The sequence below is a fragment of the Nymphaea colorata genome, chromosome 8 (assembly GCF_008831285.2).
Source record: "Nymphaea colorata isolate Beijing-Zhang1983 chromosome 8, ASM883128v2, whole genome shotgun sequence".
Classification (NCBI taxonomy): Eukaryota; Viridiplantae; Streptophyta; class Magnoliopsida; order Nymphaeales; family Nymphaeaceae; genus Nymphaea; species Nymphaea colorata.
The window spans coordinates 14,989,598-15,059,998 of record NC_045145.1 but is presented as its reverse complement, the minus strand read 5'-3'; the positions used below and the strand labels follow the sequence as shown (position 1 = coordinate 15,059,998).

Sequence of the window (70,401 nt, the reverse complement as noted above, 5' to 3'; positions counted from 1 at the left end):
AATGAAGAGCCAAAGTGATTGATAATCTCATTTCATTGTGTGGTTACATGCTTCTTCTTTGAATATTCCGTCATATTTAATTTAGCCGTTGACCATCTTAACTCTTCGTGTCAAAGATTAGAAGAGACCACAATGACAGATAATTTATGGTATTCGTTATAGAAAGCTGCTGCTTTGCATGCCAATTAAGTTAAAGGGCCTTTGGGACGGCTTCCTTCTTACATCCATGAGACCAAGTAGGAGCTTCCCAGTTGCACCTTTCCTTGCCCATGCAAGGATCCCCCTTGGGGTCATGAACATACAATAGTTACATATTCATCACGTTTCTTAGAAGCTTTATTAGGTCAAATATATTATTTCAAATATATTATTGTTATGAATTAGACGGAATTAGGTTCGGGTTTAGGAAATGAAATCCCATAGGATTCAGGTCCAATTCAGCTTCCAGATTCAGACTCGCATTCAGGCCGAATTTTGTTTAGATAATTATCATACATCTAATGGCCACATAATTAGAAAGTTCAATTTTGGATTTGCTTTTTATGTCCGACTCATTTTCTGATGCCAATGAAAAAAATCAAATTCAGATCATAAGTTCAGGGTTTCTGGTTTAATATGGTACAATTTTTTATTCCCTGATATTTGAATCCAATTTCTAATCAAAATATGTGAACATCCAAAGTGTGCATTCAATCCCAGTTTGTTCCATTGACATATCTACTTTGATAGTAAGCGCATATATGTATTCCATTTATTAAATAAGTAGATACTGATAACTAAAGCATAGTAAGCGCACTTTATATTGTATTAATTGTTTCATGAGTGTGGACCGATGTACCGTCTACATGTTTATCATTTTCTCCTTTTTATCATGTAACAACTTATAGACCAAACATTCACTCTACACATATATGTACTTGCAAATGATTTTTATTTCAATCCAGGTCCCACTTTTGGACCTATAAAACAAATACCGAAGTGCATAAGCTATGAAATTGCAGTTACATTGTTCCACACAATTCTCAAGGGTCACAATTGTCGATGCCTCTGTGCAAGTTTTGGCAGGAGAACAGCCGAAGAAACAAACTTTCGAAAACGCAATTTGCTATGGAGAATCTTAGCAGCGAGGAAGATCCTTAGGAGGTGGCACAACACTATCTTCAGGACGGTTACCATTCTCCACTAAGAATGCCATCGTCAGCCCCCACGAGGTGTGAACTTCGAAGTGACAATGCATAAACCAGACGCCTGAAAATGGTTGACATATATTTATATACAAGAGAAACAAATTAAAAGAAAGATGTATGCACTAAATATATATAATATAAACCTCGCTCGCATTTACGTTGTTCCAAAAGGAAAACAAATTTATAGGTAAAAAGATCTAGCTAGCCTGATTCATGGTGGGTTGTCGGCTTGCTCGATTGATTTCATGGATTGATACCTGGATTGTTGGCTCTGAACCTGATGGCAGTCCACCCAGCCGTAGGAATAGCGATTGTGTTGCGCTCGGGAGGATCAACCAAGTTGAAGTTGGCCGGGTCTTTGTTTGGGTCGAAGTTGCCGACTCCACTTCCAACGACATAGTAATTGTAGCCATGGAGGTGGAAAGGGTGGGACTCGACGCCCAGGAGATTGGTGTCCTGGAGCACCAACTGGACAGTGGAGTTGAAGGGGATCCAGCTCAATCTGGTGTCCACCTTGGTGCCGAGGTTGGCCGCCGAGGGTGCACCAGTGAAATTGAAAGTGGAAGTCGGCCGGTCGGGGAAATCCGTCTTGAACACTCCCCCCATCCTGTAATAGTGCGCCTGAAGTAGCGCCACCGTGGGCCGCGAGAACGTGATGTTGTTTATTGATCCACTGAACCTCGTCCCGTTTACACACGACGGGCATGGGTCCTTGCCCAACCCGACGGTGAAGAGCAAGTCGCGGTCGATGTGAAGAGGAACGGTGGCGGGGTACTGAGCAGAGTTGAGGCTCCTGAGCCCGTCGTTGAAGCTCTTGACAAAGTTGGTGTCGTTCTTAGCAAGCAGCGGCGGCATGATGGGTGTGATGGTGGTGGGGACGCCCTTGTACTGAAGGATGCCGGTGGCAGTCCTGTTGTCGACGGGGATGGCGGCGTCCTGAAAAGGCTTTGCAGCCATGAAGTACCTGCCGGGAGCCTGAGCGGCATGAACGAGAATGTTGGTGGTCTGACCTGGCGTGAGGAGCAAAGCGCGGGTGGTGAAGGGCTTGCAGTAGGCGGCGTCGATCTCCACTACCGTCATGTTGTGGCCGGCGATGTTGAAGAAGAGGTCATCATTGAGCGCAGCATTGATGATCCGCAGCATGTACGTCTTATTGCTCTCCACCTCCATTGTGTATGTGTCTAAATTAAGAAATTAAGCACCAAAGAGAAAAGTTAAATTTAGTGAGTCAATACTTGGAAATGTAACATAGAGACCATCGTTGCTCTCCTATGCATGTGCTCGTGAGGAATTGTTGAGATTGAAGCTATACGTTTTTCAGAGCAAGGGAAGAGCGGTCCTGGCTTTCCATTGATGGTATGCGCATCCGACAAGTTTGGCGGGATGCCCAGTTGATTGGCTTGGTTCTCCATCGCCTCAATATCCTTGTGCCACCATTCTCCTGCAGAGAGGGAGAATGAGAGAGAGAGAGAAAGAGAACAGTTAATTAACCTTTGGAGAAACAATCGTATTTCTGTGATGAAGTTGGAAAAAGAATGAAATTGTAGCCGGTCAGATGACGTTGGGAGTTGATATATATGTATGGACGAACCTAAAACGATGTTGAATTCGGCAGCAGGCTGAGGGAAAGGGTATGGGACGCCCTTCTTGGGCAAGATGACGATGGCGCCGTGGACGGTGGCTCTAAGCCAGAAGATGTGTGCATGCCACCAGAGCGTTCCTCTCTGCTCCGTCACGTTGAAGTCGTAGACGTAGCTGCGCCCCGTCAGGATCGGACACTGCGTGATGTAGGCTGGTCCGTCTGCCCACCCATTCCGGAACTGCTTCACACCATGCCTGTCCATCCCATTACACCACATTCAGGCACGGAGAAAAAGGATTGAGAGAAAGGGAGAGAGAGAGAGACCACTGCATCAGTTGATGATCCGGGATGGGTCTTATATATATATATATATATACATACCAGTGAATGGTGAGATTGTATTGAGCGTAGTTGGTAACATTGACGATGACCCTGTCGCCTTCCCTGGCATAGATGGTAGGCCCTGGAAACCTGCCGTTCACCGTGACGATGGGCTTTGCATGGCATATCCTGCTCACGTTCTTCAATTGAACCTGAACATTCTCTCATAAGTTATATACGTTCAAAATCTGATCAAGTTTAAGTGAGTCACAACGATCGAGTGGAAGAAGATAAAAGTAGACATAGAGAAGGTAGTTGGAGTACAGAAGGAGTTCCTATTTACGGAGGCGTTTGTTTTAGAAAGTAGGTACTTACGTTAAACTGATAACGCTTCACTGCAGACTCGGAGGGAATTATGCAGAAGGCGGCGAGACACAAAAGATAAAAGAGAAAATGTGAGAAACTGCAACTTCTTCCTTCCATATTGTTGTCTCCGTCGATGGAAGAGCTCTGCTGGATGCTTGATTTGCTTGTTGTCCGGTGGTTCAATTTGGACTGCCCAACCCGTCGTCGTGGTTTTATACTCTCCGGCGATGGTTGCTGTTGTGAGGTACGCGTTCATTCTGTTGAGAGCGGAAGAGAGAAAGGATGCAATTCTTGAAAGCAAGACCTGAGAAAAGTTTACGTTTCTACCAGCTGGCGTACGTGTGGATGACAACACTGTGGGCGAAGTTGGCATGTCAACTCTGAAGGTGGAAGAGGAGAATGATGATGGCAGAGATAGCTTCTAGCCTCTTGGGATCCTGGTTTCCTCTTGGGTCTAAATTTATCAATTAGATTAAAATTTTTTAATATATGATGGAATTCCATATCAATATGCTGACCCCTGTTCATATGGACAATCTTAACCGCTGTTGAAGCAAGAAACTGATACGTCCTCCTTAAAAATGCAAATATATCGACAAAAGATCAACCAGATTTAGTTGGGGATGCAAATATATGGACAAAAGATCGCTTGAAAGGCATTCTTCTTGAGCATACCCAACAACGACCTTGCAATAATATTGGTTGTCTCATTAGTACTTTTCTTATTCAAAACTCTTCAAAATAATTCCCTTGAAATCTAAAATTGTTTTTCTTTGAATTTTTTTTGGCATGACGTGATTATAGTGAATACAGTCTGTCAGTAATCTGCCAACTGAATCCGCAGATACCATAAGTTCAACTCAACGCCAGGTTTTCAACGATTCCGACATCTTCAATTTGGTTTAAAAATATTTGAACCGTGAAGATCGCATTCACAAATTTTGAAGTTAGTTTGAAATAAAATTCATCGATTTAATTTCACTAGTATAATTTGCATGAATTATTTATGCAAATACATTTGGGATAAGTTCCTCCTCCATCGTTGCGAACAGGTAACGTCACTCACTTCGGATGGCTCTAGGCCAGAGAGAATTCTGTACGCCTTTTGGTTCTTCTACTTCTTGAAAAGCGTTGTGGACTGTACTAAAAGACGCAGCACGTCTTTCCTTGGTGAGCTTACATGCTTTTTTCTAAAATCAGAGTCACAATTTTCAGTGATTAGTGTGAAAATTATGCTGTTTTTGGGAAATATAATTCAACACGAATCGTTCGCGATTTAGATAATTGGTAGACTGGAGAACCTTCTACCTGGTGCATGTCCCTAGTTCGCTTGCCAGCATATTGCCTAAAAAATGGATATACAGCAGTAGCTGTAAATGACTAAAAAATTGATATATAACTGTCTGAGCATTTAAGTGAAATATTATTGAAGATATATATATAGCTGTAAATGACTAAAAATGGATACATACTTGCTTTAGCATTTGAGTGAAATAGTATTGAAGAGATGGCACGACAAGAATGATAACATATACTAATGCACAAACAACATAAGTTATAATGACAAAAAAGATGGATATTGAGTTGGCCATAAATGAAGAACGAAACTTACAAATTCAATATTGATTACTTGTTGCTTACATGACTAAAAGAATAACTTATTACAAATTGTAATTTACAATCAATCATCAAACATACAACAAAATTCATAATCAGTCAAGTAATTAGTTTCCCCTCCATCTCCATCTTTTTTCTCTTTCATGACTTTCCACCTGCAAGCAAAAAAAAAAATCATACTTAAAATGATAAATCATCAATGAATCATGTACTTTCACCAAACATTTTTGGTGCAAACATTTCACCAAACATTTTCTGCGCAACAAATATTTGTCTCTGAACAGCCAATGCAAAATATAAAAAGCCCCAAATCTATTTATTCTTATTGTAATTCATGTATAGTTGGTGCAAAGTTTAATCGACGTTGGTTTGAAGCGAAGTCCCAAACTAGACAATGTAAAACGAAGGAAAACAATTGGTATGTGTTATATTGTTACTTGAAAAACAAGCCATAACTTGCTCCAGATTTAACAAATACAGATGAAATCAAGAACTTTAGGAGCATCACATTCCCGACACCCCTCTTTTGCCGCAGATTTCCCTCTGTATTGAATGGATAAAGCTTCGCTTTCCTGAAAAAAGACAACCAAGTTTAAAACCCTTACGCTTGAAGAGACCTCAAGACCAAACAAACGAGAAGACTTCCTTCACTTACATGTTGAGAAGAACTTCTTCGTCCTCCTCAAGCTTGACAATCGGCTGCACAACTGCTGCGATATCCTCATCGTCTCTCACGGCCTCCGATGTCACCTCATCTGGCTCATTCCTCTTCGGATTCTCGGTATCATGGATAACCGGTCGATCGTGCGAGGCAAAGAGTTAGAGGGCAAGAGTGACAGAGCAAGTGCTTCGGGAGAGATGAGAAATAGGAAGCAATAGAGATTAGGGATTCCAACAATTCTTAGCTCAGAACAGCGAGAGGGGGAGAAAGGGCAGCGCGAGAAGTTGAGGGAGGGAGAAAGGACAGTAAGAAGAGTCGAAAGAGATCGAGCTGCGTACTGTCCGGAGTTCAGCCAATTGGGTATTTTTCTTCCTGAAGTTTGCGATTTCAATGACTGAATCTTTTGAAGATGGAGATACCTTCTCCTTTTCCCCTCTTATCTAGGGTTATTTTAGAACCATGGCGCGCGGTATACTCGTCAACGACAATCTTGTGCATCCACAAATGGTTGGATCTTTTCAATGGCTTAGTTATGTTGTTAACGAAAGAGAAGCAACGAAAAATAAAATTATGACAAGACAACTGTCCAGAAAAGATGTTGTTAACAATTTTTTCCTTGGGCTAACGCCTTAGTCAAAGAATTTATCCCTCGCTTGCCTTGTCGCCATTATCGGTTGCTCCAAACTATTTGAAGCATAAGGAAATATTGGTATCGATCGTAACTGTTACAACATCCAACAAACGCATATAGCCATATATATGCACATCTTTTCGCTGATAGTCAAATCTTCCGGATGGCGGCAACAAGTTGTAAGTAAAAATGGACAAAACTGCTCCTCCCAATCATTCTTGTGTCGGTTAAAAACAAGAATGGAAAACAACCTAATCTTTCCAGTTCTATCATTTCTTCTTTTCGTGACAATCAGCGCGAATTATGATAGACTTGTGTATAAATCTGTTGGGTGTATCGCAGGAAAGTATAAAATCCAGTTGTTCTTTGAGCTCTTTGTCGCAGCACTTGTTGCTGTGTCACGCGCTCTTCTTTTGCCTGCTGAACAGCAGTAGTTAGCATTTAGAGTTCAAGAACTTCACTACCAGCGGCCTCAGTTGGAAGTCGTTTCCTTTAGATTTTATCGTTTTTAAGCCTTTCGCCAGTTCTATGGACCTTTTTTCTTGTGTATATTCTTTCTTGAGGAAACCAGACTAGAATATTGTCAATTGCAGCAGATAATATGTGTTTCTTTCAATAAGCGTAGCGTCTAGAACCGTTGGATTCCGTCTTCCTTTTCCTTAAGAATGGGTAGATCCTACCTCCTGTGTTGACAGGCACCAATGACATGTAATTATAAAGCTTCGTAGTCTATCCCTGGCCATCCAGGCAAACTTTGTGGAGGATGGAATCAACTGCCAGATTCATCACAACATTGTGTTGTCTCATGCAGTCGCACGCATTTAGATTCATCACTCAGATTCACCTTTCCTCCTCCAGGAACTACTTGCTCGCAGGCTTGTGCCTAAGATGCTGTAGTACTGTGACGAGCCCTGCTCTATGTCGAAGTCAATGCCGTCAAGAACCGCACTGCCCAGCGGCCGGCTGCTGGACCTTCCTCCAAGGAAGTTGTTCCACAGATAGTTTGAGACATTGAAGACTTCGGAATTCATGAAGTATGTGAAAAATATTGAAAGGACTGCCAATGGTAAAGTCGTCGTTATGATGATACCGGTGGCAGTGACGAAACTAGGTCGATAACAGATGAAATCAAATATTTTTTGTCCCGCTTATTCCATAGAAATGTTACTTTTTTTAACCACATTCTCGTATGAATCTACAAAATAGACTGCCTTTTGTCTTTGTCGTCTTAATGTTTCATTATAATATTTTTTTTTGGAAGGTATGCTCGAATATTAACATATTGTAAAAATTTTGTTGAAATTTTATCGAAATATCATCAGATTAATATATCCCTATAACGATTTTTATTAGAATAAGATTCCACAAAAATAGCTTGAGATTCAAGCGTAGCATTTTCTGTTTGAGAAAATGAAAATTTTCATTTCTAATAGACAACCAAAGTATACATAAATTACGTACAACTACTTTTGATAACTGTTAAACATGCAAAAGCATCTTAATAAAGTGTTACCTGTCAATTGCTAAAGTTAACAGGCTCAAAAAAAAAAAATCAAAGAATTATTCTTAGAGTGAATCTTAATTTTAAAACAGATGTAAACCTGAAACTAGGTAGGATATGCATTTAACGACGCCCATGGCCTCGTTTACAATAAGTTAAAGGGACATCTATATATATGTATAAAATCTTTTACTTTGTTATAAATTAGTTAAGGTACTTTATCGTTTTGGTGGTGCAAATTAGAGGCACAAAAATAATTTAGAAAGTAACCAGTAAAGCTAGAGAAGTTAAGTAAGGAGATGTATTAAAATTAATAATTTATTTGTAAAAAGAAAATTCATAAGCTGGGCAAATGGCCAACCTAAGAGTCACGCGGCTCCACCATTGCCCCTTGTTGGCATTTTCTTTTCTTTTTTATCATTTTACAATACTTCAAATTAATTTTTAAATAAGAAAATTTTCAAATAAACTGATGCATCTAGATATGATAGAATTCATGTAACCATCATGAGCGATGGTCTTGCATATTAACAACAGTACCTGACCAAAGCTTATACAAATCCACAATGGATAGTCATTGTTCCGAATGCCACCGTGAAATATTGGTTTTGAACCTATTGATGGACGGTATCTAAAAATTCACTATAAATGTTTACATTCATCCCATAAGATAGAGATACAGTTATTTTCCGACATAAAGGGTGTGATAGACCCTACCCCGAATCAAAACACAATATATTCAGACATTCAGATAATTTCATTGGCTAAACAAACACAGTTCTGTATTTTATCGTGAGATTTTCCAACAGAAGCGCCTAAAACTCGAAAGCGCCAATGTATTTTCTCGCTCGCTAGTTCACCATGGTAGCGAAGTAGAGGTTTACAAACACGCAAACAAGGGGCACAATAACCGCGCAATTGGATCCATCAACAAATAAAATCCACATATTCTTTGGAACCCGAAACAGACTTCGAGCTAAGCGAAGATCTAAAACTGATTTGTTTGGGGATCAAACATCCTATCAGATTCTTCCGTATCACAGAGTTTCCAGATTTTGTGTTCAACTGCGGTCTTTGGGATGGATGTATCCCTTGACACAGTCATCACTCTCTTCTCTCTCTGTCTGTATTATGTGGGGTTTACCGACGAACTTACCATGTTCAAAGAAGTAGATTAATGGAGGAGGAATGAAAGGTGAGGTCAGGCATCTGATTTACGATGTCCACTGCAAATGCCCATCACCCTCAACAGTGGCTCGACAACAAATCAAACCAATTGAAAAACATATATTGTAGATTCATACGAGAATGTGGTTCAAAAAAGTAACATTTCTATGGAATAAGCGGGACAAAAACTACTTGATTTTATCTGTTATCGACCTAGTTTCGTTAGAAGCTTGTGCCCTTCTACTGCAACTGCTATCATCATTAACGCAACCTTGCTGCTAGTAGTCCGTTCAATACTTTTGACATATATTATGTACTACTAAGTCTATTTTAACTGGTATGTAAAAAAATCATACTGCGCGCATGAGATGTGCATATGGAGCCTGTGCTCGATGTTGTGATAACTAGCTACCAGACTTACCAATATTATTTCTTCATCCTTCAATGATTTGGACCACCCGATGAACTAGGCGACAGGTGATCAAGCGAGGGAATGAGCAAATTTGCAGGCATGGAGCTTTGGTTTTCTAGCTACTTGGTAATTTTTTTTTAGGACCTGTGAGATTGCTGATCTTGGTTATTTTAGTTGTGGGAGTACGCTGAAATTTCTTTTGGAGGAGTTTGATTCTGTGCGGAGAACCTATCGGGTACCTGGCGTGCTGAAGAGGAGCCATGAGTAGAAAGGGCAATAAGTACTCTTTTTTCACATATTTGACACGTAAGATGATCACCTTTGTATTACACTTCTTTTTTCACATATTTGACACGTAAGATGATCACCTTTGTATTACACTTTTTTTGGGCTCTTTGTAGATTGGTAGTTGTTTCTACCACCACCTCTATAATTGGTTTGTTTATTGTAAACTTGTTTTGAGGCAATACTCGCAGCAGACATAAAAGATTTAAAAGTTTGAAAATCATTTCCTTCTAAGTTGGCTTCATGTATGAGATGAAGTTCATTCAAAGAGACAAGGTCCTTTCGAGTTTCCACACTGATTTTAAAAGCAAGAGGTTTGGATGCAATGGCTAGATGATGAGCAATAACTTTTGCTTTGTTTATATAAACATCCATAGAACTAGACCTCTTTTTCAAATCTTGAAACTGTGATTTTAACTGCATTATGCAAACCCTGAATTGAGCCGCATAAGAGCACCCCAAACCTCTACATAGGCTTTTAAACCAATAAGTTAATATGAAAGTGCTTTGAAATACCGGCCACCATTTTTCAAAGCAGTTAAGATGATGTTGTGAGTAACTAAATCAGGCCCAACCCCATTATCTGTCATTCTTTAGCAAACCTTTAAAGCTTTTTGCCAGCTCCCAGAGGATCCACAGGCATTGATTAGATTATTGTATGTAGTAGATCGACTAGGAGGTATCTGTGTCAACAGGTGATGCAAGAGCATTAGCACAAACAAGGAAATAGCATGCAACATTAAAAGCCGTCACAAACAGTGATGTTGATCTTAACTGCAGAAGAAGCGACCACTGGATACTAACTATCCAAAAACTATACTTGCTCTGGAAATAAGCTATCCTATGGGATATGTCATGGAGGCCGGAGCCATCTAACATTTTCCCTACAACCTCAATTGAACAAGCAATAAAATAGAATCAATAAAGAGAGAGAATGGAACGCAACGCGCATCTGTCATGGTTCTAAAATCTTAGTAAAATTTTGTGGATTTTCAAAATCATGCAACTTAAGAACGTAGCTAGCCAAGAAACAGAGGTTCGACATCATACGATGATCGAGACTTCAATTTGGTAAGATCCAACGTGTCTACACAGCATGTTAGAAAAAGGTTATAGGCAATAGGATCTTAATTCTGCCCCTTTTGCAAGGTGGATAAATCTCCTATTGGTTAACGAATACACCAAAAAACAGAATTAGAATCCAGCAAGGAAGGGTAGAAATGCCAACAAATCTACACCTTAATCCTTGTTGTTGATAGATATATTTCCTTTTATGAAATAGAAGACATGGTCGTAAAGTCACGCCAGTGTGCCAATTCTTATGAGAATCTGTTAATTTGCGAATTCCTTCTTGCTACGAGGATCTACTTTGTAAAACGGAGTTAAAAATGAATAAGCCATCCCTGAAATCATTAGAATCGACATCTTCAAATTGCTACACCCAAAAAAAAAAAAAACTGCTAGTGGAATCCGCCCCGACAGATTCAGTCAGGTCTCTCTCTGCCTCTGTCTTTTGTCCAATCTCAAACGGATCGTATACGGTCCGGATTCGAACCAAGAACCGGATTCAAATCCGAACTTGGACTCCCGGTCCACTGTGCATCTTAACCGAAGAACGCATTATCATCCGCGCGTGTGTTCACTAAACGAACTCGATTATGTTTTCACCTCAAGAACGCACCTTACGCGTCAAATCAAATCAAAAGATTACATTTCCTCCTAATCTATAAATTTATAAAAAATGGGCTTTGTAAAGATTTCATAATCCAACAGGATAACAATTATGAGCTTGTAAAAAAAACTCAACTACAGAGAGAGAGAGAGAGAGAGAGCCAAAATCCAACTGAAATGAGTAAGAGCAAGGCAATCAGGGGGTGCCCATGTTTATTGATTTACGGAGAAAATAAATGAAAGAATTACATGATCCTCGTTATCAACACGAACAGCAACTAGAACTAGAACATAATCCTCCCTACCCTTTTTCGATTCCTGTGATTTCTTTCCTGTAACTTTAACACCTAAACAGTACCCCTCTCACTATAGCTACACGAGAGTCGAACACGAAGAGGTGGACGGGTCCCACAGGGCAGGAAGCAGGAACTTCCTCCCATTAGCTCCCTCAGCATTGTAACTCCCACCGGTGGTGGGTTCGACAAGGAGGTTTCCGGCGTACCCCGGGAAAGCGCCGCTGCCGTAGATCCCAGGGCAGGCGGTCGCGGCCTCGAGCGGGGCCGTCGATGGACCCTGGAAGTAGCCATTGCCGAATGGGTTGGTCGCCGCGCCGGCCAGCAACGACGCCACGTTGATCACCATGCCATCGACGCCGACGTCGGCGTTGGGCGCCACAAGCGGTGGCGTCTGGGGGCCGTAGATCGGTTGGTGGAAAGGCCAGGCGCACATCCCGGGGCACTGCGTCTCCGAGTTCCCCACCCACAGGTACGCGAACTTTCCGCGCTGCCCCTTCGCCCTCGACCACCCGTGCGTCCCGCAACGGCTCATACAGAACCCCTCTACCGCCACGTCGGCGGCGGTCAGCACCACGTTGACGGCGTTGGAGTTGGGCCCCTTCGACGCCAGCTCCACGATCTGTTCCGATGTCAGCGACTTGCCCAGGGAGTAGTCCTCATCGACGAGCTGCCGGCCCTGAACCAGCTGGAGACGCGGGGTGCGGCGGGTCCGGTACTTCTCGGTAGTCTTCCACCAGGAGGCGACGGAAGGGGCGTGGTGGGAAGAGAAGAAGACCGAAGGGGAGGGGGCGGCGAGAGAGGCGACAAGGTCGGAGAGGATGGCGCGCTGGGAGGGGGAGAAGCGGCCATACCAGATGAGGTTGACGGTGATGCGGCCGAAGAGGAGGGGGCCGTCGTGATACTGGAGAGTCAGCGGCTGCTCCTGCACCAGCGCCGCTACTTTCTCCGTCGCAATCGATGCGCTGAAGAGAGAAACGGAGAACAGAAAGAGAAGGATGATGGCATTGCGAGCCATTGTGAGACGGAGATGGCTGGTTAGAACTCAGACAGAGGAAGGGAGAGATGGCTGTGAGTGGAGTGAAGCAAGGAGGGAGGCAATATATAGGGGGGAGGGATGAGGATGAGGAAATATTGCCGTTGAGGGTGGTGGGGACCACTGAAACGGCGCACCGCGTTTAATCTTCTTTCTTTTGTGGAGGTGGGGCAGGAGGAGGACCATCTGCTGGCAGAGAGAGAGAGAGCAGGGAGGGAGGTGGTGAGTTCGTGGGACAGCTGGGGAATCACGAGCCGTCGATCATAGAGTGGGGACGACTGAAGGAAAAACCTGTTGGTTTTTAAATGAGATGAGGTGAAGACGAAGCAAAGCTCGTGAAGGGGAGGAGAGGAGGAATCTGAAACAGCTGGAGACAGTTCAGTCGTAATGGAGGAGAGGGGGGGCTCCAGAGATGTACAGGGGGGCACGTGGGCCCTCTGCTGATTACGGGGCACTGCCCCTCGGCTCAGTTGAACCTTCCCCGGCGCGCAGTCCGACTCAGAGGAAAAAGACGATTGCTAAGAAAAAAGACGAATGCTAAGGCTTCTGTGATACGAAGACGACGTTCGATTTCTTTATCTTTTCTGGTTTTTACTCGTTGTGAGCTGAAGGTGAAAAGGGAAGGTGGCTTGGGGAGTAAGCATTTGCAGTCCGTCTGGAAGCCAGCTGGCCATGGAAATTGAAGCCCCCCATCAAAGCTTGGATTTGCGGGCTTTACACGTCAGTTATTAGCAGGTTTCCCGGACGCGCGTGGCAGAACAGACAGCCGGCGAACTTTTGTACTCGTCTCTATATTTTGGGGGCTCAATGTGAAATTTTCTTTTCTCTTTTCGTTTTAGAAAAAAAAACGATGGGAAAAGTCGAATCTTTCGCCTTCGAAAATTGACGGGTTTTATTATATTCATGTTCATAGTTTCTGCACATTGGAAATGGTGGACAGGAGTGGGGAAGTTGGTGAGCCAACAGTGACTGAATGGATTTGTAAAACTAATTTGATCGACCACTTTGGGTGATCAGATGTTGAGGGAAGTAGTACCTTTAAAAAAAAAAAAAAAAAAGAGTTGGAACAAAGAAAGAATAATACTCGAAGATTTGCCCTGCTGTTGGAAGATAAAGTTGTTTCCGGTTTGCACCAAACCCTGAAACGAACTTTAGAAAGCAAATAAAAGAAGAAAAGGCCAGTGAGTAAACGCCGGTCCGGCAAGTTTTGACCCACCTTTTCTCGGCTAGCTTCATTTTCTTTAAATTTGGGACCATTTCCACCGTGTCGAAATTTTGGTTTTTTTCAATGTTGGTAGGATGTGGGCCTTAGGAGAAAAGAAAAGGAAAGGAATCCCTTTTTCTTTGCCTCCATTCGAATAAAAGAGGATTTTAAGAGATCATTATAAATGGAAGCTCAAAGCAAAGCAAATCAAAGCATGAAAGAGGAAGAAATGACCAAGATGCAAGATGATGAGGAGTAAGACTATCCTTCTTCTTTTTCTTTTTTGATTTCAAGGAGGACGATACGGCAGAATTGCTTAAGTGGCTTCAATCACATAAATGTTGTTGCAATGGCACAAACGCCGACGAACAACCTATTCAGGATTTATTACCTGGTGGACCCAAACTGGTAAACATTCATTGGCATCTCTTCAAGTGGTACTCTAAAATCAAGGATCTTGTTTAATTTCTACTACCGCTTCAGACCATCCGGAGTTCTCCTAGTTCTCATCGAGAAAGAAAAACGACGCTGCCCTGTCTCTCCAGTCAAATAAAAATTTAATTTCTCAATTAATGGGAGCAGTTAATGGTTAATATCTGCCACCAAGGACCTCAAAAATTAAGAGCTTTTGGGTCAACTTGAAGGACGTGAAACCCTGTCTATTGGCAACTTTCGCAGTAAGATTTATCTTTACAGTTCACATATGAAGTAACTCTTTAGGTGAATTGGGTGCAAATGCATTAAAAAGGGGGCACCAACTCAAGGAAATTGAGGTCATCACGAGGCATTTAAACCAATTACGCGTAGCAGCTTTGCCAGCTCCATGACTCCATTTATAAAGGGAGCAAAAGAAAGGAAAATGGAATCCTAGGGAAACAATTCAAGCAAAGAGTACAGCTGTGAATCTTTACTCGGTCAAAAAAGCAAAGCCCCTCCTTTCCTTGGTTTCTTAAAAGCCACACCTAGACACGGCCTTCTTTTCTTCACTTCACAATAGGAGTATGCATCTCTTTCGAACCGAAACGAAAGTAGGGTTTCTGGACAGCTCAAGCTGGCTATAAAATTGGTGAATATCAAAATTAATCATTGCCATCATCATCAATATCAATAAGATTGTGGAAATTAAACAGGGATCGATTACCATCTTCTTGAACAGTTTGGTCTTAGCTACGTGTTGTTGTCTTCATTATAAGGCTTGTGTTTCTCCATTCGAAGATAAAGTTGTGGATGGTTTTTTACATCATTTATTGTAGATATACATGAAAAGGTGACGTAGAGGGAAAGAACAGGGATAAATAAAGAGCTTATTAAGTGGTGACATGCTGGGAAAGTAAGACCATTGAAATGAACTTTCATATAAATGCTCATAAGTTACTTGCTAATGGGGACCATAGATTCAAACATACCGCGGGCAGGAATACATCGGTGTTGTGTGATTTCACCTAGAAATTCATATGAAAAAGTTAAATTGGATAAGATCAGTTATAACTAAAAGTAGGCGATGAAGCGGGATCAGGTGGTCACCTGATATCTGCGTGCAGCAACAAATGTGGGTATCCTGATGCTCAATGTTAACCATACATATAGTATGTCCAGGTGTTTTAAGTTCATTAAGAGTTTACATATATCGTTTCAAACTGTGATTAGGTTCGGCTAGTTAATTTATAGACAATATGAATTCATGATAATTTTGAAATTTTGTTGATTGGACATATTTGTCACATTATATTGGATCCCAATATCATAAAGCGAGCAAAAGAAAAAAGGACTGCAATATGCTCTCACATTAGACAATTAGGAATTCTCTCGAAAAATTATGGGCACGAAGAAAGGAAAATCTTAAGCTTAAGACACATGCAAAGACAGAGAAATCCATCCGTATTCACAGTGTTTTAAGACTAAAAAAAAGTCTTCAATCCGCCTAAAGGCTGTCATGCTTTGAACTATATTGTAAACGTTGATTAGCAGGTTCGTGCAAGCACGCTCTTTTCACACGTCCCAACAATCGACTCTCGCTGCTTCTTTATTTAATTCGATCTATGATGTTAATGATAAACGTAAATATTCAAGTTGAGTGGAAATGAGACCCATGTTTTCATCAGTAGTGACACAAGCTAGTGCTGCAGCTTCTCAGTTTAATTAATTAAAGATAGGTTCTGGTCAACCTACCCAATGTAGGAGCCTAGTCTGCCCTACATATCTTGAGAAGAAAGGAATCTAGATGTATGGCTTGACAGCAAGATCATATAATCAGTAGGATTATTCAAATAGTGTGCTTCCCTGCTCTCCCCATGTAATTCATGTCCTCTGGTCTCGAGAGATTCTTCCTAGCTACTCTGTAAATCATTCAGCTTCGCTACCCACCTGATCTGGTTTTTAAGCAATTTCCATTATCTGTCTTTGGGGTGTTTTTTCATTCAAAAACAAAGCAGCTCTGCCTAATGTTCCACGGTCTTTGTTCTACCTTCTTTTGCCTTGTTTCTTAATTTGGTCTCTATATACAGATCACAAACCCCGCATCTCTGCCCAGATTTCCTCAGTTCTTGCCTGCCTTAACCCAGCCGTGAACTGGCGCCCTCCTGCAGATGAAGTTTTAATTAACTTGACATGCAATGTGTATGAGACTTCAGATTTTTAAGTAGTTCTTTTTTCTTACACTGCAGCAAAAAGTGTGAATTTTGATATAAAATTGACTCCCATAAAACGTGTGATGAATAAATCCAGTTGCGGCTTTGTATGCATTCATTTTTACACACACACACACACGGAGGCACGCACATTTATTTATTTAACTTTTTCCTGTATAATTTATAATTTCATTCTCGAAAGATTCTCCTGCTCCACCTGCAGGATAAGCATGGGTACAGGTTGTTGTGGCTTTCAAGCATTTATCGGCTTCTTAGGTCTTTTGCCTTGGAGCAACCCGGCAACTCTGCCTAATAGTCCACAGTGTTTGCCTTCCCTCCCCAGACCATTGGTTGACCTTCGCAGCCGGATTCAATTTTATGGCCACACAGTACGACAGACACAACCATGGTTTCAACTCTCAACCGTCTAATTAGTCAGTAATTAATCTGTCTTTTTCACGGGATCTCTTACACAACGAATGCAGATTTAACCATCCAAATGCTTGCATTAGGCTTCTTTTTTTTTGTTTTTTGCTTGACATTTGTATTCTTAGGTGCATTCACAAAAAAAAAAAAAGAAATTGATTTATTTTGATGAGGCGACAAGTGGAATATGAGATGCCAATCTGCATCAATGTAGTCAGGGAACGGGCATTTTCTGTCATGATTTGAAGCCATTAGGTTACTCTGAACATATTAGTTGTTTATTTTTGACATCCAAGTTGCTGGAAAAGCTTAGTCTAAGACTACTTAACTGAAAAGATGGTTCGGACTACTAATTCTTAAAACCCAAGATCGGATGATAGTAATGCCTCGAAGTGGCTGTATGAGATGATGATTAGATAAGTGGAAGGAGTTTCTCTAACTTTGCAAGAGAAGGCTCCCAGAAACCCTCACCAATCTGTTGGCAGTAGATCTTAGTCCTTATCCGGCTATCCCAAAAGTGAAAGAGGGATTCACGGGGGAGTCCCCACTCCCCAGCTAGTCCTTGCTTCGATGCTTCCCACCCCAAGGGACCATTGCCAGCAAGCCCCAGATTAATATGTACAAACAAAAGCAAACCCGCTTCCAACTCCAGCTTCCATACCCCAAGTTTCTTTTTTTTTTTTTTTTTTCTGTTCTTTTTCTGTTTGGTGCAGAGAAAGGGCTTAAAGAATCTGCCAGAGGAGTGAATCTCGTGATTCCGTGTCATCAGCGAGGAAGCTGGCATCTGGTAACAGAGAAGCTCCCTCTAAACCTTAGCCAGTAGACCTACCGTCCCCACTCCCTATATAATGGGCCGTTTGGCCTTTTGTCTGTCCAACCAACAAGGCAGACACCCAAAATTTCTCCAATCTCGTTTCCCCCATTTCTGCAACATCCTCCATCTTAATTCTTCAATTTCTAAAGAATCAGGCACTCTTGTCCCTCTGACTTGAATCTGTTCGCAATCATGGCCTACCTTGTGAGGATGGTCGTCTTCCTGGTTTTGATTCAAGCCTGCTTTGGTTCTAGGAGGCTTACTGCATTGGTGGAGCAGTCACCCCTTGTTCTTACCTATCACAAAGGTGCCCTCCTCCACGGGAAGCTCCCCATCAACATCGTTTGGTATGGGGAGTTCACTCCTTTCCAGAGGTCCTACGTTAGTGACTTTGTGACTTCTCTCAACCAAACGAATAAGAGGATGAGCCCTTCTGTGGCATCATGGTGGGAGATCACCGAGGGGTATATGATTAAAGCGGGCAAGCCTACGAATACCATGGTGGTGCTGGGAAAGCAGGTGCTGGACGAGAAGCACTCGTTAGGGAAGTTCCTCAAAAGAACCCAAATCAGAAACTTGGCAGCCAAGGCTGCGAGTGCTCATGGCATCACTCTTGTGCTGACGTCCAAGGATGTCGCAGTGGAGGATTTCTGCATGAGCAGCTGCGGCCTCCATGACTCTGCACCCTTAGCCAAAGGCTTGAAGGAGAAGTTTGTCTACATCTGGGTGGGCAACTCTGAGATCCAATGCCCAGGCCAGTGCGCATGGCCGTTCCACCAGCCTCTCTATGGGCCTCAGGCCCCGCCATTAGTGCCACCAAACGGTGATGTGGGGGTGGATGGGATGATCATTAACATTGCAAGCCTGCTGGCTGCTACAGTGACCAACCCCTTCGGGAATGGCTACTTTCAAGGGCCAGCCACTGCTCCCATGGAAGCAGCATCGGCATGTCCAGGAGTGTATGGGAAGAACGCGTATCCAGGTTATGCAGGGGATCTGTTGGTGGATCCAACCACTGGTGCAAGCTACAATGCATATGGGGTCAATGGAAGAAAATATCTCTTGCCAGCACTTTGGAATCCCAAGACCTCTGCTTGTTCCACGCTTGTGTAGAAAGCTTAACTGAAGGTTGCCCTGGTGCCGACGATTGTATATAAACATATTCTTTTTGGTATTATTTCAAAAATTTGAACGGTTAATCAATCATCCAGATAGTTTCTTTAATAAATCTCGTCTTGAATGCAAAGCTTCTCGTGTGAACCTCTCAATCTTATGTCCTTCAACTTCTGATATGGAATGTGCAAGTTGCACCTTGATACATTCCACCTAATAGCCGATTATGGAGATTTAAACGGAGATTCTAATGTCCAAACCCCTGACGGTCAACTGCCCCACAAGCAATGCTTGTTAAAAACTTAAAAATAGAATTCCAAGATCGGAAAACATCACAGTGACCACTTGTACACTGCCATAAGAACTTTTACTAAGCCAAAAGAGTCAGTATTCAGCTGCATATTAGCAGCTTTGATAAAAAATCCATATGCCAAAAAGAATATTTTCTCCTCATGCTGACATGATCATACTTGCATGCAACCACAAGCACTGCTTAGCTAAAACCGAGCTCTTGATTATTTCACCCATCATACATTCTAACAATAAGCAGAGCTTGGCCCTGCACCGGTCGTGTTTCCTGAACATCGAATTTCCTAGTGCGTTAAAAAGGCATAAATGAAGACAGAGTTTTCAACTTTTAGACCTGTAAAAGTTTTACCCATGGTACCAAAAGCTTCCACAAAGATTGGAATTATTGTGATTATGTTTAATGCGACTCAGGTAACAATCTTTGTTTCCTTCAACACTAAACTTGCAAATATTCCTTAAAGCTGGAAATGCTGCCCGCATCTAATTTCTCTTTTTTGAAACTTTGATCAATTCAACGATGCTTGCACAAGCCCTAAAAGTTTGCCAATTCCTGTCTGCTTCACCTGTCTTTCTAAGCTCATTCCTGTGCAATATTTTAGAAGTCCTCTTGACAAAAGAAGACATATTTTAAATATTTCTTTTTCCCCATTCTCGTTTTGTACACGTATGTGTAATAATTTTCGACTCGCTTTTGACCAGCTTTTACTTTGTGGGCTATGGCCTAATAAAGATTTGGATGTAACTCAGATTGCATCATATAAGACCCCATCTTTGGAAGTATCATATTTTTATGGTGGGGCCGACATGTAGGTGGTTTTTTTTAGCAATCTCAAGCCAGTCTCATGTCAAATTGCGAAGATTTTCAATTCGTAAAACAAGTCAAAAGTCATTATTTTACCAAGAATGATCTGGATTTGACATTTTTTTTTTAAACCTTGCCTTCCTCATATCAACAGGACCACATCTTGACTTTACCGAGACTAATGCACGTTAACTTGCGCCCTCCTTACTCGGTTGTAATTCGTGCGAGTCCGCCAGAATGACGAACGCCAGTCATTTTGAAAGGCGGAACTTCACTCGTTATTTCAACAGATAGAATCTGCACTGCATGCACCGAATTTGATTCTTTATTTAATAAAGGCGTCTCGAAACGATGATACATGTCGATTCCAGATGACCAACGAAGACAAAACCCATAAATATAGTGCAAGTTGGTTTACCTTGGATGCCTATATCCACAGCATTGCATCTTGAGGCCGTTAAATACAAAAACAAATCCAACTGGCATTTTTACTCTCCTTCTTTAGTTTAGCCCCCCCGTGCGCATGCGCCTGTCGATTTCTTTATTTTGTCACCTTCTTTCACCAGACATGTAATTGAGCAAGAAGGTGGGTGTGGCTAGTATGTCAATGTTGGTGTATAGAACTTGATTTATATTGAGTATTTATGTCATTTTGTACAAATACTAGTTTCGCTCTAATCCTTATGTTAAGAGAAGGGCCGCAGTTTTTATTGAGTCTTTTTTGAAAGTGTTTGTGTTTTTCTTCGTGAGTGAATAGTAAAAGATCTGTGCAACCGTGGACATAAAAGATTTTTGTTTCGAACCACTTAAATATTTGTTTTCTTTCTTGTTGTTTTTAACCCTCTTTTGAGAGTGCAAAAAAAAAGTTTCATACGGTCTAAGGCCTATTTGCCCATAAATAGAGCAGAGAATGAAATGAAGACTCCATCAGCTATTGGGTCATCCCTTGTTGGCCACTTTCCTGTTCCTCTGTTTTCTTATTCTTTTGGGGAGAGGGAAATCAATCAATGAGGGCGTGCAAGGATGATCATGTCCTCAACAAAGTTGTTTTGTGAAAACCAGTTCTGTTATGTAAAGGAGGCTTTTGATGATTTGGAATTTTGGTTGAAGAATGAAAATTTCAGAATCATGTGATTCAATTCCTTTTTAAAATTATAATTTATCAAAACTGTATTGTTCTTAAATCCAATTTTGATGTCATTGAAAAACTCTAAACAAAAACGCTTTTGCCTCCAAAACTGCACCTTGGAAGGCAATCCAAATGCTACCAGGAATACATGGAAAAAGTTGTTTGTGTCTACGTATGAATCCATCGCATCGCACCCAAAATGCAGATAGGAACATCCTCCCATTAAATCTTTTATGTCTACGTTCCCCTAAACAAATTTCTCTGCTCTTTCCGTTGCGCAGAATCCGATTTAAGTCGAAGAAGCGTGCCTGCTGGAATCGAAGCGCGTTGTTCGAGCGCAACGAGCGAGAAAGACAAAGCTGATGGCTGCGGCCGCTTCCATGCCATCTCATTGAAGGTGACGATGGACAAAGGCGCGTGTACAGTGGATGATTCGAGGAAGCTGGACGCTTCTGGGTCACGTCAAGAATTAAAAAATAGTCATTTTTTGTTTTCATTAATCAGCTTCATGAATGATCGATCATCTGTCGCTCGGAACGCCATTGACGCCGATCATTTTGAAGCGTGCTCACTCACTCCGCGGCTGCGGGTGGTGCCTATGGCGTCCTCCTTTTGGCCCATCCACGGCCACGTAAGACGAGGGACCACTACCAGCCTAGCTGCAGCCCACCTCACCACCTAAAACAGTGTTCTCTTAGTAATGAACAGCTGCCTGCTGACGATCTCTCTCTCTCTCTCGTGGCTTGACAGCTGGGCTGAAAGGAAGGTACGAAGGAACCATGAAGAGAGCAGCAGAAGCCAGAAGCTTCTATTTATACTCCCCTTGCGCCCTCCTCTCCCTCCACACAACCAAACCTACCATCTATCCCCTTCTATTGTCCCAAGTTTCTAGTTTACTGGTCTTCCTTGAGAAAATCGGAGATCAGCAGAATGATTTCACTAGTAAAGGCCGTCGTCTTCCTCAGTTTGGTCCAGGTGTGCATTGGAGGGGGGAGGGGTCTCACTGCCCTTGTGCAGCAGCCTCCTCTTGTCCTCACCTATCACAAGGGTGACCTGCTCCATGGCGCCCTCCCAGTCAACATTGTCTGGTATGGCCGTTTCACGGCCGCCCAGAGGTCCATCGTTGTTGATTTCCTCACTTCTCTCAATCAACGGACGAAAGAGAAGAGCCCAGCTGTTTCGTCTTGGTGGGAGCTCACAGAGGAGTACTCGGCCAAGGCAGGCAGGCCAAGCACCACAAACGTTCTGCTCGGAAAGCAGGTCATTGATGAGGAGTGCTCATTGGGCAAGTCCCTCAAGAGAACCCAAATCAAGGACCTGGCTGCCAAGGCTGTTGCCTCCAATGGCATCACTCTGGTGCTCACATCCAAGGATGTTGCGGTGGAGGGCTTCTGTATGAGCAGCTGTGGCCTCCATGACTCTGCCCCATTAGCCAAAGGTTTGAAGGAGAAGTTTGCCTACATCTGGGTAGGTAACTCTGAGACCCAATGCCCTGGCCAGTGTGCTTGGCCATTCCACCAGCCCCTCTATGGTCCTCAGACGCCACCGCTGGTTGCTCCAAACGGTGATGTGGGCGTTGATGGAATGATCATCAACATTGCAAGCCTGTTGGCTGGCACTGTGACCAATCCCTTTGGGAATGGCTACTTCCAGGGAGCAGCCACTGCGCCCATGGAAGCAGCATCAGCGTGTCCAGGGATGTATGGCAAGAACGCATATCCTGGATATGCCGGAGACCTGTTGGTAGATTCGGCAAGTGGAGCAAGCTACAATGCAAATGGAATCAACGGGCGCCAGTATCTGTTGCCTGCGCTTTGGGATCCTAAGACTTCTTCTTGTTTTACTCTGGTCTAAAACCAGAGAGGACATATATCAGTGTTGTAAATATATACCGGATTCATTCATTGTTTGCGATGGTTAATTTAGAGTGACCGCTTAGCATTCTTTCAATGCGTTGTAGAACCCTCACATGTTTAGTAATGGAATCCTTTGTTTGTTCCCCCGCGATTTTTGGTCTATCATTGCTTACTCGAGAATCTATTTTTCCCTTATCTTTTCGGTGTGGAAGAAACAGAACGCGGTGGTTTATGGTGTTCTCGTAATGGCCCTCGATCAGAAGAAAAGAACCAAACGCAATATTTCTTTAGCAGGGAAGCTCTACAGTTAACTGCTGAGTTATAGGTTCACGATCAAGGGATTGGTGTTTGAATGATAAAAAGTAAATCAGACTACAAGCCCAAGTATATTTACCAACCAGAAAACCAATCCTGGAAAATTGTCCGATTGAGATATCCCTGAAAGGAATAGAAAATTGTGAAATTGCACAATTGGCAGTTCTAGTGCCACAGGAAACTTTTCACTTTTACTGCTTAATTCTCCTATCCAGAATGTGATGTACTTTCTAAACCTTATACTTCAGAACTCTAGAAGAATTGTATGACTGATAGCCGCAGAATTGTTTGTAGGCATCTCTCTGGGGAGTGCTCGGGCCCTGTCATTATAATCGTCATCATCTTCTGTGTGTAACAATATGTACTCTTTCATCATTGTTCTCAACATGGCCATTCTGCGTTATCACTTATACAATTCTCTTTAACTTTCATCATCGCATTAAATTCTTAATTACCTTCTGTTTTCATCAACACGTTTTTTCTTTACTACGATTAACTGAAGAACTGGGTTGTAAATTCTTTCTGCAAACTTAGTTTGATTACTAAATATGGCTGTTATAGATCAATTTTGTGCAAATTTAAATTTGTGCGCGGCGCGGTAAAAAGTCGAGCTATGTAGAGAAAATCTAGTAGGTAGGAGGAAATTCTGCATAGATTTGGATCGTTACAAGTCTTTCCTGCAAAACTTTGAAGGGAAATCGCACTACAAACATAACTTGATGCCTGCTTGACCCAAAGTCAAAACCAACGGTAGATGGGTGGGCCTCTCCCTTGCACGCCCTGAAAAACAATGCACCTGGAAGTAAAGAGATTAAAATATCTCCTTACATTTTCTTGTCTCCTGCATATCTCGCCCTCTCTTTCTCTGCGACTTGTAATTTAAAAGGACAAAGTACTTCCTTGAACATACATGTAATAGACAATGGTGGAACTCTGACCCGCATTTGAGTTTTAACATAAGTCGGTCCAATTCTGACCATCATTAAAAGGGAACTGTATGAGAAGGTTTAAACCCACAATCTGAATTGGTCTCTGCTCTTCAGGCATATGTGGAGGTGGGAAATCATAGGATAAACTAAAGTTACGGAGCCAATATTTTCACACACCCAACTGCTAAAGCAAAATTTATGCTATGAAAGAATTTAAAAAAAAAACGAAAAAAAGAAAAAAGCTTCTTTTTAATAATTAAAATTACCGAATTTGTACCGAATTGTGTTTCATTCACTCCCCCGGTGTGTTAAATGATTCACCTCTCTTTTTCCCTTTCCCCCCTCATGTATAGGGATGCCCACCAATTACATTGAAATAGGATATAGCTGAAATTGTATCCGGCTATCCAGATATTGTCTAATTTGAAGCAGAATCAGATATGAATTCAAATACCAAACAGATAAAAACCACATCACAGTTTATACATGACTTCGGATTTTGATGTCCAGGGAATTTAGGTATCTATTGGCCAGGTAACTACAACATGCTTGCATTCGATCCCTAATTGAATCAGAAATTTCTTGTTGAATCCAATTCATTCAATTGAGGATTAATCACATATCGGATTATAACAATCAAAACCGTGAAGAAGATTTTTTTTTCCTTTTCCAAAATGTACCCTTGAGATACAAATCCAGCAACTTACCCATGTTCCCGTTTTAGGCAACAAGAAGGAGGCATCATTCTCAGAAATATTTTCGATGAACCTAATCAAGGAATATTATTCGACAAAAGAAAACAATATCCAGAATAGATATTAAAAACCAATCTCGCATTGGATGCTGGTACCTTGTTTGGGAGACAGACGTGAACTCATTTACAGAATCCATATGTTCAAAAGTGTCTAACTCGATAGAGATGCGTGTATAAGCCGAGAAATCACCACGCGTTTACGCATCCGACATCTGGCAAGTAGCAAGCCTTAAAAAAACATTTTGAGTTCACACTGTTCCTCATGCCGTCAAATATCGTCGGCAATTGATTCGTATCCGGTTGACTTCGTCTGGCTGCCGCTCGCTTTGTTGACTCACCCACCGGCCGCCAAGCACGCCACCGAAAGCAACAGCGTCTCCGTCTCTTTCTCGGAATCGGTAGACTACAAGTCCAACACCGACGGCAGTTTCCCTTCTCCATGAGGAAGGAGGTTCCTCCTCTATATAAACGTGTTCTCCTCTCCCGATGATGCCACCGCACCACTAAGCGAGCGTTTTTCGTCTTTCATTCCCCTTTGGTCTTCCAAGTACAGTTTTCTCGTTCCCAGAAGAGAAACCAAATTTGGAAAAAGAATGATTTCGCTGGTGAAGCTTGTCATCTTCCTCGGTTTGTTTCAGGCGTGTCTTGGAGGGAGAAGGCTCACTGCCCTCGTGCAGCAGCCACCTCTTGTCCTCACCTACCACAAGGGCGCCCTGCTTCAGGGCAACCTTCCAATCAACATTGTCTGGTATGGCCAATTCTTGCCCTCCCAGAGGTCCATTGTTAACGATTTCCTTGCCTCTCTCGACTCCCACAATCAAGAGACAAGCCCAGCCGTCTCGTCTTGGTGGAAGATCACAGAAGAGTACTTAGTGAAGGCTGGCAAGCCCGGCGCTGCCACAGTTTTGCTCGGCAAGCAGGTGTTAGATGAGAAGTACTCGTTGGGGAAGTCCATTCAGAGGACCCAAATCGGAGACCTGGCGGCAAAAGCTGCCACTCCCAACAGCATCACTCTTGTGCTCACATCCAAGGATGTTGTGGTTGATGGGTTCTGTATGAGCAGCTGTGGCCTTCATGGCTCTGCACCAATGGCCAAAGGGTTGAAGGAGAAGTTTGCATACATCTGGGTGGGCAACTCTGAGACACAATGCCCAGGCCGGTGCGCTTGGCCATTCCACCAGCCCCTCTACGGTCCTCAGACTCCACCGCTGGTTGCACCAAATGGTGATGTGGGTGTTGATGGAATGATCATCAACATTGCAAGCCTGCTGGCTGGTACTGTGACCAACCCCTTTGGGAATGGCTACTTTCAGGGGCCAGCTACTGCCCCTCTGGAAGCAGCATCGGCGTGTCCAGGAATCTATGGAAAGAATGCGTACCCAGGGTATGCAGGGGACCTCTTGGTGGATTCGAGCACTGGTGCGAGCTACAACGCAAATGGAATTAACGGGAGAAAGTATCTGCTGCCAGCACTCTGGAATCCTGTGACCTCTGCTTGCTCGACCCTTATGTGAAGCTCGGGAAAAAAGGACTGGGATGCCACGTGTCGTAGATAAATTATAAAAAACCAGATGTTCTTGAACTTCTTCTGTATTCGTTCGTTTATTCTTCTACTTGGCGTTTGTTCAACCCTTTGTGGACTAATTGCATAATAAAATTGTAACTATTGTTATCGAATTTTCTTGTTCCTACTATTCCTTCCGAAATATTTTCGAGTGTTCTGGTTTCCATCTTAGGCTTTCTTGGTGCATATATGGTGCAGAGCATCTTGTGTAACTAACCGATACTCTAGAGTTCCGTTCCTTGGTTCGACTGATTTGAGCCCGCCTCTTAGTTTCAGCGCTACAAAAACCAAGAAACGACTATCAACTGCTTCAACAACTCTTTTTATAAGCTCTTGAATATCTTTCATAATCTTTAATACAAAACTAAACTTCTAAATTTTATAATATTTAGTGCGGCAGGTGATTTTGTAAGATTAGTGAGATATGCTTGATGACTGTTTCAAAAACCTCAGAGGAACCCTCTGTTTCCACAGCTTCGATGGACCAACGCTGTCCCCACTTTCTCAAATAATAATAATACTAGAAACAGTAACAATAGCAGCAATAATACTAATACTGTTCATAACATTAATAGGAAGAGAAAAAAACATTAATAATTAAGTACAAACAAAAATTTAACCGTAAATGACTCCCAGGTTTGCTTTTCTTCAGGCAACGGATAAGTTCATCTTAATGGAGTGCCGACAAGCGGTATGGGCCTTGGGAAATGAACAGTTTAAATTAAGCCAACTGGTTCATATTTAACCTTATAACGTACTATCTTCTTAAATGGTTGCATCCTCATTAACATCCTTACATTATCTATAGACTCATTTATGAAGTCATTGATGTGGATCTGAAAATTGCTGTTCAATCTAGACCTTCAGAAAGTAAAACCGAAAGACATTTCTGCAAAGTTACTGTGGCAGAAAAACGATGACCTTTCTTTCATCTTGTCACTTCACGTGATCCGACTGCCTGGGTTCTAAGTAACTCATTGTCATTGCTTTAGCTACCCAGGACCGAAGCTAACACATCAGTAGCTGGAACTAGCTAATACAGCTTCCATAATCTTAACTAGACATGTAGAAGTTGCAGATGGAAGTGACGAAATGTACTTGGCAGAATTTTCATCATTGTTCCTTTAAAAGTCTATAAAATGAGCAACTAACATGTAAATTTCAAGATTAGAAGGTGCTTCATGTAATGTGAGCGTGTGGGCAAAAACGCACAGATTGATGGAGACACGCACACGTACACACGCGGATGCGCATATAAATAAAGGTGAGAGAGTGAGAGATAGAGAGGCAAGAAATAAATCTAAACGTGCAGAGGAATATTGAAAAGAAAGGAACGAAAAATCGAATTTCAGCTCTGGTTCCTCTGATGAGGAACATGTCCAACTGAGCAAGATAGCCATTCACCCGTGCGCATCTCTACACTTTGTCTCCTGATCAACATTCTTCCTTATCCCTCCTTTCCATCTCTATATATTAGATATTCTGCTGTGTCTGCTGGTGAGGAAGGGTCTTTAAACTAATGGCAGCCGGTTGTCTAGATGCTGAAGAGTTACGAGTAATGGTTGGTGCCCTATGTGCGACAAGACCCAATGAGGGATGGGCGCACGTACTGATTAAGGAGGCCTAAGGTCAAAGAGTACACGGTGTGGGGGAGGCCTTGCTGCTGCAACATGAAATCCAAGCCACACACGCCAAAGATATCCAGCACATGATTGACCAGAACACCTGCAACACCAACGATACATTATTATTTTTCTCCATGCACTGACATATTCCTCCTACCTCCTAGGTGATAAAATTCATGACTTTTTGTCACTTGCCTTCGAAATATCTGAAATCTTGGCTTATCTAAAAATGAACAATGAATATGATTGATCAGGTCAGATTACTGAGGTCGTCTTGTGTCCTTGAAGCTTTTGAGCATTTCAGTTGATGTGCAAAGAACACTGTGATCTGTTGTAGGCTCTAGCAAATTGAACTCGAACTGGCATTTGAGGTGAATGAGCCAGGCCTAAATGAAACTTGTTCCCTTTCATCTTCTTTTGCTGGTTTACCAACCCAAGCAAATCGTAGGTGGTATTAGAAGGTTGTTTAAGCAATCAAATAATGCCACTAAAAGAGGTTGGTGACTTCACTGTCAACGTAAGGAACTCCATTGACCATTCACAAAGCAGGTGATCTAATTATGAAGCGGCTGCCTGTGGCATTTCCAGGAAGGAGAGCTCAAAGTCCGCAAGGAGCTCCATTCCCAAAGTTGGTGATCTAATTATGGAGCGGCTACCTGTGGCATTTCCAGGAAGGAGAGGTTGGAGCCTATCCATTGGCGCCGTTCACGATACTCTACACTCGGATGCCAGCTTTCTAAGCCATTTACTATCCCTCGCCCAATGCCCGCACCTTTCGCGGTGGCAAGCAGAATAATACGTATTCTGTGAGCCAAGGAGAAGGGCATTTAAATAAACACACGGAGACAGCTGGTCGGTTCTCATCTGCTTGAGGACGGTCTCAACTGTCCGCGTATTCTCTTTCTCTCTCTCCTCTCTTCTATATAAACTCTTCTTGTGCCCATTCCCTGCAACCACACAACCAAGTCACAGTTTCTTCTTGTATTCCTTTTCTACTACACCAATTTCATCAGAAGGTATCTTCTTTGCCAAAGTTGAAATGGGGATTTCACTAGTGACGTTTGTCGTCTTCCTCAGTTTGGTTCAGGCATGCCTTGGAGGGAGGAGGCTCACTGCCCTTGTGCAGCAACCCCCTCTTGTTCTGAGTTACCACAGGGGCGCCTTGCTTCGAGGCACCCTCCCCATCAACGTTGTCTGGTACGGCCAATTCTCCGGCTCCCAGAGGTCCATTGTTGGGGATTTCATTGCGTCGCTCGGCCAGCATAATCAAGAGAAAAGCCCATCCACTTCGTCATGGTGGAAGATCACGGAAGAGTACTTGGCGAAGGCTGGCAAGCCGGGTGCTGCCACGGTTTTGCTCGGGAAGCAAGTGTTGGATGAGAAGTACTCGTTAGGGAAGTCCCTCAAGAGGACCCAAATCGGAGACCTGGCTGCCAAAGCTGCGGCTCCCAACAGCATCACTCTTGTGCTCACATCCAAGGATGTTGCGGTGGAGGGCTTCTGTATGAGCAGCTGTGGCCTCCATGACTCTGCCCCATTAGCCAAAGGTTTGAAGGAGAAGTTTGCCTACATCTGGGTAGGCAACTCTGAGACCCAATGCCCAGGCCAGTGTGCTTGGCCATTCCACCAGCCCCTCTATGGTCCTCAGACGCCACCACTGGTTGCTCCAAACGGTGATGTGGGCATTGATGGAATGATTATCAACATTGCAAGCCTGTTGGCTGGCACTGTGACCAACCCCTTTGGGAACGGCTACTATCAGGGACCAGCCGCTGCACCCATGGAAGCAGCATCCGCATGCCCAGGGATGTATGGCAAGAACGCATATCCTGGATATGCCGGAGAGCTGCTGCTGGATTCAAGCACTGGTGCGAGCTACAATGCGAATGGGATCAATGGGAGAAAGTATCTCTTGCCAGCGTTGTGGAATCCTAAGACCTCAAGCTGTTCGACCCTTGTCTAATAAAGCCTTTTGCCTGGCATGGCATATGGCGAAGTATTTGTAGATAATGTTACACGGTCGATTCTTTTGTTCATCTGTTTGTAAACAGTTTCAGAATAAGGGATATGCTATTGTGGTTTTGCTCATCGCTCTTTTTCCGATGCGAAGTTCCTAGAAAGGCCTGCATTTTTCCTCTGTAATTTACAAGAAAAAAAGGATCATAATTTGAACGGGGACCAATTGAGCCTGACCACCATGTTTTACAAAAATTATAAGAGGAAAAAAAAAAATCTGCTGAAGAGTAACAGGGTTGAGACCTGATTGGGAATTTTCATCTTCCTCGCACTTTTGTTAACCTCCTCCACCTACCTGTTCTCCATTGCAAAGTGAAAATTTTTCCTTGATGGTGAAAATTCAAATGTCATTATGTGCACCACTGCATTTCGAAGGAATATTTCCTTCGGTTTGTTGCGTTCGTTGTCTGCTCGCTCAAGAAGGGAAATCCCGTAGTGTTGAAACGTTCGAGTGACTTCTTCTGGCCATTGGTTAGGCCCTTATTTGCCTCATAGGCGTGTTGAAGACGCGAACTCTGAAAAGAGGTGTTGTTCCATGCTCTTGCTCTTGTCCTCTGCAAGGAAGTCTCTTTATTGCTCCCCCATTATAACGGTGCACATAAGATGTTTATTGAACTTGCTTACTCTGTATCATGCCCGTTCCATTTCCTGCAAAAGACGCACACGCACAACTGAGGCTATTGCAGCAAGCCAGTTATTCTAGAAAACGCTCTGCATCACTTGTTTGTACTTCCTAAACGAACCCTTAATTAAAAGTCTTGATAAAACGTGAGTTGAAGCTGTTGGGGGTACCTCTTGTTCTTATATCGTACATTTTAAATACGTTCAGCTAGATCCGATGAATGAACCAACATCCGATCGATTACTAATCAAATTCGCATTCACTATGTTGTTTCGTCGTCGTGTCCAGATCTGATATCCAAATAGAGTCCCACAAAGATCGAACCAATTGCATACAAATGTCGGATCTTTCGCTGGTTGCATAAGAATTCGATTGCATATGTAAAATCTGATCAAGTCAAATTCAACACATTAAAAACCACATTCATTTGAGGCCCTAACTGTTTACCAACCAGTGTGATGCTTACATGAAATTCATTCCTAACTGTTACTAGTACTCATAAGTGTGACATGCATGCAACAGGTGTCCCAAAATGCAAGTCTTTGTGCCAGAAATTAAAGAGGGTAGAGTCAACTCAAAACGTCGGGATGGGAGTGTTGACCCAGAAATTAAGTGAAGTGGGCAGAGTCAACTTAAAACGTGTAGGACCCTAGCTTGGCTGTTATTCTACACCGAATAACAACTTTATTCAATTGCCCTGGCTATTTGGTTGGTCCCCATGTCTCGATGTACATCCCATCTTCTCGCTAAGGATAAGACTGCTTTCCCTTGTAACTTGCCTTTCATGCTGTTGTCAATTGTCATACATCAAATTCAGCAGATTTCTCTTTTCCATTTTTATATAAGTAGATCTTTGAAAATTGGTATTTGGGACCTTGTTCATCTTAGAGATCTTTTAGTTCAATCTTCCAGCTAAAGAAATTTCCGCCATGTTTTTTATTTAACATGTAGAATATTGATACTAATTACTAAGGTTGTGTTTCATAGCTTCGGATTTTAAATTCAAGATTGCATAAGAAGGTGTGTTTGAAGGTATCCTGAGTTTAAGTTTCTTAGTAGCATGAATTTTTAACAGCAGATATGCAGAGTCTCTTCGTCAGTGAAATTTCATCGTCGTTGGTTGTTCGAAGAAGTCTGGCTTAGCATAAATAGAAGAACATTTCCTGTTAAAACTGATGGTTCAAGTGAGAACAACAATTAGAATGACCACATCAACATTAGAAGCTTTTTACCAGAATGAAGAGCACTGTCCTTGTTTGTGCACCGATGCGTTGCACTGCCGAGTAAATAAACGGGACAAAATACTCGGAATATCTCAGTGACGCCCCTGATGACACAAGCAGAAGGGTGGTTGTAATGCGATCACCTTAACACTATTTAATGGTTTCTAACAGTATCATACCAAACAATGCACTTAAGTTTCTAACATAAAGAAATCCTTTTTTTCAAAAACGTAGGTCAGCTTAGCCTGAGAACAACCAAAGCCGGAAAACCCCGGCCGGGGCCGCCGTTCTTGACGTTCCCATCGAGCTGGCTTAGATGGAGCTCGGCATAGGTGGGTGCAGTGGGGGTCTTTGAATACTGCCAGTAGATGCCAGCTTTTGAGCCCTTAGCCCTCTTTTTATACATATATAACGCGCACATACGCGGCCGCTCTAGTCTGCTTTTTGCCACGTCGCATTTGGTGGAGACCACTTGCTCCGCCACCCAACCGGCGCAAGAATTGAATGCAAACCGCTTTCAGTCTTTTTGACTTGAGGAACAGTCTTAATGGATCTTATGGACGACAGCTGGTGGGAGAACGCTGACGCCGAGGAAGGTGTCTCAAACCGCGTGGGGAGAACCGCCTATTTAAACGAACCCCGCCCTCAGCTGCTCTCACCACCGTTCCGAACAACAAGAGCCCCGCCTTGTTCTATCATCCGATTCCTTCTTTTGTTTTCTTTCCGTGGAATCAGTATTTTCTTTCCGTGGAATCAGACATCAGGACAATGATTTCACTGATTAAGGTCGTCGTCTTCCTCAGTTTGGTTCAGATGTGCCTCGGAGGGAGGAGGCTCGCTGCTCTCGTGCAGCAGCCCCCTCTGGTCCTCACCTATCACAAGGGTGCCCTGCTCCATGGCGCTCTCCCCGTCAACATTGTCTGGTATGGCCATTTCACCGCCGCCCAGAGGTCCATCGTTGCTGATTTCCTCACTTCTCTCAACCAACAGACGAAAGAGAAGAGCCCAGCCGTTTCGTCTTGGTGGGAGCTCACGGAGGCATACTTGGCCAGGGCAGGCAGGCCAAGCACTGTAAGTGTGCTGCTCGGAAAGCAGGTAACGGATGAGGAATGCTCAATGGGCAAGTCCCTCAAGAGGACCCAAATCAGGGACCTGGCTGCCAAGTCTGCCGCCCCCAATGGCATCACCCTTGTGCTAACATCCAAGGATGTTGCGGTGGAGGGTTTCTGTATGAGCAGCTGTGGCCTCCATGATTCTGCCCCACTAGCTAAAGGGTTGAAGGAGAAGTTTGCCTACATCTGGGTAGGTAACTCTGAGACGCAATGCCCAGGCCAGTGCGCTTGGCCTTTCCACCAGCCCCTCTACGGGCCTCAGACCCCGCCGCTGGTGGCACCAAACGGCGATGTGGGTGTGGATGGCATGATCATTAACATTGCGAGTCTGTTAGCTGGTACTGTGACCAACCCTTTTGGGAATGGCTACTTCCAGGGACCAGCCACTGCGCCTATGGAAGCAGCATCATCGTGTCCAGGGATGTATGGCAAGAACTCGTACCCCGGGTATGCAGGGGACCTGTTGCTGGATTCGGCAAGTGGAGCAAGCTACAATGCAAATGGGATCAATGGGAGGAGATATCTGCTGCCAGCACTGTGGAATCCCAAGACCTCTTCTTGTTCGACTCTTGTTTAAAAGGCTTGATCAGAAAAGAAACGGCTCACGCCAAGTAGCACTGTACATAAATTACGAAACGCATTATTTCCAATAAAGCTATATAACTCTTGAAGTTTTTGAAAGTACAATGGATGTCCTATCGTTATTTTGCCCATCTATGGAGCTGATTTTTCCCTTTGTAGATAGCTTCCAAACAGGGTAAACCAAGAATCTTAGTTGTCGACCTGTTAGAATATTACTCTGATGGAGGCTTGGTACTCGGATCTCATGCCTAACAAAAGATCCTTCACGGGTTAAGCAGCCGTTTACAAGTATATAACCGGTCGCCATTCACAAACGTTAAGGATGCTTCACGGTTATTAGGAAGACAGAAGAGAAGTATGTTTCTTCGATTTGGCCCTTCCTTGTACTCATCCGGTGACCCTTTACATGATGACAGTAGCTCAAGTCATCCTGTAGGCTGACGGGGTGAATCTGTATATGAATGTGAAAGAAACACCAGCAGGAAACCAATTCCCACCCTTGCATATTCACTGTTGGAATCTCTCTTCTACCGCTGCCGTTGGTACCAGTATTGCCCATTGTGAAATCCACCTTTTTGTTTATGCATTGAGTTCCAGAAAATATTTTAACTAAATGTTCAAGACGAAAGATCTACACTAAAACTTTCTTCTTGCGTACCAGAGGAAGAATTTTGCCGGCGGCAAAGGAAAAGGGGTTAGCCACAAAAAAAAAAAAAGTTGGACGCCCCTAAGGCTAACTGCTTTTTCCCCATGATTTTAGCGTTTGCGACATGAGTGGGGAAATTTCACCGGGCTTGATTTCTAGGTGTATGGTCGGATGAAATTTCACTCGTTCAGCACACCTTGAAATCTCTTTCTGGATCATCAAGCGCCCCCCTTTGAGATGCGTGAACCAAGATCTCTTCCCATAAGAATTAAGGACTATGAATCAAGTGATTGTTTTTGTAGGATAGGTAAATTGTAATAGATTTATTGCAACTATGAAACCGCCGCATAATCATGCAAATAAATATATGTTTGGCCAATGTAGACATGATTTGCTGCTAAAATGCAGTTTAACTGGAATTTGCTAGGTGTGAAATGGTTTTTGGAAGGGGGAATTTCATATCTTGGAAACAGTTTCCTAGGAACTCAATTTCCTGTATGCACAGGGTTTTATTTTCTTAGGCAAGTTGGGGTACGCAGACCACTATCAACTGTGCGAACTTTGTTGATCTCTTGATTTTCTTGAGCTTCAATGTCACTTAGTGAGATGGACCAAGACCTTGTATGAAAATATAGTTCTGCATAAACCATAAGGCGAGGAGATTTGTACTGATCGAGGATCAAGAACCGTGTAGGCAAATTATGCAATGAAAAGGCCACAGATTATTTACTGGTCTGTGCGCAAACAATACAACAGTGATTCAACAGTACAAAGTAAACTGCAAGAGAACCTTCATAGTATGAAGATACAATCAACTGAAGGATTAAGTACCTACACACCTTCCACATGTAAAATCTGGACGAAGACGATGTTCTTATGTTTACACGATGTTCTTATGTTTGCATGGGTTTAGGCTTTTTACATTTTCAAAACTTTAGGTACTCCTATTTGAATAAAATAAAAGAAAATACCTGAAATCACCATTGAATTTCAGACAGTAGCTCTCTTCACACCAGATCTAGTTTGTAACTTGTGTATCACATACTTCGGTATCTCAACGTAATTTAAACCACACCCAGCTAAGATCCATTCTCTGGTGTAGTGAGGGATGGCAATAGAGGCCATTAATATGCAGGACTGCTGGATTCTGGAAACGGAAAGACTGAAGAAACAGATTACAAGAAAGGCTTCTAGAAAAACTATGGAATGTTAGGCAGAGCTCCCAGATTTTTGAAGGACAAAGACCTAAGAAACAGATCAGAAAATGCCTAACAATCAAAGGTTGGCTGGAAAGCTTATCGTGTTGCATAGTAAGAGGAATCCCTCGAGGCGTGAGACCATGAACTACAAGGTGAAAAGGGTCGCACATCATTTGATTAATCCCACTGATCATGTGATCATGGTGTCAAGCCTTACATGATTCCTTTCTGAGTATGGCCTCTGTGAGTGGGCAAATTAAGCTCCTAGATGGGTAGGTTGACCAGAAATCATTTTAAATTGAGAAGCTACAGTACTAGCTTCTGTCACTACTGAGGCAAACATGGGCCTCATTTCGTCTCCACTTGAACTTGATTAACCCTTGCTTCGTAATTCAAAACAAAAATAATCTTTGAACAACAGAACGTGTGAAGGAGTGAGCTTGTGAGGACCTGCTCGACCTGATGTTGAGAATATTCAGAGGATTACAACATTCAGGTGGATTAAAAAGTTTTGAGACTTAAAAATACTATAAATAAATCACATAAGATCACTCACACCCTGTTTCCGCCTGCAATTGCATGTTGCACTTAAAATATCTAAATTTTTTGCTAACTTTTCGGCTGTTTGTAATCTGGGGTGCTGTGCAAGGCATTATTTGCCGCTTTAATATATTTAATAACACGTGATGGAGGACAACTTTCCAGTATTATCACGCTTCATGATGAAATTGCTAAGGCAAATATACTTCCAATGAGCAAAAGCTTTGACACAATTTAATTGATGGGAGGTCATTGTGTAGTTCTTATGAAGCCGACGGTTTTGTCAAATTATAATGCTGAAGGTAAAGTTGGATCAATATTGATAAGATTTGACCATGTGGACATTAGGTAGCAAAAGGAAAATGTGAAGGGTGTTGAGTTCAAGAATCAAAATCAAGTTCGCTGGGGCTTTCCCATGAGATAGTTGTTAAGGCTTGGTGCCTGAGACTCTCCCTCCCTCTCTCTCTGTTCTGCCCCAAATTATGTCTTTTTCCCCATTTACTATCCAGTTCTAGTTGACAAAGAAAATTTTCCTTTTTTCTTTTACAATTTCTGTTGCACACAGCTTTCCTCCTGGAACACCTTGTACAGGTTAACAAGAGGTTTCCAGTTTACAGTCGGCTGTTTCTATTCAAAAGGAATATGATTAATGATCGTGCTCGACCCCTTCACAGTATCCTGTCCTTTCGTTTTCTTTCCAGTTTTAATTTAGTGTTAATTAATAGTTTGATAAACCACAAAACGCCAAAGCTTTCTTGCAAGGATCCTCTTTGATCTGTTAACAATTATTATATAAAGAATCCCTTTAATACAATCATGCAGTCACCCCTCACCTTGGTCCACTATTAGCTCTTTATGGTTGTTCCTCCTCGCGACATTTCGATGATTAAACAAAAATAAATGCCAAAAAGGAGTGTTTCTAAAGCAAGCTAAGTGGATATAGATGAGAAATAAGCGATTTTCAAAATTTTCCCATTGAATTTCATTTTGTTTCTACTGACCCACCAACGCTCTAGAATTACTTGTATTACTGAACTGAACAACAGGCCCATCCGTCCGGTTTGGAGGATTCCGAAACACGATTTCATTTTAGCACGCGTTTTGTCGGTTCCCACTGGCGCCGTTTCCGGTGCACGATCTGATGCCAGCTTTCGAAGCCATCGCTCTCTCTCTTTCGTCCCTCCCGCGCCAGGCGACGGGTCATCAGCCATCACCAGCAATCCAGCGCATCACCAAATCCTAATGCATGCTTACGAATGACCAGCTGCCATCTCCCTCTCCCTCTCTCTCTCTCTCTTGGGACTGATAAACTAACGAAGCGACAGCTGGGCGTGAGCCATCTGTATGGAGAAGGCGTCGGGAAGCAAGCCAAACACCGAGCGTCCCTCATATAAACCCTCCATTGCCCCTTCCCTTTACTCAACCAAGGCTTCTTCTCTTGCCTTTTTCTTTCTTTCCCGGTAAACCTGAGAGAGTGAGGAAGATGTTTTCCCTAATGAAAATGCTTGTCTTTCTCGGTTTGGTTCAGCTGTGCCTCGGCGAGAGGAGGCTCACTGCACTTGTGCAGCAGCCCCCGCTCGTTCTCACCTACCACAAGGGCGCCCTGCTTCAAGGCGACCTCCTTGTCAACGTTGTCTGGTATGGCCACTTCACGGCCGTCCAGAGATCCATTGTTGGCGATTTTATCGCTTCTCTCAGCCAAAAAGGAAAAGAGAAGAGCCCAGCTGTTTCGTCTTGGTGGGAGCTCACAGAGGAGTACTCGGCCAAGGCAGGCAGGCCAAGCACCACAAACGTGCTGCTTGGAAAGCAGGTCGTTGATGAGAAGTGCTCATTGGGCAAGTCCCTCAAGAGAACCCAAATCAAGGACCTGGCTGCCAAGGCTGTTGCCTTCAATGGCATCACTCTGGTGCTCACATCCAAGGATGTTGCGGTGGAGGGCTTCTGTATGAGCAGCTGTGGCCTCCATGACTCTGCCCCATTAGCCAAAGGTTTGAAGGAGAAGTTTGCCTACATCTGGGTAGGTAACTCTGAGACCCAATGCCCTGGCCAGTGTGCTTGGCCATTCCACCAGCCCCTCTATGGTCCTCAGACGCCACCGCTGGTTGCTCCAAACGGTGATGTGGGCGTTGATGGAATGATCATCAACATTGCAAGCCTGTTGGCTGGCACTGTGACCAACCCCTTTGGGAATGGCTACTTCCAGGGAGCAGCCACTGCGCCCATGGAAGCAGCATCAGCGTGTCCAGGGATGTATGGCAAGAACGCATATCCTGGATATGCCGGAGACCTGTTGGTAGATTCGGCAAGTGGAGCAAGCTACAATGCCAATGGTGTCAATGGAAGGAAGTATCTGTTACCAGCATTATGGAATCCCAAAACTTCTGCCTGCTCAACCCTTGTGTAGAACTTGAGAGGAAAAGCGGCTTATGCCTAGTACTGTACATAAATTACAACGTCCTATTCATTCGGGCATTCTTCCAATCTCTGTCAAGCTCCTACTATTCAATAAAGGATCTCTATTTTCGTATTTCCCAGCTTCTTTTTTTGCCTATCTCACATGAACCAGAGTTTGTCAGCTTATGTTTGTAGTCTTTTTTATTTTTAGGCGGTTTCTGAAGCTTCTCAATGAAGCCACATAATCTTTAGGCTTTAGCCTGCTTTAACTCCTGAAGTTGTTCGTAGTTACAGCTTGGGCAGGAATCTAGCTAGATTCTTTTTGAATAGCTGATTCTGATGGCTGACAATATAGGTTGTTGCTACTGCTTGATCCTTAAAATTGATCTGCTGCTTTTCTACTCTCTGAGAACCGAAAGAACGGATTTATACGTTTGATGCCGAATATTCCATCCCTCACGTTAGGTCTTCACATATTTCTATATCGTGGGGACATTCTTAAGCAGTTCATGAGAAGTTTTAGCATTAGTTTTTGCATGTTCTATTTGTTCAGGAAGTTCACAGTATACTGCGAGAAGCTAAAGTGAATTCTACCTATCCTATTTTAGCCTTCCACTTTTCACTGTGACGACGGGAATGTCATGGTGCCATATCACTAAGGAGATGCTGTTTCTTTTCATAAGCAAAACTCTATCTGCCTTGGCTAACCAAGTAGCCTGGGCATCGGGTGCGTGATCTCTCTACTTTTACCATAACTTCAGTGATAGACAGGAAACATGACTCTGTAATGGTAGGACTTGGAAACTTGGCTCCAGTACTCTAAACTCTGTCTACAGAGGTCCGTTTCATCATCATTTTCTCAAAGAATAAAGCGAATGTGGTTCAAACGCTAGGCTCGGCACTATTCCATGTTTTCCGAATTTTGATATGCTTTCAATGATGGATCAAATGTAGATCCAAGAACAGTGCGGCGACGCCAATGAAAAAGGGAAGAGAGACAGTTTGAATCTGAAGGGGTTCTGTACACCTAAATTACTGAGCCTCTATAGCATGGTCTTGGTCATCTTTTCCCAGGGATTAAGCATCTGTCAACCGTGATTCTTGCCGGTGGTGAGGCATCAAGGCGCTGAAGCGCCTGCGTTTTGTGCATTATTACTCTCAACTTTGATCTAACAAGTTGCCAATTTATGGACAGGCTTTTAGTCCATTTTCGCTGCTACTGCAATCATGTGCTAACTTTGACACTTTGTTGCTGTTTCTTTTTTATGGAGACGAGGGGAGGGTACCATCATTCTAAGGACCATAACTGGGCGGCTTTGTTCTGATCCCACTGCCGTGTCACAGTAGCTTTGTCTCATTGTCTCTGCAGTTTGCTTGCCTTCAACAGTGAAAGTGGCAATGATCTGGTCTAAGGCACACGAACGATTTATAGCTATATAGTTTCATCAGACAAGGAAATTGACGTAACTTGTTAAAAGAAATGGACGAGATTTTGTGTGTACATATGTAAAATGAACGAAAGAAAGTCAAGTGCAAATACCGATTGTCAAATGTGACTGTGACTCTTGACGATCATGGGAAGCCAGGACGAAGTAGGGCACGCTGAAAGGGCACCAAAGATGTTGGAATTTTTTATCTTCAAAAAAAGGGTTCGTCGCATGGTAGCATGAAAAAATCTAGTTGAAAGATTAATTACATTCGAAAATTTCCATCGCTCGCGGTTACATACTGTTCTCTTTTGAGAAGGGTAATGCGCCGGAGCGGGATGGGTCTCATTTGTTTACAATTTCTGCATCCCCTTATATGGAGAAGGCATTCATGTGAGATATTTTAGTTTGCCACAACTCTTTCACAAGAAAATTTTCGTTTCGTTTAAAACAAGTTTGGAAAATATGGCTTTTCACTACTTTCACGTGGTTTTCCAACTTGCAGATGTTTCTGAAGTCTAGATATTGTGGAGAACTATTTAGTTGGATCTACTTTCATTTGTCAATTTGTGCTCCTTATTATACTTTCTTTTACCCACTTTCTCCTTATCTCCTTACCGTCCCCAGGTCCAGCGTAGCGTAGTGTAATAATTGGTCGGACTAGCGGGCAGGTGAAAATCCATAAGCAGTTTAATTCACATGGGTACTACTGTTTTCAACTATAATGCACGACACTCTATTTGATTTTTTGGCATCTCAAGTTGTTCTCCAATGGAACTTTTAAGGGGTTAAATGAAATGAAGAGACTGAAATACACTTCTTTAATTATATTTCATCAGTGTCACAAATATTGCGATAACATTTTTCATTGTTTTATTTTTTTTGCATGGACATTATATATTACCAGGGATTCAAATACATAGCCACAAATATCATTCTCTGGTTTGAGGTTTTTCTCTCAGGTATTTATCGGTAAAGTTGTTTTTCTTAGAATATCTTAAAAAAAATCTGTAAATGCTTTTAAAAAATAAAAACATCAAAATGTTAGGTAAAATTACAAGAAATTAAAAACTAATAAGTATTGTATGACATTTTAGGATGTTATGTTAGACACCTAAAACAAGAGGAAATAAAAGAATGCAACAAAACCTGAAAGAAATAAAAACAGAAAATGAAATAAAAAATAAATGAAAAAATCGAGAAAATATCATGAAAAAATCACGTTGAAATCCAGATGTTTTCATTTTCAATGGTTTTTTCAATATATCACGCGAGAAAATGTCATTAAAACATTCTTTTTATCATTGTTATATAGTTATATTTATGTTCCTATTAGTTTCTCATTTATTTCATTTATACTTATTTTTATTTTTTTAAAATTTTCTGAGTTTTTCGCAAGGCTTTTCTAAAAAAGAAAAACAATTTTCAAGAACAATATTTGTGACAATGTATTTTCATACCGTAGGCAGTCTTTGTAAATCACCGTTTTAACAGCTATGAATCGACAACTTGCTCGAAGACTTTCCTGAAGTACTCTGAGCTATTCTGGCTTCACTCTCTGTTCTGTTTCTGATGAGCCTTGCCATTTTGTCAAATAAAGTCATGAAAGCTACACTTTTGCTTTTTTTGCCTTTTCTCTTTAAAGCTCTCTAACCAAATAAAGTTTCTTGATTCCAAGGGATAGCTTCAATTCCAAGGAGACAGCATACTGTATGGGACCTCTTTTAGGAAAAAGGAGAGAGAGAGATTCGAAACTTTCATGTCCTTGAAAATGACTCTTCACACTCTCGATTTATGTGATATTTTGGCACATTAAATTCATTTACTAGTTTCTCGAAAAAAAAAAATATGACTTCCATATTTCTAAGGAATTTATTGTTAATTGAGAAAGCAGCGAAGTCTTTGAGCGAATCCATGCAGGTATGGGCTCTCGTATTAATTTGCTTTGCGATCAGGATTCCCAAGAAAAGTTTTTCTCCCCTTGTATAAATTCTCACACCAGCGGCACTTCCAAGAAAATGCTGTCTCCCTTTCTATGGGAAAATCAAATCCTTGATTCGCGTTAAAGTTTGTGTGCATGTAGATGACCTATTGGGAACTACATTCATCTAGAACAAAGATATGAAAATGGGGAATCCAATAAGTTCCTTCCATTTGATAACTAAGATTTGTTTAGGATATGAAAACCAACACTTATTAGGATGCAGATGAGTTGAATACAAAGAAACTCAGTTAATTAATTGAAGTATAAACAAGGGGGCATCGGTAAGCCTCTTCGAGAAATAGAATGGCGAGGCCGAGACTTGATTCAGGGTCTTCAACTTGACACCCTAGGCCATGCATGCCTGCCTGCTACGATCAAGCGGCGTCCAGAATCTATGGGCGCCTCATTGTTAAAAAAAAACACATACATATTTATAATAACATCCCACTAAGATGCATTTTATAGTAATAAAAGTTTATTATCACCCAACGTTAGAATTCTGCGTTTGCTGGGGCGGATGAGATCATGTCCATCGTAACCTTCCACTCTTGTGAATAGTGGATGGCCCTCCTCATAATATCGATGCACTTACTTTGTTGCCATGTATTGGAGATTTAGTAGAGAAAAAGCAGCTTCTGAAAGGCAAGGAGTAACTTACACGCCAAACTTGGATCATAAAAAATGCGACCATTTGTTTATTCAAGTAATGCTCAAGCAATGATTTCATCTTTAGAGGGTCTTTTCTTTAGAGATTCTTTCCCAGTTATACGAAGATATGCACCTTCTTTTTTATTTTTATATACATATTTGTACTCAATTTTCTGATGGTTCATTTTCATGCTCGCTTCTGGCTGATGAAATATGCACCAACTTATTAAAGCTCGATCCTACAATCTAACGAGCAACAGCTTGAGTCAGCAAAAAATCACAAAGCAAGATAGCTTTTCTATAAATGACTATATGGACCCTGCTATTATGTCGTCCAAGATGGTTCAAGTTAACAAAGATCCAAGTTTCTGAAAAAGAACAAAGTTGCAAAAAGTTAAGTTTACCACCAACTAGATCAGGAAGGGTATGGAACCCAGACCCACTTCTGAATTTCCGGAAGATCCTTTCCTTTCAGTATGATCTATATCCAGGTCTCAAGTATGCATAATATTGATCATACATCCATCCTTAAGGAGGGCGTTTGATTACTGCAGACCATATATCTGAGAACGTGGTCTTACCGAAGGGCCCTACCTTAGATCTATGGTTCTAAGAAACTCTATATTTCAAAACCATGGATTTAAGATTCCGAATATCTCAAGCCAAAGAGATGCTGGGGAGGAGAGGATTGGGGTTTCACTTGAGAGCTATGGATTTTTAAAAGCAGGAATTAGATATTTATGATGTAACCTATGCTTCTTCCAGATAAAGGATTTCAGATCCTTGTTTAAGTTCCTAGTCTCTTTGGTTCTTATATATGAAGCAATGACACAACCAAATGTGTGTGTGTGTGTGTGGCTTTTCTGCAATTATTTCCATTTTTAATGTATTCCAATCACTCTCATGAAAAAGAATGGCAGAATATGATAACATTATTCTTTATGGAAATTAAAAGCGTGCTAGTTTCACATCAAACATAAATAATGAGGTTGTTGGAAGTGTCTATCCACTTGACTTGATGACCAAAAGCACAGGTAAGTCAGTCTGTCTGCTTGCGCAGATTTTATGAGAAGCTGTCCTAAAACGGTGATGTTAACTCTGTAAGTTGTGGATTTCTGTTTCCCCAATGAAGCTCAATGGCGCCAACAAACAAAAAATAGGTCCATTTCATCCATCCGCTTAATTTGGATCTTGTGAATATTATTTTAGAGGGAGCCTCCACCTATTAACTCCATGCAAGAATCAATCGCTGCCCCAGTCGTCAGAATCGTTGAGTAGTCAGGATCTAATCCCCCCGTTTTCAAAGCTTGCGTTTTCTACATGACGCAAAACTATTCATTATTTAGAAGCCATGTATAGCGTTAACAGAAAGCAATTCTCTTCATAAGTTAACCATATCTAAGCTTTTCTTTTGTTGAGAAAGCACAAAGAAGGTGTCCCAAGAATGCATGCAATCCACTCTGCCGACATCTTAAGAACGTTTTCTTCTTTGACTAATGCTACCAAAAGTGGGAGTGATGATAGTCGACGTCGATTCCCCATGGAAAACTCGTCTTCTCATCTTCATTTTCCTGTGAACCCAGATTGGAATAACATAGTTGCTGTAAACCTTTCTGTGGGGTTTGGCGATCACACTCTCTGTAATTCGATCAAACGGCCCATCAAGCATCGGGTGAAGGAATAAAGAATAAAGAAGTAGCAAAGGTGAAGTTCATCCTTATCGCCTTCGTCCAGGGAGATGCCCTGGGGGGCCACTGGAACACGTGCCCTGAAGGGCCCAATGGCTGCATAATTTCAGGCCATAGCTGGGACCCCTCCGGCCAGGCAGACTGTGCAACAGTAGAGAACTTCAGGCCTCGCTGTCCCCAACTCTCCAAAAATTAAAAGAAAAGCTGGTGCCCTCTGCCACGTGTTTGTAACGGAGCAGGGTAGGAAGAAGGAGGGTCTCAGTTTCGTAGCACCACCGGGTGACTCGTATCAATTCCCAACCCCACATCTGGGCCTCTATTTATTGAGGCCACCCCCGTCCCCTTTGCCTCATCAAGAAGCCTCCGTCGCTCTCGCAAATGGCTTCCCTAGTGAAGATTGTCGTCTTCATCAGTTTCGTTCAGTTGTGCCTCGGAGGGAGGAGCCTTGCTGCTCTTGTACAGCAAACCCCTCTGGTTCTGAGCTACCACAGGGGTGTTCTGCTTCAAGGCAACCTCCCCATAAGCTTTCTCTGGTATGGTCAGTTCACAGCCCTTCAGAGGTCCATCATTGGTGATTTCCTTATCTCCCTCAACCAACAGAATCAAGAGAAGAGCCCTTCTGTTTCTTCTTGGTGGAAGCTCACAGAAGGGTACTTGGCCAAGGCAGGCAGGCCTGGTACCACTAGGGTTTGGCTTGGGAAGCAGGTGTTGGATGAGAAGTACTCATTGGGGAAGGTTCTCAAGAGGGCCCAAATCAGAGAGCTAGCTGCCAAAGCGGCCATACCCGGTGGCGTCACTCTTGTTCTCACATCGAAGGATGTTGCAGTGGAGGGCTTCTGCATGAGCAGCTGTGGCCTTCATAGCTCTGCTCCTATTCTTGGTCACAGAGGAGGAAAGGCGCAGCGATTTGCTTACATCTGGGTGGGCAACTCGGAGACCCAATGCCCAGGACAGTGCGCTTGGCCATTCCACCAGCCTATCTACGGGCCTCAGTCCCCACCTTTAGTGGCACCAAATGGTGATGTGGGCGTCGATGGTATGGTCATTAACATTGCTAGCATGTTGGCTGGAACGGTGACGAATCCTTATGGGAATGGCTTCTTCCAGGGCCCTGCTACCGCCCCTCTTGAAGCTGCTTCAGCATGTCCAGGTATATATGGTAAGAACGCATACCCAGGCTATGCAGGGGACTTACTGGTGGATTCTACAACGGGTGCGAGCTATAATGCTAATGGGGCCAATGGCCGTCGGTTTCTGCTGCCTGCACTTTGGGACCCTAAGACCTTTGCTTGTTCCACTCTTGGATGAACTCTTAAGGACTTTGAATATGAAGATCAGAAGGAAGGAAAAATGCAGAATGTGTTTACAGCAAAATAGACGCAACAGAGGTTGCTGCACAGAGAAGTATGTATGTATGTAAATAGTAAATGCCACTGCTATATCTACCTTCCTAGTTGTTTGGCTCTTGTTTAGAACTGGAAATCTTGAACTGGGTGAAGAAAGAAGAAAACCTGCAGGTTCTGTACATAGAATAAGCATCAGAGTCTTCTGTAATGGAACTTGTGTGAGTGCCAATACTATGTCCCGTTCTCTGTCGTTCTGTGCTGCTGGAAAGTTGCTCGGATAAATTTGAAAACAGAAGATGATGACCCATCACCCAACTTCTGTTATGAGCAGCTCCCTGAATTGTGTTAATCGACCCTGAGTTGCCTTTTGTGGAATTCGGATTATGGAGGGAGGGGAGGACCCTTGGCTAATGCATAGAAAATGAAACGATTTGCTGCGTTAAGACTGCCGACCTTATTCCCGCAGGGCTTATAAAATTGTAAGACTTCATTTGCTGAAGCTGATGATGCATATTTCTATGTTATTGTTTTCCTCCCACGGAAAATCCATGAAGCAATAGCTGAGTGGAATAATCCTGAAATGGCCAACAGCGAAAGTGACAATATTCAGCATACTTCTATAAGACATCGTCACGTGAACCTTGGGTTTTGATCTTTTTTTGTGTTGTTTCCAGAGGCTTGTCAAGATGGGGCTTGACATTTTCCCTATCCATCGACAACCGACTCTCTTGAAAGGTCTGCGTCTGAGTCAGGCATTTGGTGCCTTGTTATTGTCAGGAAGGGTTACTCTTCCAATCGGCTCGCTTCGGCGACGATCTCAGACACTCCTTTCTTAAAAATCAAGCTATATTGCGAGCATGTTGGTTTTCTAAATCAAAATCAAGGACATCGCTCTTATAATTTCAAGCGTGGTCCAAGATGACGACTCCCTTGACAGAGTTGTTTTCAAAGGTGTGGCTTGCAGGCTTAGGATTGCAATACTTGGAGGCCACCCTTAGGTTGAGGAATTTAAAGTTGGTAAAATGTAGTTGGACCATAGTTTACCTGCTTAAGCCAATGTTTTCGTTAGGCCATGAACAGATTCAATAGGAGCCTGTGGAAATGTGGGCTTTTAACTTTTATTTGGCCAGAAGGAAAACGTCCTGCTCTTAAGACTTGCAGAAAAGTGTTAGCTTAAAAGTACTTTAATTGTTTTAAATTAAGACAGGTAAGCTTGGATATTGTTAATACTCGAAATTATTACAGATACAGCTGTGATATTTAGACCCCGATCTTTTCTAAATCATAGCTTCAAACTCCGAATCAGGTAAATGGAAGTCTCAGTGGCTAAGACAGAGGTTTGAGTGGAGGAAAAAAATTATCCTAAAATGCCGTATGAATAGCTGAACTCATGAAAATTTTCGTATCTTTTTATAAACTTGTCAAAATTGGCCTTTGTGTTAAAACTTTATTGTGATTTGTCAAAACTGGCTTTTGGCAAAACTTTATTTTGATTTCACTTAAATGTATCTAAAATAGAATTTTGTGCTTGACACCTGCTTTTGGGCTGTCAGCCATACAGCGTACAAGAGAAAATCGATGGCCAAATATGAAAAAAAGAAAAAAACCTCCCAGCCTTCGCTAGTTTTTGTTGTGCGATTCACATCACCGATGTGGTGCACCTTCAAATCCAACCTCGGCATTGAAAATGATTTTTGAGTCGACAAAACTCAGCTAATGTATACATGTTGTCCGTGTCATAGTCACGAAAGACATTCTTATGTTTGTTTTAAATAAGCGAGGTTTTTCTCCAATACAATAGGATAAGCTTATTGGTAAAATTTTAAAAGTGTTATAAAAGCTTAAAATATAAAATAAGTGAAATACTAATAACACAAACATAAAAAAATAACTAAATAAATAAGCAAAAAATCAAAATATAAAAACAAGTAGTTTGACATTTAAAAACGTGAAAAACATGTTTTTTTTTTTTCGTTTTAGTGTTTTTTTTAAAGACACCGGCATGTTTTTAACTTTTAAACGACTGACTTGTTTATCGCGTTATACATTTTCTATTCTTTTCATTCACCTAAACAGTGTCAGCATTCAGTTGAGCCTAATTTGGTGATCGATGCATGAAATGAAAGAATGAAGAGTGTATAGTCTTCAAGTTGAAGGCTAGTTCGGGGCCAAATATCGAAAGAGTGTGGTCTTTGGTGAAAAGCTTGTTGGTGATAAGGAAAAAATCTAATAGGAATCCAAACTATTTTTAATTTCTAAACTCTTAACAAAAAAACTGTTGGTCTTAGTAAGATCTAATTAATAAGCAATTACTATCGAGACAATGAAATCGATGCAAAAGAAGATAAACGACTATAACCACTTATTTGAACCATGCTTCGGCCAGTTAGTAAGCAAGCTCAATTGAAGAACGGTAAATTGCCCAACGCTAAAAAAAAAAAAACATTATTGCTTCGCACCACACTTGAATATCAGAAACTGAATCGGGCACCAACAACAGATGTGGATCCGAAGTTTGCATGCTTCAATTGGGTACAATCATATATAGTGAAAGGTTCAGTTCTTAAGATGGTAGCTGCATTTCCACGAATTGTTGGGTCGTAGGTCACCGACGGAAGGGGCCAAGCCAACGAGTCAAGTCAGCTGAATCCGGTCGTAGCACCAAACGGGCTAGCTATCCTTCTAGATGCGTGTAATAATCCCAAGATGGTCCGCTCTACAACCCACCTCCCTTCCCTAGCCCCTAACCTGTGTTAAGGCGACCATTTAATAAGCTGTCCATGATCACGTAATCAAACAATCAATTATAATTGCTTTATTCATCGTACTACTCCACATCTCGATTAGATGTTCATTCTTTTCGTTCTATATAAGCGATTATTAGTACTCACTTGACTCAGCCCCATGTAATACTGCTTCGAGTTCGCGCTACTCTTCACGCACGCCAAGGACTCGAAGCCGTGACATGAGCAATGGAAATGGGCCTACCCTTTGTCCGTAATTTCAAGCAACTTTTTTGTTATATGCGTCTCCACCTACTACCGATCAAATATCAGATAAAAAAACACAAGAATGATAATCAATTAGTATCTCTTTTTGACAACAACACTTTCTTAGATCTTTTTACTCAAAAAAGCATAATGGAAAATTCAAAATGGAGGCCCTAGAAAAAGATGCTTCCTTCCTTCTCTACCAATTTCCAGAGCGGAAACTGCACTAACCCCAACCTAATTCTCTGCTGCCATCGTGAATCGACACCTGTGCTAATAGTCCCGGTCTTCCGGCTGAAGGCACTGGCTCATAAATGCCGACGCCGGGGGTCTGGTAATGGTACTGCTGCATGGCGTACGTAGGCAACTGCCCCATAAATGCGAGGACTAATGGGTATCAATAATGCGGTAGCCCAAACAAAAATGGCTGCCACTGCATGGCTTGCGTAGGAAATCAATCGGCCCATACCGTAAATGCGATGGCTAAATCACCATTAGTAGCTAAGAGGCTGAGGATCGATTTTCTAGGTGTAGGGTCTAATATTAATCAAACTATTGTATTACACTCAAACTATTATATTACACTAATATATTATTAAAATCGTGCTTAAGTTTTAAGCTATTTATATAAAATATGCTATACTTTAAAATTCCCAAATGCCAATTTGAGTTTTTTTCAATTAATTTTTTCTGCATTGAGAAGAAGAACCTGTCTTCAGCTTGTACTAGAGTCAAGATAATGATCCTCAAAGGCTCACCATCTTCGCTAAGTTTGATTAGCCACGGTGTTATTCTTACGAGTAACCAACCCTTCACTCTCTTATGCACGAAGAAATTAGAACACTGAGGCAAAAAGGCCATTGTTCATTTACTTATACTAAATTTTCCCTTAGGTGGGCGTCTGTCCGCTCAAGGAAGTGGGAACGCTGGTCAATGCATGGGGAGGCACCGCCAACCGAGGGCCTTCCTCTCATCTGCAGCCTTCTCCCCGACTAGGCACCGGACCCATGCCACGCCCATGTCCCTCCCACTTTGTCTCTTTCACCCTCCCGTGATTCATATTCGCCAAGCAACCAGCGTAAACTGGCAATCTCCATTAACCCCTGTTTCCCGTAACCTTTCCTGCACTTACATTCCCTATTTAAACCCCTTTATCATGGTCTTCATAATCATTCATCAGTCTACTGCACACTTGTGAAGTAAGGTCTTTAATTCGCAACCCTTAGAATTCTTCTGAGCTCACACCCCTCGTAGTAATCGGTTTAGACAGAGAGAATGGCCTTTCATGTGAACATGCTTTTACTGATCAGCTTGTTTCTGATAAATATAAAAGGCAAGAATAATCCGAAATCATGGAAGAAAGATCATGCGATAAACTTGATGATGCACATGATCAGCTAAGAAAAGAAAGAGATGAGAATAAAAGTAAAGGACAAGAACCTTTACCATTATAGTCTGTAACAGATCCACCAATTGTGGATCTTAAATGTAATTCTCATTGACAAGTTATTTAATGGGACCACTCTCTAACGATGATATCGAAGAAAGTTAGAGAGTGAGAGAGTTCTCCTGGACGTAGGTCATTCAAGACCGAACCACGTTCAATTTATCTTTGTTTCTTTCACAAAACTCTGTTTTTATCATGGTATCAGAGCCAAACTGCGTATTCTCGAATGCAGTTTAAACTAAAGGAAACACAGAACAGAGTGCCGTCCGCCAGAACCCGGCCACCATTTTGGCCGGCGTTGTCAGCTCCTGCGTCGGTAGAGGTCGAGCAAGGGCTTGTTAGAATCGTCTACATTTGAGATTCTCCCTGCCAAATTTCAGAATTTTTGGAGTAGCTGTTGAGGAGCTACGAATTTTTGAAGGACTGCATGTCGCTGAAAAGTCGCAGAACAGAGTGTTGTCTGCCAGAACCTGGCCACAATTTTGGCCAGCGTTGTCAGCTCCGGTGATGGTAGAGGTCGAGCAAGGGCTTGTTAGAATCGTCACATCTGAGGATTCTCCCTACAAAATTTCAGAATTTTTGGAGTAGCTGTTGAGGAGCTACGAATTTTTGAAGGACCGCCTATCGCTGGAAAGTTGCAGAACAGAGTGCTGCCAGAACCCGACCACGATTTTGGCCGGCGTTGTCAGCTCCGGCGACGGTAGAGGTCGAGCAAGGGCTTGTTAGAATCATCTACATCTGAGGATTCTCCCTGCAAAATTTCATAATTTTTGGAGTAGCTGTTGAGGAGCTACGAATTTTTGAAGGACCGCCTATCGCTGGAAAGTTGCAGAACAGAGTGCTGCCAGAACCCGGCCACGATTTTGGATGGCGTTGTCAGCTCCGGCGATGGTTGAGGTCGAGCAAGAGCTCATTAGAATCGTCTACATCTAAGGATTCTCCCTACAAAATTTCAGAATTTTTGGCATAGCAGTTGAGGAGCTACTAATTTTTGAAGGACCGCCTATCGCTGAAAAGTTTCCTGCGACTGCTGAAGAACTTAATGGCTGGTTCGTCGTCCTCTTCCGTTCAATGGAATGCCTTTTCCAGTCTCGTCTCGGTCAATTTGGATCACAACAACTATCTAATGTGGCCTTCATAGATTGAAAGCGTGATGCGCAGTCAAAGTTTATATAGGTATGTTATTGGAACTATTTTTGCTCCTCCTGAATTTCTTGATGATGCAAAGACCAAGCCTAATCCTACATATGAAGACTGGGAACATAATGATCAATTGGCCTTGAGCTGGATCAAAGCGACAACCTCTGAATCTATTTTACCGCAATTGATTAGTTATACTAATGCTAGAGATGCATGGTTCATGTTAGAGCAGAAATATGCATCTCAATCTAACTTGCGGATCATCCAACTAAAACGTGAATTACAAAATGTCAAGAAAGGGGACAAATCTATGGATGAGTATCTCAATCATGTTAAATTTTCGAATGATTCATTGGCTGCTGTTGGGAATCATGTTGCTGAGCCTGATCTTGTTTTGTTTACGTTAAATGGACTATCAAGTGATTATGAAGCATTTATCACCTCTGTTACTACAACCAAGAATCTGCCAAGTTTTTTTGAGATTTATGATCTCTTAATAGCCCAAGAACAACGCCTTGGTATGTTTTCTTCTCTTACTCATGTCCAAGTTGAAGCCAATACCTCATTTTTATGGCTCAACGAGGACGTGGGATAGGCAGGTTTGGTGGCCAGGTTAACAATCCAAGAGGCTGTGGACGGAATGGTGGTCATGGCAGTGGTAGAGTTAACTCAATGCAAAGAGTCACCTGTCAATATTGTGGTAGAAAGAATCACACTGGTGCTTTGACATTCCAAAAGCCTTCATGGCTATGATGCCTGCCAACAACAATGATGATAACAAAGGAAGTTCGTCTACTCTATGTGATGCAAATGCTGATTGGTACCCCGTCACAGGTGCAACGCATTATGTCACTAACTCAGACCACCAGTTGCAAGGTAAAACTCACTACTTGGGCACTGATTGTGTTATAGTTGGCAACATAAATAAGATGCCTATTAAAAGTATTGGCAACATCAAATTACCAACTCAGTTTTTGCCTCATGTTATCTTAAAAGATATTCTTCACTTGCCTCAAGTTCAGAAAAACCTTCTATCTATTGCTAAATTGACTAAGGACAATAAATGCAAAGTCGAGTTTTATGCTGATGGGTGTGTTGTTAAGCATGTGCAGACGGGCAAAATGCTGATCAAGGGGACAAGTGAACCAGGATTATACCGGTGGCCATCAAAGAATAAAAATACTTGTTTTGGAACAAGCAAAGGCGATAATGGAACAAAGAAATTATTTAGTGTTTCTAAGTTGTCTAGTTCTTCTCTTGATTTATGGCATTTTAGATTGGGTCATGTTAATTTTCAGACTTTGAATAAATTACAGAATAGTGAACTTATTGATTCCACTGATTCACATCATTTGAATTGTTGCTCTATTTGTGTTCTTGGTAAAATGTCCAGATTGCCCTTCACTAAAGCTGAATTTCTTGCCTCAAAACCTCTTGAATTGCTTCACGCAGATGTATGGGGACCAGCTCCATGTCTATCAAGAGATGCATACAGATATTACTTATTGATTGTGGATGATTTTTCTCGTTTTTCTTGGACATTTCCTCTATTGAAGAAATCAGACACATTTGCTTGCTTTCAAGCCTTTCAAAAACACGTTGAGAGACAACTTGATCACAAAATCAAAATTTTTCACAATGACTCAGGAGGAGAATTTATGAGCAGAGAATTTTCTAGTTATCTTGAAAATCAAGGGATTCGTCGATAGCTTGCATGCCCCTACACATCCCAACAAAATGGGATAGTTGAAAGAAAACATCGACATCTAGTAGAAATGGGTCTATGCATGCTTATTTATGCCTCTATGCTAAGCCGATTTTGGTATGATGCCTTCCAAATGACAATTCATATTATTAATCGGATGCCCGGCAGTGAATTTCAAAATAGAACTCCTTATGAAATGATTTTTGGAAAAAGTTCCAAGTATGACTACATGAAGATTTTTTGCTGCACTGTTTATACTCATATGGGACCACAGCGGAAAAACAAGTTATCTCCTAAGGCTCAATCATGTGTTTTTCTTGGATATGGTACTTGCCACAAATGAGATATTTGTTACAATCTTGTCACCGACAAGATTATTATCTCTAGGCATGTGTTTTTTGATGCATCTTCCTTCATGTACTCTGGGTGTCGTGCGCCTCTCACCGTGGATGAAATTTCTACATGGATTAGTGTTAGACAAAACTTGTCCAATCATGATCTAGACCCAACCATTAACAAAAACAAACTTGAACATGTTCTTCTCCCTGGGCCTTCATATAATCCAACTCTTTATCAGCTTGCTCAACCAAATTCTGCCAATGAATCCGTCAATCAGTCAAATGAAACACCCACACTGCTTGAGAATGAATCTATACCTACAACCTCTCAGCCATCAACCCATTCACAACCTCCTCATGATCTGCCTTCAACCCATACTCAGCCTTCTCTTAGATCTCATCCTATGGTGACTCAGTCTCAAGATGGAACACGTCGACCCAAGGTCTATCTTACTAAGACCTCATCAGATGAAGCTGAACCCACATGCTTGGATGAGGCTCAAAAAGATCATAAATGGATGCAAGCCATGAAAGAGGAGATTGATGTGCTTCATAGAAATAAAACTTGGGAACTAGTTTCATTTGATTCAAACCAAAATATAATTGACTGCAAGGGGATCTACAAGATCAAAAGGCATACTGATGGAACCATAGCTAGATACAAAGCGCGTCTTGTTGCTAAGGGGTATAACCAACGAAAAGGAATTGACTACTTCGACACATTCAGTCCAGTAATTAAACCCACCACTATCAGGCTTGTCCTTACTATTGCTCACAGTCATGGCTGGCATATTCATTAGTTGAACGTAAATAATGCTTTCTTGCATGGTACACTGAAGGAAGAAGTATATATGAGTCAACCGCTAGGGTTTGAAAATATGCATCGTCCACATCATGTTTGTAAACTTGGAAAAGCATTGTATGGACTCAAGAAAACTCCTCGTGCATGGTTTGATAGTTTAAAATGTTACCTGGAGGCAAATGGATTTGTCTAATCCAAGTCAGATTCTTCACTTTTCATACGAGCAAAGGTTGCTTCCATTATATATCTACTGATATATGTAGATGATCTCATACTTACAGGCAGCTCTAAACAGGAAGTACAGTCCTTTATATGTGACATCAGCAGTCAATTTTTCATTAAGGATTTGGGTGCTCTTCATTTCTTTCTTGGCATTGAAGTGACTTATAGACATTGCACTTTACTTCTTAGTCAACAGAAATATATCTCAGATATTCTTCACCGGGCTAACATGGAACGTGCTGAATCTGTAGTAACCCTAGCTACACCTAATGTAAATTTATCCAAGCATGAAGGACAGATTTTAGCAAATGGCAGCTTATATCGGAGTATTGTAGGAGCCCTACAATATGCTACACTTACTCGTCCAGACATTGCCTTCGCTGTTAATAAAGCATGTCAATTCATGCATCCTCCCACTAAACCATGTCAAACGCATTCTGAGATATCTACAATGAAGCATTTCTCATGGCATCGTGTTCCAAAAATCTTCAGATTGGACACTAGAAGCCTACTCATATTCAGATTGGGCTGGCTGCCCGGATGATAGAAGGTCAACAAATGAATACGTTACTGACTTAGGAGGCAACATTATATCATGAGAATCAAATAAACAACATACAGTTGCGAGGTCCAATACCGAAGCAGAATATAAGGCCATGGCAGGAGTTGTTTCTGAATTAATATGGTTAAAGTTGCTTCTTAAAGACTCACATGTTCCTCACAAAAGCATTCCAGTTTTAAGATGTGACAATTTAGGGGCAACCTATCTCGCAGCTAACCCCAGTTTCCATGCTCGTACCAAACACATTGAAATAGATTTTCACTTCGTTAAAGAGAAGGTCGCAAATCAAGAAATACATGTGGCATTTGTTAAGTCTGAAGAACAAATAGCTGATATCTTGACTAAAGCATTGCCAGGACCTAGATTTCACTATCTCAAGAACAAGCTTCACCTTATTGATACCAGGATCAGCTTGTGGGGGCGTGATAAATATAAAAGGCAAGAAGAATCGAAAATCATGGAAAGAAGATCATGCGATAAACTTGATGATGCACATGATCAGCTAAGAAAAGAAAGAGATGAGAATATAAGTAAAGGACAAGATCCTTTACCATTATCGTCTGTAACAGATCCACCAATTGTGGATCCTAAGTGTAACTCTCATTGACAAGTTATTTAATGGAACCACTCTCTAACGATGGTTTCGAAGAAAGTTAGAGAGCGAGAGAGTTCTCGTGGACGTAGGTCATTCAAGACCGAACCACGTTAAATTTATCTTTGTTTCTTTCACAAATACTCTGTTTTTATCAGTTTCAGGTGTGTCTCTGGGAAACTGGCACCTTTAGCAGACCAATCCCTTTTGTTTCTTACATGCCACAATGGCCTTCTTCTTCAAGGAGATCAAACTATTTTAGTTGTCTGGTATGGCAGCGCTCTATTATTATAGATTTTCTGAGCTCTCTTGATGATCATTACCAATGGAAAATCGTCTCCCCATCCGTTTCTCAATGGTGGGACATCACCAAGGAGTATATGTCCACAGCTGCTAAGCTCGGCTGCAGGATGGCCATTATGAAACAGGCCTTCGATGAAGGCTGCTCAATGGGGAAGTCCCTCAAGAGAACCCAAATCAAAGAATTAGCTGCGAAGGCTACTGCTGTTGCTGCTGGTGGTGGCATCTTATTAGTTGTCACTGCTAAAGACGTTACTATGAAAGGGTTCTGCATGAGCACTTGTGGGTTCTATGATTCTGCTCCTTTGAACCCAAATCAAAGATTTGTCACATCTGGGTGGGCAACTTTGAGAGCCAGTGCTCAGGGCAGTGTGCCTGGCCTTTCCACCAGCCTTTTTATGGGCCTCAAACTCCACCACTGGTAGATCCAAACGATGAAGTGGGTGTTGATGGTATGATCATCAATATTGCTGGTATGATGGCTGGGGCAGTGACCAACCCCTTTGGGAATGGTTACTTTCAAGAGGCCCAATCTGTAGATCTAGAAGCAGTTTTTGCCAGCCCTGGAGTTTACAGAAAGGGAGCTTATCCTGGCTATGCTGGAGAGCTGTTGCTAGACGCTGATACTAGCACTAGCTACAATGCATATGGTGTGAATTGCCGCAAGTATTTTCTGCCCGCCATGTGGAATCCCCAAACCTCTTCGCGTTTCACTCTCTCTTGATTCTTGAATCTCATGTGGTTTGCGATATGTATTGCCTCCTGTACAGATAGAATTTCATGCAGTACTTGTGTAGTTTCATGCTTGTTGCTCTTGTTTCTTCGCTTGAACTTGGTTTTTTTTTTTTTGCCTATCTAAATTACTAAGATGAACTCATATGAAGACGTTCAAGTCATATGGGAGAGAATTAATAATGAATTTGCAGTGTTGTTAAAACCAAGACATTGGGTCGGCCTACATGAATGTTGACAGGTACATATGACTAGTTTTGGTGAAGAAATCATAAAGACAAGATGAAAAAGAAGTCAAACAGAAAACCCCAGTGTATGTCACTATCTCCAATTGGTCTTCCAACTGAAAACAGAAACCTCCTTGGCAGTACAATTGAAGTCCCAAGTAAAGGAAAGAGGAGACTTCTTTTATCTCTCGTGTGCTTTAATGGCACACTGCTTTTACAATGAGCACAGGTGGGCTTTATATACAAAATGAAAGAATATTCTTAAGAGGATATTTTCTGTTATATCAAATAAACGTTGTTCTGCTCCACCACGAGTTCCAGCATGCGTAGCCACTTTCGATCTTTCACGCAAGGCCTGATACCTGAAATATTTCAAAATAAATCTACAATTGTATTATGTATTTTGATTTTCTGTGTAGTGTATTTCAGCTGAGTTAATATCTCCTCTCAAACTGGACTGGGTGTTGTAGCTGAGTCCAAGTTTGATCTTTAGATAAAGAAATCGAGCTCGTCCCAATGGTTTTGTGAAGATATCTGCCACCTGTTCTGTTGAAGAGATATATCTAGTTTCAAGAGATTTGGATGCAACTCTTTCTCTGATATAATGGTAGTCCAATTCGATGTGTTTGGACTTACTATGCATTACTGGGTTAATGGTCATGTGTAATGCAAACATATTATCACAGTACAATATTGGTGTCATGGATAGACTCACCCCAATATCGCGCAATATATAACTGATCCAAGTTAACTCTGCTGTTGTAGAGGCTAATGCACGGTACTCTGCTTCTGTGCTTGAACGAGCTACCGTTGGCTGTTTTTTAGCAGACCATGAGATGCAGTTTAGCCCAAGATAAATGCCATATCCAGTTGTTGAACGTTGGGTGATTGGACACCCAGCCCAATCAACTAGACTGGGTGTTGTAGCTAAGTCCAAGTTTGTTCTTTAGATAAAGAAATCGAGCTCATCCCAATGGTTTTGTGAAGATATCTGCCACCTGTTCTGCTAAAGGGATATATCTAGTTTCAATGGATTTGGATGCAACTCTTTCTCTCATATAATGGTAGTCCAATTCAATGTGTTTGGACCTACTATGCATTACTGGCTTAATGGTCATGTGTAATGCATACATACTATCATAGTACAATATTGGTGTCATGGATAGACTCACCTCAATATCGCGTAGTATATAATTGATCCAAGTTATCTCTACTGTTGTAGAGGCTAATGCACGGTACTCTGCTTCTGTGCTTGAACGAGTTACCGTCAGCTGTTTTTTAGCAGACCATGAGATGCAGCTTGGCCCAAGTTAAATGTCATATCTAGTTGTTGAACGTCGGGTGATTGGACACCCAGCCCAATCAGCATCAGAATACCCTTGAAAAGCATGCAATCAGTTGGTTGTATCCTTAATCCATCTTCTATAGTGGCTTTCACATACCTAGAATTTTCTTAACTAATTGAAAGTGGAATTGAGATGGCGACTGCATGTATTGTGACACAAAATTGACACTGTCTACCAAGTCTGGGCGCCTTGGAAACATGGACTTGGCTTATTGCAATGAAGAATTTCTGCCATAGGTGTGCTGCTAGGCTTACAATCACTCAAGTTTGCATGCTGAAGAATTTCCTTGGCATATCTTGTTTGACTTAACAAAAAAACATTTTTTTCTTGCTGCACTTGTATGCCTAGGAAGTGTTGGACTTCTCCTAGATCTTTCAAAGCAAAGGCAGAACTAATATCTGAAATAAAATTTTTCATGGTAACTTGTCTATCACCAGTAATCAAAATATCATCAACGTATAAAAGCAGCCATATAGTTCCATGCTCGCCTTTGTAAATGAATAGTGACGAGTCTGCTGGACTGCAGAAAAATTCATAATTTATCAAAAAATTGCCAAATTTGTCAAACCACATTCTTGTAGATTGAGGCAGCCCATATAAAGCCTTCTTTAGTCTACAAACATGGTTAGGCTTAGTTGGGTCCCTAAACCCTGGTGGCTGATCCATGTACATAGGTTCATCTAGATCGCCATGGAGGAAAACATTTTTAATGTCAATTTGATTTATTCTCCATTTTCTTGACAAGGCAACAATAAATATAATTCTGTTTGTAGTTGGTTTAATGATTGGCGAAAATGTTTCAATGAAGTCCACCCTTGGTATTTGGCTATAGCCCTTTGCCACCAGCCTCGCCTTCAACCTGTCCAAGCTTCCATCCACTTTAACTTTGGCTTTGAAAACCTACTTGCATCCAATGATGTCTTTTGCATGTTTTCTAGGTACCAAATCCCGTGTTTCAGTGGTTTTGAGAGCGTCAATCTTTTCCTTCATGGCAGCTGCCCAACCCATATGTGATAATGCTTCTTTGACAGAATCTGGCTCTTTAGGAAGTAATGTGCATGACAGTAGATACCGTGGGTTTGGCTTAACTATTCCATGCATCGAACGTGTCTCAATTTGCTGGATGCGAGTTGGTGTTATGCCTACTTCAGGCGATGTAGTTTCTATTCGCTCATTTGCAGATGCATCTGTCTCATGTGATTGGCTGTCTTCTTGCTCACTAGTGCTCAAACTTCTGATGTGGGAGCTTGGAGTACTTTGGTTCTGTTCATCACCGATAACTTCCTCTGCACCATGCAACTTAGCTGTTTCACTTTTTGACAAAATAGACATGGGTTTTTGTTCTTGTGCCTTGGTGCCTAAGTATTTCTTTATTTCTTGATCTTCAGGAAACCAAGCATCATACTGAATTTTAACATTTTCATCCTTCGCGTCCACCACACTGTTGCATGGGAAGCTGTGTTCATCAAATATGCAATGTCTGGAGATGTAAACTCGTCTTGATTTAAGGTGAAAACATATGTAACCTTTATGCAATGTGCTATAACCCAAAAATATACAAGGTAATGACCTTGGTTCCAGCTTATGATTGGTATAATATCTCAAGTATGGGTAGCATAAGCACCCGAAAGTTCTCATGTAATCATACTCAGGCCTTACACTAAACAACTTCTCATAAGGCGATTTCAAATTTAAGAGTGTTGTAGGAATTATGTTATAAACCCAAATAGCAGTATTAAATGCATCCAGTCAATACTTTGGGAGTAAATTAGCATCAAATATCATCGCTAGACCCAGCTCAGTAACAATTCGATGTCTTCTTTCAGCCTGGCCATTCTGCTGTGGTGTGTATGAACAAGACATTATATGACAAATTCCATTCTCATCAAAATTTTGTTTCTTTCTATTATTATCAAATTATGTTCCACCGTTTGAATGAAAGATTTTGAACATTTTATTAAACTGATTTGCAATAAACTTTTCAAAACAAGACACAAATTCTGATTTCTCTCTTAGAGAAAAAATCTAGCAATATTTTATGGAATCATCTACAAAAACTATGTAATATCTCATCCCTTGTACTGAAACTATTGGTGGTGGCCCCCATAGATCACAGTAGAGCATATCAAAAGGTTGTGTGTTTTGTTTATCTGCAGTAAGGAATGCTAAACGAGAGGATTTTGCCATAGAACATCCAACACATATATTTTTCTCTTTAACATTCAAACTACATATTTGTTTTTCTCTGTTCATAAATCGCAAAACACGATAGTTAACGTGAGCTAGCCTTCTATGCCATATCTCTAAACTGACTACGTTTTGATGGTTTGAAAAACATGCCTCCTTTATTCCTGCTTCAAGCACGTAAAAATCACCTTGACGACGTCCTTCAGCTATCACTCGCTTTGTTTCCCTGTTCTTAATTTAGAAACGAACATGTGAAAAACAGAGATCCACTGGTATGTCTCTTGTTAGTTGACTTATTGAAATCAAATTTCTTCTAATTTGAGGAACGACTAAAACATTCTTTAACTCTAATCCTTTTTGGTTAGAGCCAATTTTTGCCTCTCCAATATGTGTAATCTTGAGAGAGTGTCCATTTCCCACTATAACTCTTTCTGTATCTCTATATTTGGATGTGTTCAGAAGCATACATGAGTATGATGCTATGTGTGAAGTCGCTCCCAAGTTTGGAAACCATGCGTGATCTTGGTTACCATCTATAGTTATTGCTGCTAATGCTTTTGCAGCTTCTTTTGCCTTATATGCATTATCAGATCTGTGCCAGCATCTAAGAGCAGAGTGATTCAGTTTAAAACAAATCTGACATACCATACCTTTTTCTCTGTTCCCTGTGGCTTTTCCTTTGGCATTTGTAAATTTTTGTTGAGTTGCTGGAGTCTTGGCAACACTTCCTTGATTATCTTGTTGTCCACAGTTATATGGATAAAACCCCTGCCTTGAGAAGAGAAGTATTGTCATCCTCTTCCTCCACATGTACCATAGAACGTATAAAATGCAGATTGATGCTGGATTTCTCATTCATATTGATTGAGTGACTTCAACGTTTCATGGCTTTGTAGCAGTGGTATAACATCCTTATAAGTAGGAATTAGAGGCTTTAGCATTGACGTCACAAACGACTCATACTCAGGCCCCAATCCATTCAGAAGAAGGAAGAGCTTTGTATGGTCATTCACTTGTCTTCCAATGGCCTACAATTCATCCCAAGTATTTTTGAAAATCCTTATGTAATCAGCCATGGTCGTACTCTTCTTTTCGTGTGTCTGCAATTTTTGTAGCAGACAACATTATCTTTCTTGATAATCCAAAGCATATGCCTCTTCGAGTGCCCTCCATACTTGTTCGGATGTTTCCAGACCAATGAAAAGCCCTAGGACCTCTTCAGATAAGGTGCCTGTGATCCATCCACGCTGGAGTCAGTCCGACTTCTTCCATTGCAAGTAGTCTGGGTTAATCTCTCGCTTGTCTCCATTGATAACGTACTCATGAGGAACAGCGATTTCACCATTGATGAATCATTGCAAATCTTGACTCTCATTCAAACCAAGGACTTGGGTCTTCCAGAGAAGGAAATTTGTTTGGGAGAGTTTTATAGACACAGTGTGGACGGGTAGGAGAACTTTCGGTTTGCTACTACTGGGACATTGGAAGAAGGCATGGATGCCGCTCTCTCTAGCTCTGATACTATAAAGGAAAGAGGCGACTTCTTTTATCTCTTGTGTGCTTTAATTCCACACTGCTTTTACAATGAGCACAATTGTGCTTTATATACAAAATGAAAGAATATTCTTAAGAGGATATTTTCTGTTATAACAAATAAACGTTACTATGCTCCACCACGAGTTTCAGCATGCGTAGCCACTTTTGATCTTTCACACAAGGCCTGATACCTGAAATATTTCAGAATACATCTATAATTGTATTATGTATTCTGATTTTCTGTGAAGTGTATTTCAGCCGAGTTAATACCAAGTAACAAGATTAGTCAATAATACTAGAAAAAAGCACTAAGCCGTTCTTTCTTCTCAATTGGTGATTACGTCGATTTCACTTGTTGGGGCTTTCGTTATTTTTCTTCCTTTTCCGTGTATGAAGCGCCGGTTCTCGTGACCCATCATTTATAAATCATGCTGCGTGAGTCGTGCAAATCTCACTCAATTGAAAATTCGTGTGAAATTTTGTCATCGTTTAATTTTCAATATGGATCAGATACCTGAGTTTAAGAGTTCGTAACAAGAAAGTAGCTTCAGGCACATCTGGAGAAATGTTTCTGCTTTACTGGGACTAAACCTAGCTTTTGCCTCTTGTTCCGTCTTCACAGCCTGGGACACTGGCTAGCAAAGTTAGGCTTGCGTCCGAAAATTGAGAGAAATTGAAGAGAAGAAGAAAGGGTAATCGTTCTTGTGACGAGGTGGATCCCCTCCCATCAAGGCCGTCGATGCTTTTCATCGGGCGGCAGAGTCCTTTCACTCGCTCATGCTGTGGGAGGCGGAGGACTGGAGGAATCCGGCGTCCCTTCTTTTAAGTTGTTCAAGGCTAGCAAAAGAATTTCTTCTCCGTCGCACTACAATCAAATTTCTGGTAAAACAAAAAAATCGATCAAATTCACTTAGATTCAGATGACGGCAATTATGATTTTTTAGAATTTTATCTTGCTGTTTGTTTTTGGTGCCAATATACCTAGGAATGTCGATCGATCAGATTCTATCCATATATTTGATTATTGGATATTGACATATTTGAATTTGAATGTGGGTTCAAATGCGAATGGAAAAACATCTATAATATATTTCAATTTGATCGACCAAAATTCTCGACTTTTAAATATATAACCAGATCCTAATCCATAAGTGAATTCAAACCTCATTATGACCAACTTTCAAAATATATGACTAGTGAATATAGAAAGCTAGAACTCGTCGACCATATTGATGCTTATAATTATTTGATCGGGTATTTACTTAAAATTAAGTTTAAATTTCGATCGGTTTCCATCCCCAGAATGTGAATGTCATCCGATCTTTTAATTGGGTTATCTTTTTTTTTCTATAAGTAACTTTTCTTTTTGAAACAGTTCAATCAAACATCTGATCTGAATGAGAATCATCGACATCCCCTAAAGACACCTGCAAAAAAAGTCAGATCGTGCAACAAATATATATGTATCACCAATGTGAAAACTCAGAAAATCTTGTACTTGTCAAGTATAATCCAAATCATCAAGTAGTGAGGAGAGGTGCATGGGTTTGACCCGATTGCCTGTGTACTAAAAACGGCAGAGAGTGTTTGATAAGTGATATCAATTTCAAATCCTCAATCAATGGAGCACTTCACCCTAAAAGCCTGACTTCCAACCACAAAATAGACGTAATTGATGACAATGAAACTTTGACTAATACCTGCACGGAAATGCTTTCATTAGAATCTGTCCAATTAGTCTATTTGTTGTCAATTAACATATGCATCCACATTGTGAAAGCAGTAATATTTCTTGGGAAGCCCATAGTTTTGAAGCATGCTCTTCTAATACCGGCCCGCGAATGTACCCTGTTCATTCTTTTCTGTTGAAGCGGTAAGCTGGCAAGAATGGTGCATATTCGCCAGGCTTTTACCAGTTTGTACTTATTTGTTGGACATCTTAGATTCTTAATTTATTATTATGAACTATGTTGATAATTAACTAAATACACTCTTCTTAGCATGGTCTTGAGACGTAAATACCATGTTCTTTGTTCAGTATTATGTATCTTGATACTTAAAAGATGAATTATGGCAGGTGGACAACAATTTGTTTCCGCTGGCTGTTAATTAATTACCTCTGATTTACTTGGCTTCTAGATCCTCAGGATCATAGATCCGTAGATTTAAGATCACACCCTCCCCGTTCTTATTCGGAACTTCTGCTGGTGTTAATGAGTAGAATGACAATACTGAACTAAATACATCCAATTGATTTTCTATGATCTTAAGAAAGGGGGAAAAGGAAAAGAACTTCATTTAGTCGTAAATGGAATGTGGCAGAGGGGATCATGTAATATGCACGTCGCTATGTTGCTGTTTTGGTTCTAGAATCCAAATTGGTATCTTTAGTCTGGCATTTGCTATTTCAGCAGAAGTAAGGCGTTTTTTCTTAAAAGTTCTGAATCCTGTAATACCTGTAGATATTTTTGGCAGATTAATCACTGTAGCAGAAGTTGCTGCACCAACTTACCCTTCCCCGCATTTCACAGCTTCAATCTCTGAGAGTATCGAACTCGTGATACTTTTGGCCTCTGCAATATTGACAGAATCACAGCTAATTTTGCCGGTATTTGGCCAATACACACTCTCTCCTATTAGCCTTTTATCAAATGATATAGGAATCAATACTGTCCCTCTCAAGCATGGGATATTGTTGGTTCTGAATTGGCAAATCGGCCTTAAACGGCTGGCTCGGTCACCGTCGACCAATTACTGCAAAAACAACAATACTTTACTTTTTAACTATATTCAGTTAAAAAAGGATGATACAGGCAAGCAGACTGTAGATGCAGGTTGGTGCTATACATCTTTTTTTAGTTAAAACTTTTCACTCCTTATACCGTGCAATATTGATAAACAATGCCGGTTGCAGTAAGCTCCATGTCTTATATTAGAGTTACTTTCTGTTCTTAATATTATTGGATGACATGGATATGGTGCATGCTGCAATTATTTGGTTCTTGTACGCTTTTGAGGGCTGAGCTGTTAAAGAGTACTTTTTGTTCATGCTTTCTTTCTGCTGTCCATTTGTTTGATGTAGATTTTCTGACGGGGTTGGGAGAAAAGTTTGAGGAAATATTCAGGAATGCTTTCTCATTTTAAATATATGTGGAAGTTTCTGCGAGAGCGCTTGCCAAAGCTATCCAATACAGTTCCATACATGTGAGATATTCAAAACCAAATCAGAAGCAGCTAGCAGAAAACCACACAAGCCTCATTTTGGGTCCAACCCATTTAAAAGTCAGGTGTCTCAGGCTCAGATAACTGTAAAACTTAGGCAACTGTGGAACCGATGCTTCACTCTGCTCCTCATTTTGCAGCGGTGGTGGCTTTGACCAAGGTACTCATCTCATCAATAATCAATCATTTCTAGAAGGCTGAAGTTAAGCCTGAACCAAGTTTACCAGTGCCGTTCTTCCATACTGAAAATTATCCTTGTCGAATTGACTACTCAAGGTGATGCCAAAAGCAGAAGATTGGACGCAGGACACCCACGCACTCTTTTTCACCAAAAGTCGTTCTGCCCGATTGTTTGCAGTCAAAGCAGGCCTCACAGACGCGGTCCATATAGAGAATTACTTGAGATTGCTCTTCAAATTACCGGTGGGCTTCAGTTCTTCGTAAATAAAGATGTATTCTCCATGCCAAATAGATTCTGTTCAAAGAATGATTCATTTAATCGAACCAGCCATAACATATCTATCTCCAACTTTCATTTTCTGCAAAAGCAAGTTTTAACGGTTGAAGCAAAGAAAAAAAACAAAAGATGACAGAAACCTGGCTGGATTTTTGCTGAAAGGGGATATTAGAATGTGCAGTGAACAGTAGCGCTCAACTGATGATCGAAGCAACAATTAAAGGTTAGCAAATGAGACAAATCGAACTCTCCTATCTAGAATGGTTCTATCATTTGCTATACGTTAGACGGTTGCCCTCCACAGAAACGCTAGTTCTGCTTTTCAGGTTGCCAACCGATTCAACCTATCATGCTCCATCTTTTCCCCTGTGCTTTAATGCCAAATATGTAATATGCAATGATTGAAATGAGTTTCACTTCATCATTCTCTTCCATTGATAGGCAGAATCGAGGTCTCATTAAATGTGAGTAGTTATTGCTTGGTGGGAAGCAATCAAAGCCCAACCTCCAAAGAAGAATATAACATCATACCCGGAAGATAACACCTTTGCTCCTTGTAAAGAGCAACCCAAATTCTTTAATGGCTTTGAATTTTAAATGGAGAATTCTTATGGTACAATCTGAAAAGTCCCTGCAGTAATTGAATTTTTGCCTTCTGGGAAACCAGCATCGCTTGCAACGCCTATGCAGCCTTCTCAACCTGCCGAAGTAAATGCTCCCCGTTTCATTTCATTCTGGTTTTCAGTGACGTCCAACAGTTTTGCGTCTGGTCCCTTCTATCTTTTTGCCCTTTTTGCCTTACTCAACGTGCTGGGCCCGGCGTAGGAGAGATGGCCGGATAACTGGGCCGGCGTAGAAGAGGTGGCCGGATACCCTCGTTGATACCTTCAGTACAGGTACATTCTGCAGCTGGTCCCTGCATACAGTCATAAAAACAATGACAATTTTATGATATACACTTAGTTTTTTTGGTTAAATTTTTATGACAGGTAAAAATTTTCCCAAAAAAATGCCATGCAAGCACCAATGTTTTCTTCTTACAATTGTCAGATAAGGGCTTGTAGCTGTGGTTTGTCCACGTAATTAGTATGAGTTGAAAATTCTTCAAGTACTAAAATTATCTTCACTTTTTATTCTTATCAAAAGGCTAGATTTCTTAGATCAAGTGTTACAGTCCACGGTTAACAACTCCCTGTCCCGAAAAGTGGCCGGAAGGCCTTTCCACTCTTTGTGACAGTCAACATGCCTTCCATGAAACCGCCTACCCAACAAACTATGATTTGCTTTTGGGGTTCTATAAAGTGTTGCAGTCATTAATTTGATGATTCATAACGTTTTGGCAGGGTATCAAGATTTCAACATCCATAGCTGTGGGCTTGCCTCAAATTCAATGTAAATGTTGGTTCCGATTGGATTGAAGCCAGTCATTGGTTTTTATTTAAGATAATCAACGAATGTTTTAAAATTTTAATAAAATAGAAAATGGTTAAAGTTTCAAGTCCAGTACAGGCGGAGCTAGTCTGATATTGACGACACTAAACACACCCTTTTTCCTTGGGCAACAAACTCAGCACCGCAACGTTCAAAATTAAACGAAAATATTATGACAGGACATTTCATCCCAAAGCCCTCAATATAAATTGAAAAAAGTTTTATCAGGTTACGGAATATGGAGTAAAAGTGGAGCACCTCTCGAGAAATTGCTCACATAATGGAGGAACGCCAATATCCAAATAAAAATGAAGCAATAATGCCATTGAGATTTGGATTGCGTCTTACCAAGAAATGGGCATACGCTTTGTGCTCGAATATACGCAAAGGCATACTCCCCCCTTTTTCCCTTACGCATGTGAGGCCCTGTACTAGCGCAGTACCACGCAAGCCCTGCCACCCTTTTCTTATACACAATCACATTCTCACATTTTCAATTCAATCCGATGCATTTATAAGGCCATATGAGAGAAGGGGCGTTCATAAAGTTCTTAACGGAAATGCCTAGAGCTGAGAGCCTGGCTAGCACATAGATAAAGAACTGGATGCTGGCCTTGTCGTTCTTGGAGGAAGCCAAAAGTGGGAGGAAAGAGTGAAAATACAAAAGAAATACTGAAGTTGGTGGTTGATACTTTTTCACAGAAATGGATACCACTTTCATTTTCTTCTCTACCGATCTGGGGATGGTGCTGAGCGAGAAAATCTGAAGCTCAGGCATCAGAAAAAGGGGGTTATCGTACGTCAGAGTGGGATTACTGGTTGCTTCTATCGCTGCCAACGGTGCACTGCCACCGTCTGCCGTGGTGCTGTTGACTAGAGGGAGGAGTGGGTGGGGTTGGGTTTTTTCTGCACATATACCAACAGCCATGGCGCTCTAGTGGGGGAGAGAGAGTGAGAGAGAGGAGGCAATGAACCAGGAAGACCTGACCAAAGATGTGATATCTCTCTGCCGTGCTAAAAAGCAACTGGCTTCTGCCGGTGCGGTAAAAAGCAGACGACTTCTGCCTCCCTTCATTCATTCATCGCAGTCAAACAAAAAGTTACCTCTCTTATCTTATATCTTCTCTGGGGAACTCTAGGAATTTGTTTTTCTACTGAACCCCCCCTTTTTTTACCGCACATGTGGTCGTTTTCCACTCTGTTCGGACTCTGTTACCGAGAGAGAGAGAGGGTGTCCAGGATTTGTTCTGGTCCATGATGTGGATTCTCCTCATTTCTCCCCACCGTCTTGTTGTTTTCCCTGTCCACTGTTCAGTGTTCTAGAGAGAGAGAGATAAGAGTAATATAAATAAATATAAATATATAATAGAGCCTTCGCCCCTTCTCACCTTTTCTCTTGCCCCTTCCTTTTTATTCCCTGCTACAGAAGAGAGATGGGTGGAGGTAATATAATTGAGCCTTCGCCCCTTCCCACCTTTTCTGTTGTCCCTTCCTTTTTATTTCCTGCCTTGCAGATGGAGATGCAGTGAGGGAGGGGAATAAAAATAACGGCCTGCCTCCCTCTCTTCTCTCTCTCTCTCTCTCTATGTAATTTCATGGTGGAGGCAAAGATGACTCCGTGATCATGATGTTGATGTTGGTGGTGATGATGCATCTGCCCAACCTTCTTTTCCTTGCTGCACTCGTAGCAGCCTTCCACTTCCTGGCTGCTGCTTCTTGTGTTTCTTCCTCTAGAACTCGACCTTTCGTCTCTGCAGACAACTCGGTAGCTCTGCTTTTGTTTCTTCCCCTTTCGTCATCTCTTTTCACGATTACCATGTACTAATGATTTTACCTTTTCTGTGCTGGCAGGATCAGTGGACGGAGGAGAAGAGCAGACTGGGCTCGACGCCACCAAGCTGCCACAACAAATGCAATATGTGCAATCCTTGCATGGCCGTTCAAGTCCCGACTCTCCCAACTCATCAACAACCTCTAAGGGCAGCAGACAGAGTTCCTACCCTCATGGAGGCAGACCAGTATTCGAATTACAAGCCCTTGGGATGGAAATGCCGCTGTGGGAACCGTCTCTTCAATCCATAGCAGCATTCCCTTTTCTTTTCTCATGGTTATCATCTCAACAACCAGAGAAAATTTCTGCTTTTGATCATTTGGAAAAAGAAGCCCCAACTTTCTCTTGTGGCCCGAGGGCGAAGATGCCGAAGATTAAACATGGCTTCGTAACCAAGAGAATCAAGACATTGACATGACTTGAGATGAGCAATTACAGGAGACCCTCTGCTCCCTATAAAGTCCCGGGCTGATTTACCCATTTATAGAACGGATGGACGATGGTACTGCTCTGCTATCTGTATCCTTGAATTCTTATACGGTGAATGGTGTTGTAAATGCCTGTGAGTCATTATTTTCAGTCTAATCCAGAGTGAAATTTTTGCTCTTTCCGTCTGGCTACTTCTCCTCGATTGTTGATAAAGCCAGAAAATTGTCGACTCTCTCTCTCTCTCTCTCTCACTCGTACACACGTGCTGTACACATTCATTCTTTTATCATCCAACCTTTGCATCTTCTTGTGAGCAACGGGCTTCTCATCTTGAGATGGCAAAGGAGAACAGAGTAAAGGTGAGCTGCCAATCACTTTGATGGGAGGATTCATGAAAATACGATGTTGAAAAGGCTGCTTATTTTGGGTAGTATTAAATCTTCTTAATTTTTTTTTATAGATTATGGTTTGGCATTATTGGCCTCAGCTTAATTATCTGTTTCTTTTGGATATGCATGAAGAACGCCTGCTAAGGTGGGATCTTATTAGTACTGTACTTTTGTATTAAGGGTCGATCCGTGTGACGTGGTATGCTATCCCTTTCCTTCTACACTAACTCGTTCAGTACATAGCTTTAAGTAAGCATGAAGCATATGGTTGGAAAGGACGCAAACAATAGGAAGCAGGCTGTCTGCGTTGTTGAAGACTTGATGTCGACCATCGTTCTATCAATTTTCTAGTGGGTCAGGTTTATATTGATTCTAGTTCAATTATAGCCTTCAGATTCGTCGTTTTCGATGATTCTCGAACTTTAGCTAAGATAATTCAGCTTTAAGTTCGGTTCACCGTCTTTAGTTCTCAGGTGTTGGTGCCTTACCAATCTCTTTGTCATGGCTTATGTTCAATAGCCTTCTAAAAAGACCAAGTACCGGACCCACCCCTTGACCGACTGTTGTCACAGTTGGCCGTCGGTTTGCAACCTCTTGCAAAAGACTGAACCCACTCTTCTGCCCATGAATGAAACTGCCCATTTTATCATTTTGAACAGTGCTCGAAGTTTGATTGTGATCTTTAATGGTTGTACCTTATTACCAAGATTATGACTAGTTAATGTCAAAATTGACAGTGGCTTCTTTCCTCTTTTTGTTCTTTCAAATTCTTTATCGCACTGTACCATATCAGTTCTACTAACTGCAAATTATATCTTTTTCCCCTTTCTTGTTCAATGTGTGGACATCAATGGCATCGGTACCAACACGTTCATCCTTTGCCCATAGCTCC

The 70,401-nt window shown here is 41.7% G+C and overlaps 9 protein-coding genes and 1 pseudogene across 9 annotated transcripts; 8 read left to right on the top strand and 2 right to left on the bottom strand.

The window, feature by feature from the left end:
• Positions 1-914: 914 nt before the first annotated feature.
• Positions 915-3,650, bottom strand: LOC116258520 (laccase-11-like). Its single transcript, XM_031635694.2, has 6 exons — positions 3,466-3,650; positions 3,151-3,302; positions 2,779-3,023; positions 2,500-2,628; positions 1,445-2,368; positions 915-1,248 (listed from the first exon to the last, which is right to left on the bottom strand). Exons 1-6 carry the CDS (start codon positions 3,571-3,573, stop codon positions 1,118-1,120), a joined length of 1,689 nt encoding a protein of 562 aa, XP_031491554.1. The 5' UTR covers positions 3,574-3,650; the 3' UTR covers positions 915-1,117.
• A 7,933-nt stretch (positions 3,651-11,583) lies between these two features.
• On the bottom strand, positions 11,584-12,784 carry LOC116258317 (protein EXORDIUM-like). Its single transcript, XM_031635404.2, has one exon. The coding sequence runs from the start codon at positions 12,710-12,712 to the stop codon at positions 11,774-11,776; it is 939 nt and encodes a 312-aa protein (XP_031491264.1). The 5' UTR covers positions 12,713-12,784; the 3' UTR covers positions 11,584-11,773.
• A 4,989-nt stretch (positions 12,785-17,773) lies between these two features.
• On the top strand, positions 17,774-19,047 carry LOC116258390 (protein PHOSPHATE-INDUCED 1-like). Its single transcript, XM_031635521.2, has one exon. It carries the CDS (start codon positions 17,994-17,996, stop codon positions 18,912-18,914), a length of 921 nt encoding a protein of 306 aa, XP_031491381.1. The 5' UTR covers positions 17,774-17,993; the 3' UTR covers positions 18,915-19,047.
• Positions 19,048-21,982: 2,935 nt separating this feature from the next.
• On the top strand, positions 21,983-23,153 carry LOC116258316 (protein PHOSPHATE-INDUCED 1-like). The gene has a single exon (XM_031635403.2). The coding sequence runs from the start codon at positions 22,085-22,087 to the stop codon at positions 23,006-23,008; it is 924 nt and encodes a 307-aa protein (XP_031491263.1). The 5' UTR covers positions 21,983-22,084; the 3' UTR covers positions 23,009-23,153.
• Positions 23,154-25,397: 2,244 nt separating this feature from the next.
• On the top strand, positions 25,398-26,685 carry LOC116258464 (protein PHOSPHATE-INDUCED 1-like). The gene has a single exon (XM_031635630.2). It carries the CDS (start codon positions 25,602-25,604, stop codon positions 26,520-26,522), a length of 921 nt encoding a protein of 306 aa, XP_031491490.1. The 5' UTR covers positions 25,398-25,601; the 3' UTR covers positions 26,523-26,685.
• Positions 26,686-29,131: 2,446 nt separating this feature from the next.
• Positions 29,132-30,285, top strand: LOC116258650 (protein PHOSPHATE-INDUCED 1-like). Its single transcript, XM_031635925.2, has one exon. The coding sequence runs from the start codon at positions 29,237-29,239 to the stop codon at positions 30,158-30,160; it is 924 nt and encodes a 307-aa protein (XP_031491785.1). The 5' UTR covers positions 29,132-29,236; the 3' UTR covers positions 30,161-30,285.
• Positions 30,286-32,705: 2,420 nt separating this feature from the next.
• Positions 32,706-33,857, top strand: LOC116258652 (protein PHOSPHATE-INDUCED 1-like). The gene has a single exon (XM_031635927.2). It carries the CDS (start codon positions 32,827-32,829, stop codon positions 33,745-33,747), a length of 921 nt encoding a protein of 306 aa, XP_031491787.1. The 5' UTR covers positions 32,706-32,826; the 3' UTR covers positions 33,748-33,857.
• A 3,646-nt stretch (positions 33,858-37,503) lies between these two features.
• Positions 37,504-38,664, top strand: LOC116258651 (protein PHOSPHATE-INDUCED 1-like). The gene has a single exon (XM_031635926.2). It carries the CDS (start codon positions 37,621-37,623, stop codon positions 38,539-38,541), a length of 921 nt encoding a protein of 306 aa, XP_031491786.1. The 5' UTR covers positions 37,504-37,620; the 3' UTR covers positions 38,542-38,664.
• Positions 38,665-44,616: 5,952 nt separating this feature from the next.
• Positions 44,617-46,273, top strand: LOC116259716 (protein PHOSPHATE-INDUCED 1-like). The gene has a single exon (XM_031637628.2). It carries the CDS (start codon positions 44,657-44,659, stop codon positions 45,584-45,586), a length of 930 nt encoding a protein of 309 aa, XP_031493488.1. The 5' UTR covers positions 44,617-44,656; the 3' UTR covers positions 45,587-46,273.
• An 8,651-nt stretch (positions 46,274-54,924) lies between these two features.
• On the top strand, positions 54,925-56,446 carry LOC116259544 (protein PHOSPHATE-INDUCED 1-like; annotated as a pseudogene).
• The last annotated feature ends 13,955 nt before the right edge of the window (positions 56,447-70,401 follow it).

Excerpts from the sequence above, each read along its gene's own strand:
- LOC116258520 (XM_031635694.2), bottom strand. The coding sequence starts at position 3,573 with ATGGAAGGAAGAAGTTGCAGTTTCTCACATTTTCTCTTTTATCTTTTG. Across the intron at positions 2,629-2,778 it reads CGAATTCAACATCGTTTTAG|GAGAATGGTGGCACAAGGAT; the intron begins GTTCGTCCATAC and ends CCCTCTCTGCAG. Across the intron at positions 2,369-2,499 it reads CTTCCCTTGCTCTGAAAAAC|ACACATACACAATGGAGGTG; the intron begins GTATAGCTTCAA and ends TTCTTAATTTAG.
- LOC116258317 (XM_031635404.2), bottom strand. The coding sequence starts at position 12,712 with ATGGCTCGCAATGCCATCATCCTTCTCTTTCTGTTCTCCGTTTCTCTC.
- LOC116258390 (XM_031635521.2), top strand. The coding sequence starts at position 17,994 with ATGGCCTACCTTGTGAGGATGGTCGTCTTCCTGGTTTTGATTCAAGCC.
- LOC116258316 (XM_031635403.2), top strand. The coding sequence starts at position 22,085 with ATGATTTCACTAGTAAAGGCCGTCGTCTTCCTCAGTTTGGTCCAGGTG.
- LOC116258464 (XM_031635630.2), top strand. The coding sequence starts at position 25,602 with ATGATTTCGCTGGTGAAGCTTGTCATCTTCCTCGGTTTGTTTCAGGCG.
- LOC116258650 (XM_031635925.2), top strand. The coding sequence starts at position 29,237 with ATGGGGATTTCACTAGTGACGTTTGTCGTCTTCCTCAGTTTGGTTCAG.
- LOC116258652 (XM_031635927.2), top strand. The coding sequence starts at position 32,827 with ATGATTTCACTGATTAAGGTCGTCGTCTTCCTCAGTTTGGTTCAGATG.
- LOC116258651 (XM_031635926.2), top strand. The coding sequence starts at position 37,621 with ATGTTTTCCCTAATGAAAATGCTTGTCTTTCTCGGTTTGGTTCAGCTG.
- LOC116259716 (XM_031637628.2), top strand. The coding sequence starts at position 44,657 with ATGGCTTCCCTAGTGAAGATTGTCGTCTTCATCAGTTTCGTTCAGTTG.